The following is a 70,721-nucleotide window of genomic DNA, read 5'->3' as shown; positions in this document are numbered from 1 at the left end:
AATCCTCAAGTGTATATATATAGCACTGTAATTCCTCTATAAAGTGTTGTGAATGAGAATTATTTTTTACATCTCTATATTATCTTCTTCACTCTATCATGGTACCAAAGTTAGCTCTTGACTAACGTCTCTCTCTGTTTCTTTTTTTTTCTTCTTTCTTTCGTCCTCTCCATGGCCAACAAAAACTCTCCTTTCGACAAAAACTCCTCTCTCCCTTCCTCCTTCCAGCTACAAAATAACTTCTCTCACGTCGTCTCTGTAAAATTGAGCTCCAATAACTACCTTTTATGGCGTACTCAGATCATCCCTTACTTTCATGGCCAATAACTCTACCATTTCATTTATGGCTCCACCCCCACCACCTCCTCCTTTCCTTCCAGCTGCCTCATTCTCTCCATCCACCTCTCCCATTCCACCAACCAACCCAGTTCACCTCAAGTGGCGTAAAATATACCAACTTCTTCTCAGTGCCTTACTCTTCTCCCTAATAGAAACCATCTTAGCTCAAGTAATTTCTTCTCGCACATCTCGTCACTTTAGAAATTATGTTTATATCCCAATCTTAGGCAAAGATTTTTCAGATAAGGCATCAACTCACCAATCTCAAAAAAGGGTCTCTCGATCATTGAATATTACCACAAGATTCGTTTACTCTCAACCAATATGACTGTTGCTGGAGAACCTTTTCGTGACTCCGAGGTCATATCCTACCTCCTCAATGGACTCAACTCAAAGTTTGAGTCCTTCGTTATTTCCATCACTACGGAGTCGCCCCCATAAGCTCAGCTGAGCTATTCAACCATCTTCTAACTTTTGAAAATCACCTATCTCTAAACTCCATCTAGCAAGGACTCTTTCCCAATCCTTTTGTCAACTTCACCACATCTTCACGTGATGGTCGTACCATGTTTCGAAGTGGTCGCAATGGTGGCCGTTCCTCTCGGAACCAAGGTGGAAGCTCTTCCTCTTCTTACCAAAATCAGTCCCAGCAATCCACAAAACATACATGCCAAGTTTGCAACAAAATAGGCCACGTTGTTCTGCAATGCTACCATCGCTTTGATCAAGCATATCAACATGGACCACCTCGTTCCTTCTCGGCTCATTACACCGACTCTCAATTCTCTTCTGATCAACCATGGTATCCATACTTGGCAGCAACAAATCATCTTACCTCCAATCTCCACAATCTGAACATCAGTGCAGAACAATAACCTAGACCAGAACATATCAAAGTCGGTGATGGTACCAGCCTTCCCATCACTCATATTGGTGACTCACATTTCTTAACTTCCTCCTCTAAATTATTTCTACACAATCTTCAAATTACCAAAAACTTGATTTCAGTTCATCAATTCTGCAAAGACAATCATGTTTTCTTTGAATTTCATAATCCGACATAATCCAAGGCCCAACACATAACGGGCTCTACACTTTCCCACCAGCCAAGTCATCATCTGTTGCTCTTGTTGATGAAAGAATGGCAATCGGTCAATGGCATCATCATCTTGGCCATCTTTCCCTTCGACTTGTGTCAAGCATTTTGCATACTAAATGCTTGTCATTCATCCCTACTCAACCAATTTTTTTCTGTTCTACATGTCCCCTTGCCAAATGTCGACAACTATCATTTTAATTTTTAGTTAATAGGTCCACAGGACCTTTGGAACTTGTCTTTGTAGATGTTTGGGGACCTTCCCCTTATATATCACATGATGGTTTTCATTTTTACATCTCCTTTGTTGATGACTATAGTAGATATACATGGTTCTATCCCCTAGCTTCCAAAGGCAATGCAACATCTACATTTTTATTGTTTTAAAAATATGTTGATCGTCTTCTCAATGCTAAAATCAAAGATGTCCAAAATGATTGGGGGGTAAATTTCGACCCCTCACCCATGTTCTTAACTCCCAAGGCATTGCTCACCGTCTATCATGTCCTCACACTCACCAATAAAATGATGTAGTTGAGCGAGAACACCATCATATTATTGAGACGGGTCTAGTTCTTCTAGCTACGACATCTCTACCATATAAATTATGGTCGGACGCCTTCCACACAACCTCACATCTCATCAACCTTCTTTTATCTCCAATTCTTAACAAGAAATCATCTCATCTCTTACTTTTCCATAGATAACCCAATTACATTTTTCTTAAAGTTTTTGGAACCGAATGTTGGCCCAATTTACGACCTTACAACAACCATAAAATACACTTCCGCTCCCTACCTTGCATCTTTCTCGGATATAGTTAGGAGTGCTACCTACCCCCTACGGGGCATGAGCACCCTCGCACCCCGCCCCCACATCTGGGGTGGGGGGTGGGGTTTTCACCCCTTCCCCAGCTCCCGGGATGTGGGGGCGAGGTGCAGGGCGAATTCCTAATCCGCCTCGCCTCCTTCTACTTAAAAAAAAAATACTATATTTTATTTAATTTAAAAATTATTTCTAAGTGTAAAAGTAATTAAAAATACATTTTTAGACCCAAACTATAAATTTAAATTTTGTAAATATGACTATAATTTAAAAATTATTACTAGTATATATTTTGTGTAAATTGTAGTGTATTAATTTTTAAACTGTGTAATTTTTAAATTTACCAATGAATATTTTGTGAACAAGGCTAACAAATTGTAATATATGTTTATATATATACAATGTGGAAAATATAAATATATATTTATGTTTATATATATGCATGTAATATATATTTATATATACACAATTTGTAAAATATAAATATATATTTATGTTTATATATATGTATAATATATATAAGCATAAACGGGGGCGGGGGCGGGGTTGGACCCTCCCCTCCACCCGCCCCTGCTAGGGGCCCTAGATGCGCCCATGTAGGTGGAGTGGGGTAGCCCGCCTAGCCATGCGGGGGTGGAGCATAAGCAGGGCGAGACTCCACTGCCCACCCCTAGATATAATCAAATTCACAAAGGATACAAATGCCTCCATCTTTAATCAAATCGGTTGTCCATATCTAGAGATGTCATTTTCAATGAATACTCATTCCCTTACTCAGTCCATTCCAAAACAGACCCAACTCATACTCAGCCCACTCACATCTCATTACCAATCCTGTCATCCATCACACCACCCCAATTCCATGAGCCCACCACACCTCCCAGCACATCGACATAAGGCCCAACCTTTATCTCCTCTACTCCTTCCTCTCTAACCAACACAACACGTTCAGTTCCCTCACTTCCAACAATCCCTAACCCACACTCAGACCCTCCTATAATTCCATCATTTCCACATCCACGATCTCCCATTGTCACCCGCTCCAAAACAAATAACTCCAGACCCAAACAATTTACTGATGGTCAAACTCCATATCCATCTCCTCGCCAATGTCTCACATCTACTACTAACATTCTCGAAGACCCTACATCTTACACAACTGCCCCTACTACCCATAATGGTGAGATGCCATGACAAAAGAATTTCAAGCTCTTCTACATAGCAAAACCTTGTCTTTAGTTCCCCCTCCACCTTCTTCTAACACTGTTGGTTGCAGGTAGATTTTTCGTACCAAACACAATGCCAAAGGCAGTATTGAATGACGCAAGGCTCGACTCGTCTCCAAGGGGTTTCATCAACAAAAAGGAATTGACTACTTTGAGACATTTAACCCGGTAGTTAAACCAATGACAATCAGACTTGTACTCTTTCTAGCTGTATCTCGCGGATAGTCTCTCCAACAGCTCGACATCTATAATGCATTTCTTCACGGCGACCTCACCGAACCAGTCTACATGTCCGAACCAATAAGCTTCATTCACCCCGAGCAGCCTGATTATGTTTGCCACTTGCACAAGGCCATTTATGGCCTTAAATAAGTACCACGCGCATGGTTTGCGCAACTCAGTTCATGTCTTTGTGAGTATGGTTTCCTCCCTTCCAAAGCTGACCCGCCACTTTTTATCTACTCTCATCAATCTATTTTAGCTTTTGTACTCATTTATGTTAATGACATTGTAGTAACTAGTTCGCACTCAACCCAAATTAATTGCTTATTTAGGCTCCATTTTCCCCATCAAAGACTTGGGTAGATTATCATATTTTCTTAGTATTGAAATTTCATATTTAGAAAATGGTATTCTCCTATCCCAATGAAAATACATCTGTGATATGCTTTCCAAAGCCAACATGCTTTTAGCCAATGGTGTAACCTCACCCATGTCAGCATCCACCCGACTCTCCCTCAATGACACACCCTTTTTTTCGAACCCTACCCTCTAACGGAGCATTGTAGGCAGCCTCCAACACATCTCACTCACACGACCCAACATTGCTTTTTCCATAAACAAAACTTGTTAATTCATGCACAATTCCAAACACTCACATTGGCAGGCTGTAAAACGCCTTCTTAGGTATCTCAAACAAACCATAAATTTTGGCCTCTTCATCAACAAAAACTCTTCACTTCAAATTCAAGCATTTTTCGATATCGATTGGGCTGGTTGCCCAGAAAACCGTTGCTCAACAGGTGGTTTATACATTTTTTTTTTTTGTCAAAATCTGATCTATTGGAGCTCTCGTAAGCAACAAACAGTTGCTCGCTCTAGCACCAAAGTTGAATACAAAGCTCTTGCAAACACCACAGTCGAGCTACTTTAGATCTAATCACTTCTAAAAGAACTACACATTTTTCTGCCAAAAGCCCCCATTCTTTAGTATGATAACCTTGGTGCCACATATCTTCAATTAATCTCATTCTTCATTCTAACACGAAACATATGGAAATAGATTTCCATTTTGTTCGTGATAGGGTTGTTGCCAAAACTATCCAAGTAGCCTTTCTTCCATCCAAAGACCAAGTAGCGGACATCTTTACCAAGCATCTCATATCTACTCACTTTCACTTGTTGCGAACGAACCTCACTATTATTGATATCTCGTTAGGCTCGCAGGGGTGTGTTGAACCATTCAGCCTATCATCCACGACACAAGCTCTAGGGCAAAGCATCTCCAAAGTAGCAGCTGTAGAATCTTCAGGAATAACATAGTACGAGTAGTGACATGAATTGTTGTAAATGGTTGTAACCGTATGGCATAGCACTATAGCAGACTCTGCCATTCTTGAGCAATATTATACTGTATACACGTCTACTGTTTGTAGTATTGCCGAGTAGAGTCACTGTAATTAAATCCTCAAGTGTATATATATAGCATTGTAATTCCTCTGTAAAGTGTTGTGAATGAGAATTATTTTTTACATCTCTCTATTATCTTCTTCACTCTATCAAAAAGCAAGATATTTATCATTAATCAGGAAAACGTATAGCGAGAGAAATCATCAATAAAAGTTATGAAGTACTTATTTCCACATATGGTAGAAGGAAAAGGCTCACTAATGTTGGTATGTATCAAGTTTAAAAGACCATCACTCTTAGTATAACTTTTTCTTGTGGATTTACTCAGTTTTCCTCTTATATAGTCCACACGTGTTAAAATCTAAGAAATCTAATGAGGGAAGTATCTTAACTTTTACCAATCTCTCAATTCTTTCCTTTGAAATGTGCCCTAACCTCTTGTGCCATAACATAGAAAATGATTCATGGATTTAAGACATATTCTTTGCTACATTAGTGACACAAGAAACTTCACCATAAGAAGCCAAAGATATTCTATATAAACCATCACATAAAATGTCATTTCCAACCAAACGAGAATCATAAAATAACTCAACTTTTTCATTACCAAACTTAAAAGAAAAACCAGAATCATCAAGTTTTAATATAAAAATTAAATTATGTCTCATTGACGGTACAAAAACTGTATTCTCCAAAACAAGAGAAAAACCAGACTCCAAATTTAACTTTACTACTCCTATAAACTCGACCTTCATTTGAACTCAATTCCCTATGCACAAGCTCACCTCATCCTCACTTGGCCTTTGTTTGCTTATGAACCTTTGCATGGAATTCGCAATATGAATACTTGCACCTGAGTATCCACCAAGAATTTAAAGACACATATAGTAAAGAAGACTCAAAACAAACTAAGGCCAAGGAATGTCGGGTTCTTCTTCTTCTTCTTCTCTAACCAAGCCTTAAACTTAAAACAATCATTTTGCCAATAACCATTCTTTTTACAGAACTTACATTGATAATTTTTCTTTATAGTTTCTTTAAAATCATCAAAAGTCTGACCTCCGAAAACCTTTTATTGTGCTAATTTTGATGTGACTTATTGTCCTTATGGAACTTAAACTTATGATTATGAGAAGACCCCTTGTTCGGTGGTGGCTGAAAAGCCAATTGCACAGTTTTAATAGTCTCATGATGCATCTTATACTCCTCTTAGGCACACATTACTATTAAATAATTTAAATCTCATTTATCCCGCTGAGCATTATAAGCAACTTTTAGCTGATTAAACTGGCTAGGAAAGCTATTAAGAACATGATAAATCAGCAAAGGCTCTGCAATGGAAACTTTAAAGGCTTCTAACTTAGAAAATAATATATATCATTTTCATATATACTCTCTAACTCCACTTGTACCATCAATTTCATACTCATTAGTTTATCCATCAAGTCTCCAGTTTCAGCTTTATCAGACTCAACAAACATTTGTCCTATGACATCCACAAAATTTTTAGCATTGTCATCGTCTGAAATAGCTTCCATAATGGAATCGGATATAGAATGTTTGATAATCTTCAAACAAAGCCTATTAGCCATTTTCCAATTTTGATATTTAACCACATATTTAGCAGTGTTTTTATCAATAGATTTTGAAAGCTGCTACTCTAGGGCAAAATCCAAACCCAAAAGACAAAGTGCTATTTCTACATCTCATTTCCATCTCACATAATTATTTACAGTCAAAGTTTCAATAGCAGATAATTGACTTGAAAGAGCGGAGGTACTCAAAACTATAGAAACATAAAACAATACATTTTATTTAATATCATCTAGTCATAATGCATGCAATCAATGGATGACAACATATCTATCTAAATAACATGGGCTATTTATTAGATAGTTCTTAATTAAGCTCGAAACCATATGAGCCTAATTACTGTAAGAGTCTAGGTGCATCATTGTAAAGTCACCTTTGAGTTGATAAAACAACATGCTACAAGGTACTCTTAAAACATATCATGAAGCTAATCAACAAAATCACATCAGTTTTCGAAATTGATTTCTAGACCAATGCAATCTCATTAACTACCTCATGTCATTTCTCAAAGTATCACACACAATAACACCTTTGGGCAATATATTATGTGCAATAAAATTGAAAAATGCAATGCTACCCTTTTTTTGTGTAGAGAAAACAAATAAATATCAATGAGTATGTCACTTTGGCAGCTACCACCCATTTTTATTTCAACAGATTTCTCTTAATGGGAAAATAAGGATAGTCTTAATGCCCAAGAATTTTAATCACAAAATGATTATAGTGCAACAAAATCATAATCATCAATTTATCACAATCAAATTCAAAGTGCAAATGTGATAGAGAGACAAAAATAATATGGACAGATCATGCATATATGACAAGTTACAAAAACAACATCTAAATAAGCATATATTTATAAAAGAATGCTCAAAACAAGTTACAAAAATAATATGCATCTGAAAACACTCTTATGGAGAGAGTACATATATGCATAGATCATATAAGACATTGAGTTTTCACCAGAAAATTTATTACAATAAAAAATTCGCTATAGCCCTTCAAAAAATGTGTAAACAATATTTAAATTTATAAAGCAGTGTCTGATGATGGTCCTAAAATTTTTCAAAAAACATATAAAATCTTAATATGGTGCGTTGATAAATACTGGAAAAATAAACAAACAAAACAGTGTCTATTTGAGCTCTCACAGGCCATCTGATGCGCATGGGCCTCATCATGGCTTGAGGTGAAATCATCTCCAGCCAAGTTTGTAATGAGTCGTGGTTTACTATTTCGGGGTCAACGGGTTGCTCAAATGAGTTTTTCTCAATTTCTTGCAATTCTTAGGTTAAAAAACAAAACTTATTTAGGGAAAAGATATTTAGAATCCGAAAAACACATATATGGTATTTTAAAACAATGAGTATCAATATTTGAAGTAGATTTTCAACCTTTAAAAATGGGTATGAACCCTAACTTTTGTAAAACACAAATCCGGGACAAAAGGACTGAAAGAAGCATTTGTGGCCAGTATTCAACATCCTAGATTCCTAAAAACATGTTTTGATAAACATTTAATGAATTAAAATAGTATTTCAATTATTAATAAGGATATCAATTCTTTTCATCAAATATAGTCTAATGATTAAAAGGTTTATTTGAATCCTTAAAACATAATAAAAAATTCCGATTAATATATCAAAAGAACAAGGAGATTGAGAGGAATAAAAGCCCTAATATTTCGAAATTTTTCAACAAACTAATTTCAACGAATTTGATCAATAGTATTTGGGTTGTATAGGAAAAAAATTCAAAAATTCAAACTGATAAACAATTTTTTTTTTATATGAAGGATTCTGATCTCAACATGTTAGCTCTTATACCAATTGTTGTATATAATATAAATCATACTAAGAACAAGAATCACAATTCTCAAATCACAGTTTAGAAAATACATGCAGAAGACATATTGAAATCAAATCTTGATACTTCACAAATATTAGTAGCCAAATCTTCCCCTCCTTACTCCTTACAAAAGTATTAGCCTTCAATGGAGCAAGCCAATAGACACACATGGAGAGAAGAGGGGCCTAGCTATATATAGAAAACTTATGGAGTCCTCCCATTAGAGACTCAAATTTCTAGAACAAAAACCGCCTTAAGCTTCCCAATAGGATTTAGGAAATTTATAGAATAAAACCTGTAAGCTTATTGGCCTACATACGTAATTTACTATATTAAATAGAATATAATCATATATTACTAAGGTGCAAAAATCTCAAATGATCACTTAACATATTGGGTTTAACCAAAATACCAAAGTTATATGTCTAACCCATTTTTATGAAACACAAAATATGCAATCAAATGAAGCTCATATTTTGAAAATACTCTAACATATTATTTCATGAGAAATATTTGATTTATAAAAAGATTTAATAAAATAGAAAGAAGAAAATAGGTATATTAATGTGTAAAATTAATTTTATTATAAAATAGATTTAACATATTATATTTATTCATATTAATTTATAAATTTATTTTTTAATGAATCTAACAACCACGTGAATTGAACCATTCTTCAGCAGTGCCATCCATACATCTTGTATTTTATCATTCCTGTTAGTGTAACATATTTCTTTAGGTGAAAAACACATTTTCGTGTTTTCTTTTGCATAATTAATGCAAAAATGATATAAATATTCTTATTCCACAACTTTTGCATAATTATTTAATAAAATATTTTTTTCTTTTTCTTTTTTTTTTGAATTAAAAGTATTAATTAAACAGTTGGGTAAAAGTTGGGCAATAATTTATTTGTATTTCCTCTAATTAATATAATAATAAATATTATTAAGGAAATATTTAATTGGAAAATAATTATGAGAAATTGAACTTCAAAATAATCTAGTAATTCTAAAAACTTTGATAACATAGAGTTTTTAAAATTCCAATGGTTATTTTTAAAGCAAGTAGTAGAGATATAAATAAGAAAAAATCTACACAATTTCCTACTATTCACACAATTTCTACACACCATATTTTTTTTATTTTTTTTTCTTTTATCAAATATTTAATATATAAATAGTAAATAGAAGAATTGAATTAATTTAAAAAAATTTTAAAAAAATATTAAAATTTTTAAAAAATATTATGCTTGGAGGTTGGGAGAGTTGTGTAGCATTACTCTATAAATAATTATAACTTTTGAGATATATGAGAAAAATAATAAGTATTAAGTAACGTTTTTCATTAAACATCTTTGATATTTGTTGTTTTTTTAAAATAATAAAAAATAGTGATCTGATAATTATTTAATTTTGATTTTAAATATAGTAATGGCAATCCTTTGTCCAAATTTAACAATCCCCTACCAATCTCGACAGTTCTCTCTCTCTCTCTCTCTCTCAATTTACCCACCAGAGCTTCACGAAGATGATCTCCATCACTTCCGCCGAGTTGAACTACCTTGTTTTTCGTTATCTCCATGAATCAGGTTAGACGCTCTTTTCCATTTCACTCAACAAAAACATGGCTTTCTTCTCCATTTTGTTATTTTTCTGTTACATTTACAAAAAGATTCGTTTTCTTTTTCTTTTTGATTTCATTTCATCTTGTTATAGAAAGATTAGGTCACCCAGATGTTGGCTTTATTACAATATCGCATAGTTTTGGAAACTTCAAACTAGGGCATATCGACTGTGGTTGTAAAATATGACACTCAGGATGTTAATTCCTCCTTGCTGGTTATCAATTATTATGGTAGCATTCGATTTTAAACTCTATATTTGTACTTTTTTTTTGCATTAATCCGATGTCTTCAAGTTATGAGGCAAATCGATAGAAAGATAAATCAGCCAGTGGTAGTTGTAAAATTTGTAGTATCATGTAACCTAAATTCCTAAAGTTGCTACCTGAACTTTAGCCTATGAAGTGAGCCCTTCAATGAAGTCTTCCGGGCAACATTAAATGCTTAATAAATACTATAGAACCCACTTTAAATGTCTCGCCTTTCCCATTATACACCTAACCATACCATTATTAATATAATTGGGACCCTTTTGGAAAGTATTTAGTAACTAGCAAATCTAGTAAATGTCGAGGTGTCAGATTCATCTGCTTTACATAGTTATTCCTTAACTATGTCGTCTTATATTGACACGGGTATGGAAGGATCAAGTGAATGTTCCGGGTGATGCAAGTGGATGGTATGTGCTAGTTCTTTTGGCTGGTTTGAGCTGTTACGGCCTTGTATACTCGAAAAACTGACGGTTTCAGTTGCTAGTCCTACAGGAATTGAGTTATTTCATATTCTACGTAGTGTTTGAATGTATTCATCCAGAATCTAGAACAGGGGCTGCAAAGAAAATCTGTTTGCTAACTACGGCTGTTGTTTTAAATACAATGTGCAATGCAACCCATATAAGATGGCCAGCCTCCAGTTAAGCTCTCTTGAAGAAAAAGATTGTGTTTTTAATAAATAATAAGTAATCAATAACTTTGTTAATAAGGTAATGTATAGCCCAAGTACATGGGTCATATACAAGATAGACTCCTAGATTGAGTTAGAAGCTGATACAAGGAAATCGTGGACACTAGGCTCATTAAATCTGTCGCTTAATCCCAAAGGAACAAAGTTTTAACGAAAGAGTTTTTTTATTTTATCCGCGGTCTGCTTGCGATCGTTAAAACTTCTGTTTTCATTCCCTCTAGATGCACCATATTAAACATGGAAAATGATTTGTACAATCTCAGGGTATACAAACCCCGTGTGCCCCACTTTTTCTCAAAGAGACTATGCAAGGCTTGCACACCGTAAGATTATATCTTGCATTACACATTAAACATATAGGAGCCATCTTCCATATTGCTATGATTTGTGGGCAGCCGTATAGGAGTCTCCAAGATGCAAGGAAGTGTACTAAGCATTAACATTGGATTCATCATTTTCATCTTCAAAATTTGATGAAAAGTATATGTTTTTCATAAATCCAAAACCTCTCTATCTATAACCCCACATTGGATTAGCTATTGGATTCATCAAAATAATAATATAATATTATTTTGTTAATAATAATATTTTTAATTTATTTTTTTCATATTTTACAATTACACTAACTATATCTTAATTAATAATTAATTTGATACTTAAATTATTATTTTCCAACTTAAATATATTGTGGCTCAAAATTGGAAAACAATAATTTAAATAAATAAAATAATGGTTATAGAGTATGAATAGTGAGTCTTCAAATTTGAAGATGAAGGGAAATGTATTGTAGCTAAAAACTTGACATTTGAGCATATGGTGAATCCAATGCCAGAATTTTAAAGCTAAAATCATCAAATTTTGAAGATTGGACTCATTTGATGAGTCAAATACTAGTGCTCTAAGCTTCTTGGCATGACTCAAGCTATCTCCACTCTTGAGGGAAAGATTATTATAGGGCACAAATGGCATATTTTTTTTTTATTTTATGACGGAGAACCATCCCACGGCAGAGCCCTTAGGACTCACCTAAGGAACCTAAACCCCTAGGGAGACTAGCACAGCAACCCACTGTCATGGCCTCCCACTTAAATCGCAGTTTGATCCAGGGGCAGTTGAACTTGTGACATGGAGCTCATGCACACAAGTCCGTCTTTACCACTTGGGCTACCCACAGGTGGGTCAAATGACATATTTGTTTCAAGTGTAAAAGATTTTCAAGGCATCCCCCATGTGATAGGGCCTGGTTAAGCCGTAATTGTTGTACTAGGAAAATGCTAGCATCAAGCTCTGTTGATTAGTGTTTTTTAGGGTTGCAACCCGTGTCTTGATAATATTTTTAACTGCTGAGAAATAAATCAGGACGCCCTTGTACAGAGGTAAGGGATGCTTAGGTGGCCCAACCATTATTTACCTTATTATTTTGTGGTTTTTTTGTTCTTGGAATGTGATAATGATGCTAAGATGAACTTGGAACCAAGACAAAGGAGCAACCCAAAAACCATATCTGATTTTTTTAATGAATAAGTTCTTACCATCCAGCTTGGAGCATTGCTTAGCACTATACTTCAGCGACTTATTTTAACTGATTTTATAGTATTATAAGTCAAATGTCTAAAATGATATCATGGCTTTGATATAATATAACTTTAATGATTGTGAGCAGTGGATTTATATGGCTTTCTGGGAGCTTAGGCATGGTAACTGGTAGTCTAACAAAGGAACTGGTAGTCTAACAAAGGAAATCACAGATTTACTTGTAGTTTAATGTTGGCCTTGGTTGACTTGAAAGTGTTAGTATACCTGAAGTTTTGGATTTAATTATGTAATTATGGTAATACACTAATGTGTCTTTATGCAAGGCGGTCTCAATTAGCAGATAAAAGATTTGGATTTTAATGCCATTTATCAAATTAAGAATTGGGGTGGGTGATTGTTGGGCTTGCATGAGTTATGCCCGGGAGGATGGTTGATCTTCTTGCAAATTAGACAGCCTTCATGATATCCTGCAATTTGCAGCTGTATGGAAGATAGTTTCTATATGCCACTGTGGTACATTTGGTGGGATGGGAATGATTGTAACTTTGAGGGGAGCTCTCATTGGAGAACTCAAAAGTTTCTTTATGAATACATTATTTCTCTGGAAAATTGCCATAGATATCAATCAGCTTAGCTTTCATAATTTTCTTATCTTTATTTATAACTAGGTGTTTTTTCTTGTATATAGCCTGTGTACTTTAGCTAAGTCTATTTATACATCCGTATCAACAAAATTTCTCTTATTAGAAAAAAGGAATTGTGATGGAGACACCCATCCCAACTCATAAAGAAAATGAGATGGAGAAATTATTTTTGTAGTTTTACCTCTTAATAAAATCACATACCTTATATGATGAATCTGCATGTTGTTTCGACTGTTTCTTTAATTTTTACCCATTTCCTCCAGGTTTTACACATTCAGCTTTTGCTTTTGGATACGAAGCGGGGATTAATAAAAGCACTATTGATGGTAACTTAGTTCCACCAAGTGCTCTTTTTACATTTGTCCAAAAAGGAATTCAATATCTTGAGCTGGAGGCAAATTTGAGTGGTGTAAGCATGTTTATTATGTCTTTATTTCATATTTTTTTAACTTATATTTTTGTATGCTTCAGAACTTTCTGCTGATTTAAATCTTGGTTAGGTCTCCAGACGAATGCTGATATGGATGATGATTTCTCATTTCTACAACCTCTAGATCTTATTACAAAGGATCCCTATGAACTACAGAGAATCATAAAAGCTAAAAAGGAAAATCTACAAAAGGATAGACTTGAAGAAAATGGGAAACATAATGAAGATACCCAAGTAAACGAACTGGAACATACACAAGAAAGAGAAGAGAAAAAAGGAAGAGAAAAAGAACAAGAACCAGGTAAAGAGACAATAGAGAAGGATAGGGAGCACGAAAAGGGTAAAGAGAAAGAGAAGGCACACCAGGATCACATCATCAATGGAGAAAAATGTGAAGATAAGTTCGTAATGGAATATGAAGAAAATGGAACTTTAGGTGGTGATATACACTTGCCATTGCTTTTGCTATTTTATTTACAAAATTGTGTTGCCATTCTGAAAGTATGTATGGCATTATAACCACCAATATAAATCACTTTTACGTTGAAGTTTGAAAAAGATTTGAACAATACTTTTGGATGAGAAGTTTTATGAAATTGGTATTGGTTATTTTCAAAACTTGTATTTTGTGCACAGAGAATAGGCATATTTAGTTAAATAGGACAGCCATGTAGTGGTTGAAATTGTTCTGTGATTATTGCTCATATTTTCTGTTTTGTGCTACTTTTAGCTTGTAATTGTATTTCATATTTCTTCTGCATTCCAAATTTTAGGAGGCGGAGACACAATGAATCAAGGTTTTTGCTTAATACACCAAGTTAGAATGTAGTATGTTGTTAGCCTCTGAGAGTAAGGCTTGTATTACTTGCCGCATACGTGTTCACTTGCTTCAGCACCCGTAGGCATGCAGCTTACGACATGCCCAAAAATTTTTCCTGGGATAGCTATTCACTTCTAATGGCACTGATTTAAACCCAGGCTTATCCTGAGACTATTGCATTGCTATAACGGTGGTCTCGGTGAATAGGCCCCATATTAGTGATCTTGGCTGGTTTTGTGGGTGTATGATCTTCCTATAGACTAGTTAATTGCAGGTCTTCCTTCCTGATGAAAATAGATTTCTGCACATGCAATGCAGCCTTCAAGGTGCTTCAGATTTGCATTTTTGCTTGCACTTCATATCTAATAACTATTTCCTTTTTTTCTTTCTTTTTTTGGTCTGATGGTTTTACATGGGACTTAAATGCATTCAATGTCTTGTGCAAAGATGTCTCTGTGCGCTATATGGTACAATACTTGAATGTCATGCAAACATGGGCTGTGATAGTTTTTGAATTCTTATAGCTGTCTTATGGTCGGCATTAACCTTGCATCTTACCTCATTTTTCATGTGATGGAATAAATTTGCTTAGGATTCTTAAGAGAGATCACTCCCTATCTGAAGCGCACATAAACTGTCACAGACATATTCTGTTCTATTAGGATGGCTAACTGTATATTGGTTTCTGGTTAAAGTAATTAATATGTTTGTGGATATGCAAAATAGGGCCAGAACCAATGGACATCTCAACAAACACAATGTCCTTGCCTTGTGACATTTCTAGTCATGATGTAACAATTCTAGAAGGCCATACATCAGAGGTTTGGGCATATCCACATGTCATTCATTTATTTCTCGTTCTTACATGGTTGCCTTGTATGGCCTGAGCTTGTTCCTCCATTGCTGACAGGTTTTTACTTGTGCATGGAGTCCATCAGGTTTGCTGCTTGCATCTGGGTGAGTCTAATGTCTTAAAAAAGATGCTTCAGATAAGCATAATTTCATTGGTGTGTCTAGATTATATTGAATTGTTGTTACAAGTTGGTATTCTAGTTCTTCTACCCTGTAAATGTTTCTCCTTGTAGTTCTTTGCTGAAATTGACTGTTCCTTGTTTCACCTTGGAACCATTAAGGTGTATATGTTGGGCTGCTCAAAGTGTTATGCTTTGTTTTTTTTTAAAGTGACGTGAATTTATTCTGGCTATTTAAAATTTTAATTTCCTCTAACCAGTAATTATTTGGTAAGAATTTGCTGAATCATATGGAGCGCAAATGAAGAATTTTAATTTCAACAGCAGATGCTTAGCTGTTGCGGCATCTGTAATTTTGTCTTCTTTCTCCTTCGGATATCAAGTTTGGTTATATTAATTTGGCTTCCTTATATTGATTGTAAAGGAGGGGCTATATGGTTGGCTGAATTGCACTGCTCAATGAGTTATTTCTTGTGTCTGGGCTTCAGTTCGATATCCTTGTTTTTTAATGTGAACAATAAGTTATCTTTTGCCAAATTATAACAAGTTATTATATTTCCTTGTACCAATTTTAAATTCTTGTTCTTTCTCCAAATTTTGTCTTCTTTATGGTATTCAATGTGAACCCTGATATTGAATTCCATCCACAAGGCGTGCACATGTGTATGAATGGCAAGGTTCTAGTTTGCATCTGAACCACGTTGCTTATCAAAATCTTTTCAACAAGTGTAATTAACTAAACTAATGCAGAGGAAAATAAATGCAAGTAGTGATGCGGCCTGCTTTAAATTGGCCACATGGATTGGGGAGTAGCATTTGGACTGGACTTTCTCATTAGGTGCTTTTAGTGTGGAGAATTGCATGGCGTCAACAACAATCCAAGGACTAGAAAACTGGCATTGGTCCCCCAGAGGTTGACCACCAGCTGCCATAAGATGAGGCATTGCATTGCCACTTTAATTCTTTTTTTTTTTTATGTGTATTGTCACTTAATTTTTACTTGCCTTTGGTTAGGAGTACGGCCTAGAATGGAGGAGGCTCTTTCTAAGCTTGTTGTTTGCAGTTACATCTGGTGTAAGATAGTCAGTTGGTATGTTTTCAAATGTGATTGCCTAGAAGTTAGGGCTTCCACTTCATTGGGAATGTGAAGGATTGTTGATTGGATAGGGACTCACCAAGCTTCTTGTTTCAGCAGTTATTGTAATGTTTAGAGATGATCCTCCATTTTCTTCTCTTTTCTGTTTTATAAAATATCAGATAATGATGTAACCCGAGCACATGGGCAGCTCTGGTTTCTATGACTGTAATGGATCATGCATGTTCCTGACCATCAATGCTAAAAAAGGCAGCAACTTGGAATTGCTTTTTTTTTTTCCTTACACCCAAAAGTAGCATGCTCAAAAACTACGTTATTTAATTTCAATACATAGGTCCGGAGATTCAAGTGCCCGCATATGGACCATTGCAGATGGGCCTGGTAGCTCAAGTTCACAAAATGGACCTTTAAATGTTGTGGTGCTGAAGCATTTCAGAGGTAGAACCAATGAGAAAAGCAAGGATGTAACAACACTGGATTGGAATGTGAGTGTCTATAGTATGATTATGCTTGATGTGCTTCCTTTATACCTTTAAGTTTACATTGAAGCTAGATTTGTTCCCCATTTCACATCTATTGTCACAAGCAGTAAATTTGACATGATTTTTTAGTTGAACACCTGTGTGTTTGAGTGCACATGTTCATCTGTGTGCATTTATTCTCATTCTCACTAATGCCCTATCCATTGTGTAGGGGGATGGGACTTTACTTGCAACAGGATCTTATGATGGGCAAGCAAGAATATGGAGTGGAGATGGTGAGTTGGTTCACTTTGTAGCACTGTTAGCATGTACACTTGCATGGAATTCTGTCAATGGTTAAATCAACGGTTTAAAAAGCACACGGATCCGTTGTTCTTATTTTATAATGACGTTTATTTTTGTATTAACTGGTGGGATCTTTGGTAGGGGAGTTGAGGAATACATTAAACAAGCATAAAGGCCCAATATTTTCTCTGAAGTGGAACAAGAAGGGTGATTATCTTCTTAGTGGCAGCGTGGATAAAACTGCAATTGTGTGGGACATAAAGACAGGGGAATGGAAACAAGCATTTGAATTTCATTCAGGTGCAACTTGGCAATTTCCGTTTTAATAATTTTTGTTGGCATATGGTATACTGATACAGTGACATCAATGAATCTCCTTATTCCTTTCTCTCTAGAAATATGCTAGCATTTATATTGATATTGAAGCACAATTCTTGTTTCAGGTCCTACACTTGATGTCGATTGGCGAAACAATGTTTCATTTGCAACGTGCTCCACTGACGGTCTGATAAATGTTTGCAAGGTTGGAGAGAATCGACCAATCAAAACTTTCTTGGGGCACCAGGTTTGTCCTAGTAATCCATCAATTCGTTCATGTTCTGATGTCTACACGGTTTAAATACCACATCATCACTTGAATCCAACTCATGATAAACTATTTACACTTATATTTTTTTTTTACAAGCAACTATTTGCTCTTTTTATCTTGGCATTCTTCCAATATTAACTGATGCTTTGGGAAACTGTTAATGAGAAATGACATATTTGCAGCAGCATATCTCATAAGCTGTCCTAGTTCTTTGGATTAACCAGGAGGCGGCAGGATTTGAAATAATCAGATTCTGAACCTCTTAGTAGTGGAAATACTCATTTGTATTCATAAAAAAAGTTATGTTAATGTTGGAATTTGGTATGTTAAATGCATTAATGACTCATACTTTAATTTATTTTCTCTCTATTTAGGATATATTCTCGATGTCATCTAGTATCTCAAGAAACTACCATCAATCGGTAAATCACATAAAAAATGAATAGATTGAGTATCACCAATTGGCAGCACAGGTTAGGTTCCTTGCTAAGCTTCATTTCTTGCCTTTGCTGATGCATTTACTTGAGTGCTTCTCTTCCCACATTACAATCTGGATGCTCCTAGCACTTGGTTCAGGTGGTAAAGGGGGTGGGTGGGGCGGGTCTTGGGTTGAAGCTTGCCTAGATAAAATGGTTATTTAAAAAAATAGCATTTGCAAGGTGGCTTGTTCTTCTCCGTCAATTTCTGCATTGAATTCTCTCAGGTTATAAATATCGGTATCAAATTTGTTGTACAGGATTTTCAACTCATGATTTAATTACCTTTAGATCTCTGTACTTGTAAGTGTAATTACTGGAAATGTGTTGAGGAAAAAATTTAAAGCTTGGTGGAAAATTATTATGGAAATTGATCTTGATAAGATGAATTTTCCTCAACTGTGTTCGTTTTGGGCCATTTCAGGGTGAAGTTAATGCTATCAAATGGGATCCAACAGGTTCACTCTTGGCCTCTTGCTCTGATGATTACACTGCAAAGGTGATTGCCCATGATTATTAACCTTGTCTTTTTGGTATTACTTTTAGGCCGGTTCCTTGCAAAGAAATAGGAGGAATTGTTTACTGATACCAGTGCCTCCATTCCATGTTTTGTTCAACTCTTCTAGAATTACCAATTTATTTCCGGCCAAGCATATATTGATACACTTAGATGCCTTTTTTAGTATAGAAAAATCTTGGTTGTTATTCAATGATTGTTGCTTGAGATTTTTTCTGGGACCGGATTGACAACCATAAGATTTTGATAGATATGGAGTTTGAAGCAGGACAAGTATTTGCACGATTTGAAGGAACACATCAAGGTACTGCTATCCTTTTTCTATTTATTGTTCATCTAATTTCTACTGCCTCCTCTACACTCTTTCCTGTATTGTGTTTCCAGATTGTTGTTAGTGATCAACTGAATTTTTTTTAGGAGATATATACTATTCGATGGAGTCCTACTGGACCAGGCACAAACAATCCTAATCAGCAGTTATTGCTGGCAAGGTACACTTAACTATGGCACTATGGTGAATGGGCTGGGGGTCAAACAGGACGTAATGCTACATGCGTCTTTGATATTTTTTTATGGCGTTGACTTCCCTTGACATTCAATGATAGTTTACCTTTACTCTGATATGAGATGTCACCTATATCCCAACTTTAGGTCATCATTAGATGTATCTCTCTCTCTCGTGCTTAAGGAAAAAAGGACACGTCTTAACTAAAAATTTCCACAATTTTATTGACGAATCTGCTTTCACTGAGACTCCTATTGTATCGTGTAGTTCTCTATTTCTTTGTTGATAGTCAAGCAAATACACAGACTCACAAACAGTGAATCAATTTAAGTATTTTGTTGCATTTGTATACTTCTTGTGTACTTGGGCTTCGCCTATTACATTGTGTTTAATAAAAATTTTAACTTATCACTTATCAAAAAAAAAAATTTTAACTTGTCAAAAAAAAAAGTATTTTGTTGCATTTGCATTGAGCCTGTTAGCCATATTGAACTGACTATAATATCTACTTGGAGGGAGGCCTTATATTGTCCTTGTCCTCCTTGATGATGGTCTTGAATCTTTGATAATGTTCTAGTCCAGGTAATGTACTAATCAAGGTATTAATGGAACAATTTATCTTTTAAACCATATACCTGTTTGTGTGACCACCAAAGAGTGGTAATAGTCACTTGTTTGGTGAGTGGGAGGTCATGGGTTTGAGTCTCCATGGGCACAATGCCACGGACGACTTTTATTTACCCTCCTTAGCCACCAACATCTACCAGTATACCCTTAGTGGGATTAGGATGGTGCTAACACTCCATTCCGTGTTGAGGGAGTGCTTGTAGATGCTCTCATTTGACAACATGTAGCAGGCTCATTGCAGAGCTGTCTACCCCTTGCTTTATTCCTCCTTAATAAAGCAAGGATATTCTGATGTGCACTGATTTCAACTGGATTGTTGATGGCATATCTTAATGTTTCAAGATGTATGATATGTTTCCTAATTTTGTTTAGAAGAATTTTTTATGTATTCCATGCTTCCTTGATTTCCCTAGATTGGATGTATCTGCTGGGTCTTTCCATTCTAACAAGTATTATAGAAACAAATCACTACCTCCACCCTAAGTAAGCCAATTATGAAAGAGTCACGCTAGGATGCCTGTGATCTCTTAAATCGAATGATACCATGTAATACTATGTGTAAGCCATGTCACCTTTTAATTTGTTAGAATATACATATTGCCTTATTTGTATGGAGAATGCTGCCAACAAGATGGACATTCCTTCTAGATGTTGGTTATTAGATTTTTCAGTTGCCAGCATATTTCTGTTTGTTTTGTTCGATTGTTTTCCTTTTTTTTTTCATGCACTCCTATGTCTCAGACAGTGTCCCCATATTTTTTTCCCTAATTTTTTATTTTTCTGCTGGAGAAGCGCTTCATTTGACTCCACAATAAAGCTTTGGGATGTGGAACTCGGGAGACTTATCTGCAGCTTGAATGGTCACAGGTACCAAACCTAAAACTACAATCACTTCAATTTACATCACATTGCAATTATTACTTACCAAAAAATTAATGAAGCAAACATCATGTCATTGGAAAATCCCACTTGTAACAACATCCTGGGTGCAAATAAAGCATGGACAGAATGATTACACCATCTAGTGCTGTTCATAAGCCAAACTGCACATGCACATCCTGTTGTGCTTTTTCATCTTTCAGTATAGTTTTGATCGCCATGGTTATTTATGTTCCAACTGAAAGTGTGCACCAAACCGGACTTTCTTTCTTTCTTCAGTTGCCTGTATTTGCAAAAGTACATTAAGGATTGGTTTGGATTCAGAGATGAAATGAGATGGTTTTAGATGAAAGATGAAAGTTGAAAAAAATATTGTTATTATTTTGGGATTTGAAACAATTGAATTGAGATTTTAAAAAGTTGAATTGTTTATTATATTTTGTGTGAGAATTTGAAAATGTTGTAATGATGAGATGAGATAAAATACTTTCTGAATCCAAACGGGGCTAAACAAATGCTTTTCCACAGGGATCCTGTATACTCTGTTGCTTTCAGCCCTAATGGCGAATATTTGGCCAGTGGATCTATGGATAAATGCATGCACATATGGTCTGTGAAAGAAGGAAAGATTGTGAAGACGTATAGTGGGAATGGTGGGATTTTTGAAGTTTGTTGGAACAAGGAAGGTGATAAGGTTGCCGCCTGCTTTGCTAACAATGTTGTTTGTGTCTTGGATTTCCGAATGTAGAACTTGAAGAGTTTTTGTTATCAGTCTTTTTTTTTTTTTTTTTTTTTTTTTTTTTATGGGCTAAATTAGCTTTCCCTTTCATCTCTATCTTTATAATTACTTGCATTGATATGTACAAGGCAACATTGTTTATTTCGAACTTCTAATATAAAAATAGTGGCTTCAGTTGACTTGTTGGTCGTGTAATATATTTTAAATGGCTATCATTTATGTAATTAACATATAAAATTACTTAAATATCTCAAATCAATATTGAAAACAACAAACTCCCTTCCCTTAAGAATAACATTGCTATCATAGTTAGATACGTTGTTTTCAGGCTTCAATCTTTCACATCCTCACTTGCAGTTTTTTTATTTTTTCAAGTAATTAAGAAATGAACTGTTAGGCCTCATTTGTTTTCATAATCCATTTCAACTTATTTTATCTCATTTAATTATTATAACTTTCTTAAATTCTCATACAAAATAAAATAAATAATTCAATTTTTTTAAATTTTAAAATAAAAATAATATTAAAAAAATATTTTCTAAGAATATTTTATAGAAATATTTTCTGGCAAACAATTTCAGACACCAAACTGCGTACTAATGTTAAATGTGAGGTATTTATTTAATGAAACAATACGAATTAAAGACGAAAGTGATTTTTGTAAAACAGATGACCTCATTCTTCTCTCAAAAAAATTTTTCTTTTATTTTTTTATTTTTGTAATAAAAAAAGATATGTGAGTATTGGTTCGTGGTTTGGTGCGTTAAGCCTCTTGTACTTAGCAAATATCATATTTTATTTAATTTTTAACTTTTATCTCAACTTATCTCATCTCATTTGTGAAAATAAATCAGGTTGTGTTATATTCGTTAGGTCTAGATTATAAAATTATTTTTATTATAAAATAGATCTAACGAATTACAAGAAATTACATTAATTTATAAATTTATTTTTACGTAATTTATTTATATTTGTAACACTTCTCGAATAAAAATGGTAGCATGGATGTTACTTGATAATCTTCCTACCTTAAGATTACAATTTTCTTTGTTAATTGTTACTGCAATAATTATTTTTTCACGTGTTTTCCTTCATTTTTTCTTATGATTCATTACCACTATCAATCAATACATTTGTTTATTTCACTTAGATAAAAAAGAAAATCAGATTTGAAAATTCAACTCCGTACATGCCATTCTGCAATTGGAAATTATGTAAAGTAAGCCAGATTATGTCTGGATGTTAGATGAGATCAAAATCTATATAAAATATATATATATATATTTGTAAATAGGTGTAAAAAAATTTTAAGATGTTTGATGATGGTTAAAAAGTATATTTAATTTAATTTAATAAATAATTTGAAATAGCTTAATAAAAGAATAATTAAAAAAAAGAGAGAAACGTTAGGTAAACTGGTGGCAGCCGTGACAACATGAGACTGACCGCTGGTGGGAACCACCACAAGGTGACTTTTTTTCTTTGTTTAAAATATATTTTTTTGGATTTTTTATATTTGTAAAAATTTGAGTAAAATCATGGTTTTTATATTTAGAGGCTGCATTAGAAATTTAATTAATTTTATCTTAAAATTTTTTAAAATTATAATAATATTTTCATTAAAATAATACTTTTTTCTATTTAATAAAAAACTTACATATACCCAAATATCCAACAAACAACTTAGGCCTGTTTGGATAGTGAAATAAAATTTAAGATAAAATTATTTATTATATTTTATATAAAATTTTAAAAAAATTATAATAATAAAATAAGATAAAATAAAACCATTTCTATAAATAGGCCTTAATTGATGTACGTATGATCCAGTTGGCCGAGAGACCTCTCCATTACGTTGAAACCTCCTCAATTATATGTTGATTCAAAACCATAAGAAACATCATCTGCAATTGTGGATGAAAAGAAAAAATACGTTTCTTTATAAAAAATAAAAAATAAAAAATAAAAAAAAATCACAAAATAGTCTACATTTAGACGTTGAACTAAATTAAATTGAATTGAAATAATAAAATATTATTATAATATTATTTTTTAATATTATTATTATTTTAGAATTTAAAAAAATTGAATTATTTATTATATTTTATATTAGAATTTGAAAAAATTATAATAATGAATTGAGATGAATTTAAGTTCCAAACAAAATAAGTCAAAATGATCAACTATTAAAAAAAAACTTACAAAATAATCTCTCTTTAAACAGGAGAAAATGAAGAACAACCAGTGTTAGTGGAAATTCATGTTATCCAAGGCATTCAGATACTATCTGGAAATCACCAACTATCATCACTACATTAGACATTAGTAACATCACTGCAGCTCATAGCCAGATTTTCACTTTGCAGAACCTCCAATCAATAATGACAAACCAAAGCAACAGAAACCCAATCTTCTTCAGTTAAGGACACTTCCTTTCCACTTGCACGGTTGTCTCAAGCAGTTAAATCATAGCTCACTCTTTCAAAAGCCATATCCTAATTGCCAATCTACCTGTCATTCTTTAACATCCTCAAAAAAAGAAGCTGGTATTTCTGGAGATGAAGGCATGGTCGCCACACATTTGAACTGTATCCATAGAAAACAATTAAATCAGATTTCACATTTGGGTAATGTGAAAATTGAAGTCACAGACATTAAAGCATCTTTCTCCCCCATTCCATTTGTATTTTCTAAAAACTGCAAGCACATAGAGCTACAGCAACGTAATTACCTTATGCTGCTTATATTTCTCTCTTACTGCTTGTAAAGCACCTCCTCTTCTACTTAGATACAAGTCATGTATGGTAAGAACACATTCTTTTAAGTCAGCCGGTCTGTATCCAGAGTTTTTTTCCAGGGCCGAACACTGTCAAATGTCATTACCTAATAAGTACCTTCCATAGCATAGATTTATTAAATTAAATTAAATAATGATCATGAATGAGTCTGACCATGATCTTACCCAAGGAAGCGTCTTTGGCCGAATTATAAATCTTGCCACAAACATAACAGATGCAGCAACCAAAGAAGGCAAAAATTTTACGCAATTGTAATCTAACAAGCTTAGCTCAGCAAGGTAGTAGCCAAGGAATTCCAATTGAAGATTGGTAGTCTGTAGAGATAACAAGAAAATAATTCATCAATGACAGAAAATCCCATTATTTATTACTTTTTATGAGTGATTAATTTCTTGACTATTGGGTCGTTGACATGAGAACAACTGAAAAAGAGAGGATATTGCTTACTTTATAAGTCTCTTGAGCAACTCTATTGAATCGTCTGCAAACCAAAATGGATGGAATTGACAACAATCAGTCCAATGTGCTTCTTGAATCACTGATATGAATGAATCTACATATCACCAATGATAACAAACGAGGAAAATATTATGTTGATAGTGTTCTTGCCTTAGAAATGTCTTTATTGTAGGGTTGCCAACTTCAAACTTAAGGGACTTGAGTAGATCAGCCTCCATGTTCACCACCTTTACAACCAAGACATAACTACTCTTGGTAAAAAGAGCATGAAAACAATAAACCAAGGAAAATTTGGAAAAGAAACAGATATATGAATATTACCTCTTCCTTCTTATAAGTGTTATCCGTAATGTAACAAAATTCTTCCACATGCGGAGGACTAATCTCTACATACTTTCTACTTGTCACAAAAATAATGAAATTAGTGAGTGAGAAAAACCCATAATATTTTAACAATAACCTCATTTCTCACATAAAAGAGAGTGTTACAAAGTTTTTGGGGCTTTGGGGCTTACGAGGCAATAAGCATTGCAGAAACACCCAATAGCTGAAGCTTTTGCCTGTTAAGAACATTCAAAGACAGGAATCTATCGATATAGGAAATGGAGAGATACAGAGTGTCTGAAACGAGCTTGTACTCCTCTGCAACCTCCACCAACCAATCCACTAGTATACCCCTCATATTAGCATTGATATCCTTCTGAACGCTTTCAATATAATTGGGTAAAGGTCTTCTCCGCGGATCCGCCTGAATTTTATAATTTACCATCAGAACATTTATCCCCAATTAACAAAAAAACGCAAAGCCATACAAACCCCAATGCACCCAAACCAATTTCAGTTAACCAATAACCATTATGCATACACCCATTAACACATTGCACCGAAACTGACTTTGCCAATAAGCAGTTCCACGGAAGCTTAATACTAATTTCCATAACCCGATATCTATTAAAAACAAAAATCCTGGAGTCACTGTTCGTTTCCACAAACAAGATTCTCTGGATTCTCATTCAATTTTCCAAGGGAGTATAGGTCAATGTAGAACTAATTTAGAACCTGATTCAAATCTTACCCAATTGACAGCAAATGAACTGAAGTAAGAACAAATGCGTAGTTTCCAAATAAATAAACCGAAGTAACATCAGAAGCCAATTCACCTCCATCTCGCGTAGGTACTCATGTATCTCGGAGACGTAAGAATGGCACATCTGCGGGTCATCCGATTTGCCATCCGAGTCCGTTGCCACCGTATCCACCGGTTTTTTAGTAGTCTTCGTCGTCGCCGCCGTCACAGGATTCTTGACTTTCTTTGACTTGCTTCGACATTTCGGCTTCTGTTGCTCTGCGCCAGAAGTCGTGTCAACCGGAACGGAGATGTTCGAGACATTCTTAAGCTCCCCCAACACCACTCTCTTCTTGGTGTACGTCTGCTCATCAGCCATGGCAACCGCGGCCCTCTTCTTCGCAGCGCGAGTGATGCGGACACTTGCCTCCTGATCAGCCATGGCAGTAAGAAGACCCAGTTAATCCTTAGTTCGGCTTCTGGGTCCAGAAAGAGAGAGAGAGAGGGATAGAATAGAGAGGGGCTTGAAGGCTGAGGCGGAGAGTGGGGGCGGCTTTGTAGTTTGTAGAGAGCGCCATTTCAGTCGTTTGAAAAAGCGAGCATTGGCGCTTCTCTGCATTTCTCTTTTGAGGTTTTGAGGTTTCCCAGTTTTTGGTGTCATTTTCCGAAATTTTGGGCGTTTAAATTTCGAAAAACAATTTCAGGGTTTTGGGATTTGGGCTCGCTTGCTTGATTCCTTCGTTTTTACTTTCCGGTCTTTGTTTTGGCGGGCCCTCAAAAATATTTGTAAGCTAAAAAAATACAACAAAATATTTTTAATACACATGGAGAAATAATATTTGTCGTTTTAGAGTAAATAAATTTTATATTTTTTTTAAAAAAAAAAATTAGTACATTTGAGACCTCCGTGAAAAAATATTTTTTTTTAATGTTGGATTCCATTTTTTTTTCAAAATAAAAAAGTTTACGAGCTCTAAGACTATATCTAACATTACTTAAAATAAAAAGACATATTACAAAGGTCTAATATAATAGAATAGTGCTATAGCCTGAAAGATATTTTATTAAATTAAATTCACAAATTCACGTGATTTTATTTGATACATTAGATTGTAAAAACACATCAATTTATAAGTTTAATTTTGTGAAAATTTTTATAGCTAGACAATTTTTTTTTTTTGGTTCAAACTAATAGCTCATTCATTCCTATAAGCACTTATAAATGGAGTCCAAATTACAGTCTAATATAATAGAATAGTGCTATAGCCTAAAAGAGAATTCATAAAATTAATTTACAAATTGATATGATTTCATGTAATATACTGGATTGTAAAAACATATCAGTTTGTAAGTTTAATTTTTTGAAATATTTTTATAGCTAAACATTTTTTTTTTTTTTGGTTCAAACTAATAGCTCATTCATCCCTATAAGCATTATAAATGGAGTCCAAATTTGCAATTCATACGTTCATGGTAGGCTAGGGAGGGATTTATAATGGTGTTGACATCATTCCATAGAAAGAATGCTAACACGTAGTATATCATCAAGTGATATAACCTTTCATTATATTAAAAAATATATACTTTATGAGTAATATCACTCATAATTTTATATTAAGAGACTATTTTATTATATTTTGGACCACTTATATATGTGAGATTAGTTTTACAGCAATTCCATAAAAATATATTAATCGAATAGTTAGTATGGTAAGAGAAAGGCCTTCTATTTGAAATCTAAAGCAATTATTGTGATAATAGGCTCTATCTGTGCAACAACATTAAGGACAGAAGAATGAATGTATACTTATACCATAAAGGGAAATGATTTATACAGTTTAAAGTATACAAGCATCATATACTGTGAGATAAAGTAGTAGTTTACTCATATAATAGAAATTTCCATCGCTTGTGGGAGGTTACTCATTTCCCCTTCACATTTCTCCTTTCAAATTTGTTCCCAGTTTCAACTAATTTTGCTACACCACACATTCTACTTTGAAAAATTTTATTCATTATTTTCCCACACCATACTTTTTTTTTTCTCTTATCAAATATGTGATATATGGATAATGAGTTAAAGAATTCAATTAGTTTAAGAAAAATAAAACAAAAAAAGTCAAATATGACATATATATATATATATCAAACGGCGTTGGAAACTCTAATCTGGCAAAATCTGTGTTCTCTGCTCAAGTGGAGTGTCAAGCGAACACTAGAGTTTGTGTCTCGCTCGAGCTCGCTGTCGCGCGATACTAGAGCAAACTTACGGGTTGAGCTTTGCTCGAGCCCACTGTCGAGCGCATGTTGAGCACACGTCAAGCAAACACATATTTCTCAATTTTTAGCTCCAAAACCAGTCTCCACATACATCCCAACAATCTTCCACTTGGAGACTGGGTCTCCACATGCCAGCTAGGCCTGCAACCCGATGTGTCCAAGCCGGGTTTGGACCCGATCTGACACGAAGTTTTTATTAAAAGACGTCAACCCGAACCGATCCGACCCGATCAATTCGGGTCGGGCCATAACCGTCATCTCCGTCTGCAAACTCTGCCCAAACTTCCTCAGTCCTCCTCCAAGATGTTGGAATTATTCGGCCTTTCCTCCTCTACTCAGCAATTGATTTGAAATCATCTTCTTTGAGATTACGAAAAAGAAAAAAAGAAAAAAAATAATACAATTTTAACATCATTGTCATGAAGCTTTCCTCCATTTTCCCACTAAACAAACACAGATAAAACCAACATAAATCAGAAAACATAAAAATATTCCTAAATGCCAAAAAGAAAAAAACTTACAAGATCTGATGAAATAGAAGTGCAACCTGAAGCAATCCCATTCTTGATTCTTCACAACACAAAATACATAGCCCAAAAACCCAAACAGATACCAAAAAAATCTCCAGCCCAAAATCAGAAATTTGTACTCAGTTCTCATTTGTTGCTTTTTCACTCTACTACGATGCAGAGCCTTAAAAAGCTTGAGTCCAAGGGAAAAGCGAATGAAAATCTCAAAAATAAATATAAAACAAACACTTTTTAGTATATAATACACCGATTTTTTTTAAGAGGGCCAAGGGAGTGGATCGTTGGTTTACAATTTGACAGGAATCTGTCAGTTTGCCGTGGCGAGGGTCGCATTTTGTCATCATGGACGACGCGGGCTCAAAGGCGCTAGATCTTACTCCAAGAACCATAGCATACCTCCCATCGAGACTGCACAAAAGAAGCAACAAGGGTTCAAGCTCTACGAGAGGAGTGACAACCTCAAGAACAGCCTCATGATCAACACCTTGATGCCTAACTTTTCTCACAATCCAGACCCGGCAGAGAGTAACGAAAGAGAGAAACGAGAGAGGGGCTTCGCTTTTTCACTGTAATGGATTTTGAGTCGGGGTCCGTCCGATATTAGTCGGATTGGATGGATGTTGAAACCGACATTTACTCAACCCGACTTTAGCGGGCTCGACTCATTCGGATTGTGCGGGTTGTGCGGGCCAACGGGGTATTTTGCACAGGCCTAATGCCAGCCACTGTTTTTAGCCAAGCCCTATCATCTCTGCAACTTACAGCTCTCGTCTTCAAGCCAGAAGATGCACTGGAGTCAAGCTCGATTTCAGTCTTCCACATACATCGCCCTTAGTCAGCACATCTACTGGATGACTCATAACTCTCACTGCACTAGGAGTATCCGGTCTCGAACCTTTCTTGGCAACCTTAGCTAACTTTCCTAGGATTTCATAAGGAACGGCAAAGTTGACTCCCTTTGACTTCCTCACATGTTTCACACGATCAAGTCTGCCTTTTTGCACTTTTGTATTTCCCTGCACATCACTGGACCCTGATGTTAAATACAACGAGTTAGATCTCTTATCATGCGCTTGGACCAGCGCACCCTTAGTAATCTTCCAAGCTCCTTTAGAGAACGCTATTTCAAAACTGTTGTCATTAAGTTGTCCCACAGAGATCAATTTTTCTTTAGATTAGGAACGTGTTTGGCTTGCTGTAAAGTCTACACGCTCTTGTTTGGAAGTGTGATGTGCGCATCACCCACTCCCACTACATCCAATGCCTCTCCATCAGTCGCATACATCTTCCCAAAATCACCAGCAATATAATTCTGCATGATTTCTCGTTGTGAGGTGTTATGGAATGAAACCCCCGAATCCAACACACAATCATCAATTGGATTGTGTACTGCAAGAAGTAAGGCATCGGATTTCTTCTGCCACTACATTCACAACATCATCCTCAACACTTTCTTGATTCCTGTAGTTTCTCTTAATGTGGTCCGACTTGCCACAACTCCATCATATGATCTGCTGCCCAGATCTCACCTTACTCTTCCCCTTACTCTTGCCTCTACCCCTGTTGTCAACATTCAGGACAAATCCTGAACCCGAGAACTCACCCCGAGTCTCTCCTACATACCTCTTCAGCAAGGATCATGTCACGTATGTCGTCGTAGTTCAGTTCGTCTTACCGGTTGAACTACTCACAGCCATCCTCATGGCCTCCCAACTATTTGACAACAATGTCAACAGAATTAATGCTCTGATCTCATCATTAATCTCAATCTCTACAGAAGACAATTGATTTGTGATCGTATTGAATTCATTCAAGTGTTGGGCTACATACATACTTTCCGACATCTTCAGATTGAACAATTTATTCATCAAGTGCACTTTATTGTTTGCCGACGGCTTTTCATACATATCTGACAAAGTCGTTATGAGATGCATCGTGGTTCTCTCCTTACTGACATTGTATGCCATTGTTTTAGACAAGGTCAGCCGAACAAGCCCTATAACCTATCGATCTAACAGGGTCCACTCAGCATCATCTATACTCTCCAACTTCTTTCCCAATAGTTCAAGTTGGAGTCTCTTCCCATAGAGATAGTCCTCGATTTGTATGTTCTAGTACCCAAAATCAATGCCGTCGAACTTCTCGAACCCAGGTGCGTTCACTTTATCTCCAGCCATTATTCTCTTCCAGGTCTGACATTGGCTCTTGATACCAATTGTTGTGTAATGTTGTGCAAAACACACACACGCCAACAATGGAAAATAAAGTAAAAAAAATCACAATCAAACACACAACGCACAATATATGTGGTTTGACAAATTGCATACGTCCACAGAGCTGTAGAAATTTTATTAACAGAGGAGATTACAATCACTCAATCTCGACTCACAATCTTTAGGACTTTTTGCTCTCACACACAATATGTACTCATTTAACAATTGTTCTTTCAAAATAGGCTGAAAGTCATACAAACAAATCAAATATGACGTGTGTATACATATATATCAAAGGGCATTGAAAACCCTAATCTAGCAAAATCTGTGTTCTCTGCTCGAGCGAAGTGTCGAGCGCGCATTGAGCGAACAACATTAGCTCGAGCAGGGTGTCGAGCAGGGGTCGAGCAAACACTAGGGTTTTTTTGAGCTTCACCCGAGTCCATTGTCGAGCGCACGTCGAACAAATACTTGTTTCTCGATTTTCAGCTCCAAAATTAGTTTCCACATACACCCAAACACTATTTTCATAATTATAATTTTTTTAAATTCTCACACAAAATATAATAAACAATTTAAATTTTACAAATCTCAAAACAATAATAATATTAAAAAATAATATCCTAATAATATTTTATTCAACTCATTTAAAACCATCTCAACTTATCTTTAAATTCAAACTATTTAAAACGTTAGTAGAAGTATTGATAAAGTATCTTAATATTGTTGGACAAGGGTGTGGCTTATTATAATATTTAGGAGGGTGTCGATTTAATTAACGTTTGGATGTCAAGATTACCTCAATCAATCTCAAACTAATCATTGGTGAGATCCACTACATTTTCAATTTTTTATAAAAAGTTAAATTTATCTCAACTTATTTCATACATTCAAATACATATCTCAATCTATTTACATTCAAATAATCTTAATAAGATACACGAAATATTATTTACAAATTAACTTAAATAATTTGAGATCACCTTAATATTCAAATGCAGCTAAATAGTTTGGAAGAGGTGATGACTTCGCATTGTATGGTCTATGGACTTCGTTTAGTTTATAATGAAATGGTAAGCGGGGGTAGGGAACTTGAATGAGATCCGTTTTTTTTACAAAAGATTTGTACGATATTTGTTTATTTAAAATTTGTACTTAGAATTACTCAAATCTTTATATCTAGATGCCAAATAGTTAAAGAAGTGTAAAAAGAAAATTAATGAGGATAAGTTGAGACTAATGAAGTATCTCAAGTCCTATAATCTCTTGGTTAATGGACTGCAATATGGTTAAAGAGAATACCAACTATGAGTGTGGTTTGTGTTGGCAATATGAGATTGCATCAATTTTAAATATGGGTAATGTTATATATAGTTATGGAGTGCGTAAGCGTCGTTAAATCATTTTGAAAAAGAGTGAAATTTATTATTAAAAAAATATTATTTTTTTCAAAATGATTACACGATGCTTGCACATTCACGACTGCAACTATCATTTCTCTTTAAATATATTATTGTAATAAAGAGGTCTCTGTCACCTATTCCACATATTTGGACGAGAGATCATTAGGCCTTTTTTGGATCGAGAGAGTATTTCAACCAGTGTTTTAAATTTCGTACTGTACTGGCCAGTACGGTCGAAATTTTTCGTTTCGGCCATCCGGCCGGTACAGGTACTATATCTGTTTCGTATCGGCTAAAATACCGGCCATACCAGTCGGTACCGGCCATACCGGACTAGTGTTTTTTTTTTTTTTTTTTCGTTTTTTCAAACTACAAATTTATTTTTTAACCCCTAATTCAGACTAGACTATTTATAATTTTTATATATATGTATTTATATATAATTTATTTATATATAGACTATTATTTTGGAATATAATTTTTATATATATTTATATATATAAATATATCGACTATCCTGAAACGTTATCTTGAAACGCTATCCCGAAATGGTACCGATGTCGGAATATTTTGTTCCAGTACCTTGACCGCTACGACGTCCAGTACAGTATTCAAAATATTGATTTCAACAAATCTTATCTCATCTAATTTTTATAACTTTATCAAATTTTTACATAAAAGATAATAACAATTCAACTTTTTTAAATTTTAAAACTAAAATAATATTAAAAAATAATATTTTAAAATATTTTATTTAACTTATAATTTTTATCTCATCTTATATAAACTCCACTCATTATCTAAATCTTGGCAAGTGTTTATAAGTTTCTTGAAATTAATAAAATAATTAGTTTAAAAGGTCGACTTGATTATAGTCTACACCATTTTGTACCCACGCGCCAGCTATGAATGGGCGTGAGATGTTTGGAGGTTCGAGATGAGTGTCATGTGAAGATTACTTAAGAGACGTTCGAACTTAAAGATAAGACATGATTCTAAAACATACTAAAAATTCTCTTAATTTTTATTGTCAAATATTATTTAAATATAAAATATTTTTTAATTTTTAATTTTTAACTTTTTTATCTAATTATAACTAATATTATCCAAACTCAAAATCGATAAAACTTTTATAAATTTTAAAACAAATCACAAAAATAAGTAAAATTTTTATCAAGTTCAAAACAAAAATAATATGAAAAAATAATTTTAATTTTATAATATTTTTATTCAATTTTTTCTAATTTATTTTCCAAAACTCAATATAAAATTTTAACTCAAACTATTTTGTTATTCTTAAAAAAATTATGAGATATATATATATATATTCAAATGAGCCCGAAGATAAAGATGTATGTTTTAGCATCTTGTTAAATGCGGTCGGTCACGTCCATGGATAGAAGTAGAACTTGAGTTTAAGGGCATGAACAAATTTTTAATGAAAGAATGAGATCTCTCTAAAAATATTTGAAGGCGCCGAGTCCAAAAAATACGCTTAGACCCGGGAACTGAGTTTTGCCAAAAATCTCAAACATCCAAAAATACTCCCACTCTCATCCAAAAAAATTGTGTTTTTGAAAACACAGGATGGCGCTCTCTCTCTCATTACAAAAACCTCTCACAACTCGGCTCCAATGCCTCAGCGCACTCTTTCTTTCTATGCTCCAAAACCCAACTGAAAGCAAAGAGCTTGTGGAAGGGACTAGGAGTAATGGCGGAGAAAGAGAAATGCGTACATTTCACTCGCGCAGCGAAGAAGAGGGCAGCTGCAATCGAGGACCAGCCTGCAAACAAGAAGCGTGTGGTTTTGGGGGAGCTCCCAAACCTTTCAAACGTTGTTGTTACTGCGAGTCCGAGCACTGGGGTTGAGCTGTTGAAGCCGAAATGTAAGACAAAAGCGAAGGCAAAGAAAAAGGGATCGACGAAGACCCTAGCAAAGGCAACAGAGAAAATCGCTGAGAAGTTGGACATTAACGGCAAGTCGGATGATCCGCAACTGTGCGTGGCTTATGCATCTGATATTTACGAGTATCTTCGCCAAATGGAGGTAAAATGGTGTTTTTATTCGTGGGTTATGTGAAATTTGTCCCATGTTCTAGATCTAAATGTTTTGTGATCTGCGTTTAGCTTGATTATTGGTTGTTGGAATTATGGGTTTGGAAATTTTGCATTTGGGGCTAATTCTGACGATGGGGTGGTGTTTCAGATGGAATCTAAAAGAAGACCTTTACCCAACTACCTTGAGGAGGTTCAGAAGGATGTTACTGCCAATATGAGAGGAATATTGGTGGATTGGCTGGTTGACGTTGCGGAGGAATACAAGCTTCTACCAGACACTCTGTATCTTTCCATTTCATACATCGACAGATTCTTATCCTTGAATGTTCTCAATAGGCAGAAACTTCAACTGCTGGGAGTTTCTTCAATGCTCATTGCCTCGTAAGCTTCCAAACGTTTGTGATTTCGGATACTAAAATTCTGTTTCATTAATATGGACTTTCCTCTTAGTTGCAATTTTTTGGTTTTCCTATTCTGGTGTGTAGAAAGTATGAAGAGATTACCCCTCCGAAAGTGGATGAATTTTGCAGTATTACAGATAACACATTCTCTAAGGCGGAGGTGATTAATTTTTGTAATATCTTTTGATTAATGCTCATCCTTCTATCCCATATTGGTCTTCATCTTGTATTATTAATACGAATTTTCCTGGTTATCCTAAAGGTGGTGAAGATGGAAGCTGATATACTCAAGTTGCTAATGTTTGAAATGGGCAATCCTACCATAAAGACATTTCTAAGGCAAGGGTGCTCTTCGGATTTGTGGAATTTGTTTGTATTTTTTGTAATCGATGATGCGTAAAGAACTAATTTTAAGAATTCATTTATACGTTTGGCTAACTCTTGTTTTTTTTTTTTTCCTTTCCGTTTTGGTTAACAGAATTTTCAATAGTGTTGCTCAAGAATATTACAAAGTAAGCCGAGTCTCTCTCTACTCTTGTAAAGGCCCCCCTTTAAATTTATGTTTTTGGCTCATTAATTGATTACTTGTTTTCAATCTTCTACAGACTCCCAATTCGAAGTTAGAGTTCCTGGGCTATTATCTTGCAGAGTTGAGTTTGTTAGATTATAACTGTGTGAAATTTTCACCTTCCTTGGTGGCTGCATCAGTCATATTTATTGCAAGATTTATTATCCAACCAAAGATGCATCCTTGGGTAAGGGCATGATACTCGAGACTTACTGATGATGTTATTCTTCTCTTGTTTTTTGGGAATTAGTACTTACATCTTAAGTGCTTTTTCTCAGTCCCCAAAATTGCAAGAGTATACTGGCTATAAACCAGTTGATTTGAAGGAATGTATTCATCTCATACGTGACCTGCATCTACGTAAAAAAGGAGGTTCTTTGCAAGCTATAAGAGATAAATACAAGCAGCATAAGGTATTTATAATTTTATAGTTAAAACTTTATATTTATAATTTGATATAAATTTGTACATTTGTTGAATGCGTAATCTAATTTCATCAAGCAATTTTCTTGGGAGCAGTTCAAATATGTGGGGTCTCTGCCTTTGCCAGAAATACCGACTTCTTACTTCGAGGATATAAAACAATGATACTGGCGTTTGGATTGATAGAGGACATTGTAGCAGGAAAAGTTTTGGGTCGTGGAACGGAAATGGTTGTTTTCAACAAAAGTGACAGAGAAACGGACCAAAAAAGGGGTAAAAACAAGGCGGACTCTCACAGTTTTTTACCCCTTAATGAACTGTGAGAGCCCCCCGTGTTTTTACCCTTTTTTTGGTTCGTTTCTGTAGCATCACTCTTTCAGTTTCTGGCTTTTAGTTGCATGGCTGATGCTGATCAAATATCAATACAAGGGTTCAGTGAACTATACACCACTCGCCATGACTGCTGGCAAGTGGCAACCTTCTTTTGAATGAATGCATAGTTGCAGTGGAAGCAGGATTTCGGATGGCCAATGAATGCGGAGTATATTGATATGGCCCATGCGGCAATCTTGCTGGACCTCTATAACTGGAAAAGCCTGTGACAGTTTCATGCTGACGTTAAGCTTAAGCAGATAGATGGATGCAGTCGGCAGTCAACTTTCTCAGCTCATGCACAAGGCCTAAAGCTCCACAGTTTGACTTGTTGGAATATTAAAGAGTTTCCACCTTTCAAACTGGAAACTGTTATGGAGGAATTTCCATGTAAATGTCATCCCCTATATGTTATAGACAGCATGAGAACTAAGTTTATACTGGTTTTTTATTAGTTGAAAATGGTTTATAATATTATATAACTGTTTGCATGAAACTCTAATTTAAAGAATTTCTATTTAGCTCTTGAAAATTTTTGTGAAAATTTGATATCTAAAAAGTCAACAACAGATAAATAGCCGTAACCTATAGGGTGTGCCCAAGTTCCGAGTTTTACTTGAGGCCCTGTTTTACATGTGGTCTCAATCTATTTCAAATTTTTATCTTATCTTAATATTCTAATACTATTCAAAATTTCAAATACAAATATTTTTAAAATTTTAAATTAATCATTATAATCTTTCTAAATTTTTAAATAAAATATAAAAAATAATTTAACTCTTTTAAATTTCAAAACAAAAGTAATAATAAAAAATAAATTTTTTCTACTCATCATCTTTATATATTACATATATATATTTTTTAATTTTTTTTTTGTTTTAATCTTCTTAAACTAACTGATTTTTTCTACTCATCATTTATATACTACACATTTAGTAAGATTATGTGTGGTGTGTGGTATGAGAATGATAAGTATAATTTTTCTTAAAAAATTATATTATAATAATATTTTAATTTTATAATATTTTTATATAATTTTTTCTCTATCATGTTCTAAAATTTTATAAAATATCTTAGTTAAAACTATTCACAAATTGTCTCACTATCATTTATACATTACTCATATCATCTTATTTGTATAACTAAATGAGGCCTAAAAGATTCCGAGTTGATATTATTAGAGGACTTTTCAAAAGAACAATAAAAGCAAAAAAAAGAAAAAAAAAATCCCTAACTAGATAAGTCACACAACGCAAGTGTCATGGGCTCCTTTTAAAAAATAATGAGGTCTATTATTAATAAATTTATTTATTTTTCATGTAGATCTCATATTTGCAGTCATAGAATGCATAAGCACTTCACACTCATTTTGAAATAAAAAATAAATACTTTTAAATTGGAAATTGTTATGGACGCACTATAGAAATTACAAGCATTAATTTCCTTGCAAATGTCATCCCCCATATGTTCCACTTCCCACCACTTATGGATTGTTAATGACGTGTTTCACACTACTAACTGCACATTTGTCTTGTGGTTGTAGAATAGGCGGCGCTCCATGCCTTACGTAAACTCCAATGCTTAAGTCAGTAACAATTTATATATATCAAAGTGAGTGATAAGAGTTTGAATAAATCTTCACAACCTCCTAACACTCCACATTATTTTTAATTTTTTTTCTTTTATCAAATATTTATTATATGAATAATGAATAGAAAATTTGAAATAATTTAAAAAGAATAAACTCAAAATTTTTTTTAAAAAAAATATTAAAAATTTAAAAAAATGTAGAGTGTGGAGTGTGGTGGAGGTTGTGTAGCAAATCTCTAAGAGTTTACCTTTGTTCGTTACCTTCACCGATCTATTTATAGAAGAATGTGATTTGAGGGCCATTTACCTTGGTCCATGGCCTCTTTTGCTTGTCTCTGATTATCCCCTATTAATTGGAAAATGTGTCTCCCATTACATTGGTTTTCACCCAAGGACCTTATCCCCGCAGAACCAGGGATGTCTCTCCTCATGCTACGTAAGGGAACCTTTTATGAAAGCCTTCAAAGCCTTTTGGAATGTATGGATGAGCCTGACCTTTTAGAGATGACCTTGAAGCTTAGGGGCTTAAATATCATCTCTAGTTACCCTGTTAATTCCCTTTGAGACGCCTCATAGGGAATTAATCATTCAAAGATATTTATTACCTACCCCATTATTTTTGTAAGTGTTCACCCATGCCTTTTTCCTCTTTTGGCCGTAGTTTATGCCAAGTGACATCAGACATAACCGTTCTCGCTAACTTAATGATTTTCAAAAAGAAGTGTAAATGCTGGCGCAACCAACCCTTTGGATTCTCAAGGACCCTAATAATTTCCTTTCTCGCATGCTTCATGCGCCATTTGCTTCCCGTAACTTCTTTGGTTACTTTCTTTTGCCCTTTCGTCTTTCTTCTATCTCTCCACATTTTCCCCTTCCTCTTCCTTACATATTTGGTTCTCCTCCTTCTTTGGGTTTCACCATGCTTTGCTTTGTTTCCCTTTGTTTCTCCCTTGCATTTCCTTTTCCAAAGTATTCCTCCATGGCTGGTCACGGTTCCGACAAAATCCCCCTCAGTCAGAGGCCCGAATCTTCTCGTTCTCGTGAACCCACTTCCTTTGATGGGTATTCGTGGCGCTTGGTCCTAAATAGAGAGGACCTCGTTGATTTAAGGGAGACGTTTCGCATCCCTAAGTCCGTAGATATGAACATCCTAGAAATAGGGTGTGTTGATGAAGAGGGTTATGGCACGGACGTAGCCATTATAGTCTGTGCCCTAACCAATGGGCTATGTTTTCCCTTCATCCACCCAGTGCGTGATGTCCTTCATTTTCTAAAACTTGCTCCTTCCCAGTTTCATAGTAAAGCCTGGCGCGCGCTAATGTGCGCCTACGTCTTCTTCCATCGTGCTTTAGAGCCCCTTGGAGGAAGATACCTAGACTTCACGGTGAAGGAATTCCTCTCTTTCTATGGGGTGATGATATTGCTGAGGAATGTTTGCAGCTTTCGTGTGTGCGGGCAATACCTTGAAGCCTTTGAAGGACTCTAGGCCGAGTTCTCCTATAGTGGACGAGTAAGTTTTTCTTAATTTTTGGTGATGGTTGGGAATTTCCTGCTTATGAGATGCTAATAAAGGATTACCCTGTTACTACTCAATGGGGACGAGTTCTCAAGGACAAACACCTGTTGTTGTAGTTGACTAGCAACTAGCAAAATCGTGTGAACATTATTCGCAAATGGGCGAAGGATCATGACCTCGATGGCCTGTGGTCAGAAGACTTTCTTTCTGATCTCAGCATCGAAAGGTTCTTGACAATGCCCAACCGCGCCCGTGTGATGTGTGCGAAGCTTAAACCTGTTTCCCCTCCGACAAAGCGGAGTGCTCCCCAGATTGGGGGACCAAAAATGAAGCACCCTCGCACTAAGTGAGCGAAGCCTAGGAAAATTGCTGGCTCCCTAGGGAAATTGGCACTGGGGGTAGGGGTGAACTCGGTCCGGTCCAGTTGGTCCCTAGAGGGTTTTGTGGACCAGACTAGACCTATTCGGTCCAGAGTTTTTCCACCTTGGACCGGTCCAGTCTCGGTCGGTCCATTTAGTCCCCCACAGTACCAAATGGGCCATCCCAACCCAACAATCATTTTAACTTTTTGACGCACTAACATTTTATCTAATTTTAAGTCCAAAAATACCAAAAAAGAACTTGAAAAGAAAATAAAAATAATTATAAAAAGAAAATTGTCTATAGACAATAAACTTGAATAAAAGGATTTACTACCAAATAATATAAATTTTCTATATTCATCCAAACAAATGAAACAAGATTATCAATCATAGTAATAAAATTAAAAAAATAGAGATAAAGAAATTTAAAACAATCCCTAATCAGTAAAATCTCTAATAACTAATGACTAATAACTAATCATCCAATTTATCAAAATTTCAAATTTTGAATAAAAAAAAAGAAAAAAAAAATAAAGGCATATTTACATGATTACATTAATACAGAGCTCTCAATATCTCGGCCTTTCATATTTACATCAATACAAAATACAAATATATATAAACCGAAAAGTCATATTAATACAAATATAAAAAACATTAGTTAAACAATACTACATTACTCATATTAAAGAAACAAATAACAATGCATTGTAGTCTGCAGCCCTACTCCATCACTGTAAGAGCACATCTGCACAATCACAACCTACTTCAAGTCTCCATCACTTAAGTCTGCAACACTTAGTTTACTTATATAAAAAAAAGAGGTTAAAGCTGTTATGAACTTATGCACTTATGCATGTAAAAACTAGGCTGTTATGAACTTATGGAAAAAAATACAGTCTTTTATTAGTTATAGTTCTATACAAAATAAAAGTAAATAAGCCAATATATGAGATCACGTCAGCTTGTAGTAAAACAAAAAGAAACAATTAATGAGATCATGCAATATATACATCCAATTATTATATAAATCTGAGGTATGAACTAATGCTTGATCAATTTATACTGTGGATGAGCACTTTGGGCGTTAAAAGTACTTCTTAATATATATGCCAAGCTAGCTAGAGGGCATGCATTTCGTAGTGTATATTACATATATATATATATATATATATATCTAGTTATAATATGTTTTATTTTCCAATTAATTACCTGGACGACAATATAGTTTTGTATGGCTGACAAGTAATTAATTGAATCCCCATAATATCTTAATTGAGGAAGGAATACGATCATAAGGGTTCAAGGTTCTTTTAATGGAAGTTTCACTGATTGTCAAAACTTCTAAGTCTAACAGAAAAATCTACTTAAACAATCACCATTTTCCAATCAAGTTTCAGACTAGTCTTTATTTCTTCTACTAGTCAACAATTAATCATGATTAAAAAACCATAACCAACAATCTTCTTACCTCTTTAGTCTTTACTCAGCATTGAGTGTAGGGCTGGTAGGTATTGTATATGACGCCTCCACAAAGTCAACAAAATTCTTTACAAGTTTTATCCATAAAAATTTAAAACAAAACAAGTTAAATAAAGATACATAACATAGAAGATAGAACAAAATAAACCACAAAATATATCAAAAATAAATGCATTACATACCCATATCCAAATGCTTCTCAAATTCCTCCACTTCACTCATTAAAGTCCTAAGGCTTATTGGAGTAGAAGAAGAACGAAGCCAGTTTTGTGCACATATAAGACCTTCAACACTCATCAGATTTAAAATATTTCGGAAAGGGTCAAGTACACGACCCGCAATGCTAAATGTAGATTTAGAGGTCATAGTAGATACCGGTATTTCAAGTACATCGTGTGCAACTTTTGAAAGTACACGATATCTAACTGAATTCTCCTTCCACCAATTTAGAAGGTCAAAACTATCATCTTGATCCTCACATCTTTTAGCTAGATATCTATCAACCTCTGACCTACTTTCCAAACTGTCTTCTGACTATAATTATTGCTTAAATAGGGCCATCAAATGTGCCTTTCTACTCACATTCTTGTCAGCTGAAAGACCTACATCTTCATGTGGGGAACTTGCACGCTAACTCTGAGGAGAACTTTCTCTTTCATTTTCCCTGTATGCCTCATACATGCGGATAAATGCATTTCTCACCCTCCAATTGAAATCAATTTTTTTTTTATTGATCATATGCATACATTTGTCCCAACCAAAAATCAAGATATCGCATCTTGTAGCGAGGATCTAGAAGAACCCCAACATACAACAACATATTCTGATTTTTCAAGTTCTTCCAATACTTTTCAAACTTTTTCTTCATATTTGTGGCCATTAATCCTACCACAGGGCTTCGTTCTTCACATTCCATGTTAATCGCATTTTTAATACTAACCAACTCCGAGAAATAAACATTACAAGTTACATATTCACCTCCCGAGAAGCGTAAAGTTGCATCATGAAATAATTGAAGAAGCCTCACAAACAACTTTACCTTCTCCCAATCGGATGTATTGGGAGGTCCTACCTTTTTTGACTTTCTTATATTCACCACATATTTATCATTGACATCGTCATCATCTTCATCTCCAATACTACTAAGGAAGCACGAATCTTCTTCCTCCAACCGATCAAAAACCTTTCTAAATTTTGAAGCCCTCTCCAACATAAGATAGGTGGAGTTCTACCTAGTTGGTACATCTAGGCAAACTTGGTTTTTGGATTGAATATCTTCCAACCCCACATATTTCTTAAATATACTCCACCTTTGAGGGGAGGATTTAACATACTTCACAACACCCCTCACCTTCGCAAGAGACTCATCATATTCTTTCAACCCCTCACGAATGATTAAGTTTAAAATGTGGGCACGATATCAAACATGCAAGAATTCATGTTCCAAGACCGTGTCTTTTCGATATTTGGTTTTTTAAAAAAAAAAAAAAAACGTCTCCATTATTAGAACTTGCATTATCAAGAGTGAGTGCAAGTATTTTTGGTCGCCCCAATCATGCAAACACATCTCTATGTCCTTACCAAGTGTATCACCCTTGTGATTTTCATCAAAAGAAAATGAAAGAATCCTCTTCTGTAATTTCCAGTCATCATCAATAAAGTGTGCTGTGAGGCACATATAATTTAGGTTTTGCACGGATGTCCATGTATCTGTGGTGAGGGAAATTCGCTGCCCTCGAAAAACATTTCTCAACTTTTGTTTTTCCTTTAAAAACAATCTAAAACAGTCATTGGCAACCGTCATACGAGATGAAATCCCTACCCACTTAGGGCAAACCAGAAACATAAATTTACTGAAACTCTCCCCTTCAACATGCTTAAAGGGTAACTCATAAAAAATAATCATCTCTGCTAAGGCTTGTCGGCAAGCCTCAACACTAAATGAAATGGGCATAAGTCCCCCACTACCACTTCCTCCACCTTCCAACCTAGAGTCTTCTAGGACTTATCCGTCTTCTTAAACGGACATTTCTTACATTACTTTTCAATTTGATACTTCATGGATTTCGTATCATTGGTGTTCGTATCACATGCATACTAAATACCACAATAATTACAAGCAGCCCTCGGTTTAGTGGGATCACATTTTGGTATTTTTGTAAAGTGATTCCAAACCATTGACCTAACTCTACCACTTTGTGACCTACCAACCGATTTATTACTTACATTGGATGGGGGTGGGGGTGGAGGCATGTCTTGTGTTGACTCTTGCGCATCATTTGTAGAAGACTCCATTAGGCTATGTTCAAATGAGATCAAAATAAATGAGAATTCAGTATCTAAATAAATTCCATTGGGCTCTGTTCAAATGAGATCAATTCAACTCAATTGCGAACATATGAAGTAATTTTACATGAAAGTATAAGTTGAGGATACAAAGTGGCTCTGTTCAAGAATAAATTCCAGTGGCTCTGTTCAAAACTTTTATACTATTATGTTTAAGAATAAATTCCATTGGCTCTGTTCAAATGAGATCATAACTATTATACCCATGTAGTGAAAATAAGATCAAAACAAATACAAGTACAAATTACATGTAAGAATATTGTTTTGTATTGAGGTTTTTAGAGTCAACAAATACAAGTACAAATTAAAATACTTAAGATCAAAACAAATACATTAAGATAAAAAACCATAACAACAAATACATCAACATTCAAGTTCTCAACAAATACAAAATACATCAAGGATTCAAGATCAAAGATTCAAAACAATCGGCTTTAGGGGTTGCGACTGCGAGTTGCGAGACAGAGAGAGAGAGAGAGAGAGAGAGAGAGGGTACCAATCGACTATGAGCCTGCTGGGATGGAGGGGCAAGAGGGGGATCGCAGCGCTTAGGGTTTCTCAAGAAGAATTGGGAAAAAGTGACAGAAACGACGCCATTTAGGTCCAATTTTGTACCAAACAGCGCCATTTCTGGGAAGGCAGCTCACATATGTGTTTTTCACTTGTATATTTTTGGCACATAAATTAATTAAAAAATTTATTTTAATTAGTAAAATTAAAATTAAATAAACTATTTAATGTGGATTATTTAATTAACTCATTAAAAAAATAATTAATGATAATTATATTTATGATGTTAAATGTTAATATCTAATTTGTTACTAACTTAAAGTATGTCAAATTGTCAATGACTCAATGTATTATAATTTATGATTCTATGAATCTATGATAATTTTCAATTTTTCAATATTTTAAACTTTTAAGTTTTTACATTTTGTATATGTAATATGATTAATAAATCATTGTATTAGCCTATAAGCCTATTAGGTATATATAGTTATAGTGATATTAATACTATACTATTAGTCTATCATACATATATTATGCTATAATCCTATAACTCTTATAATATATTAATATATACTAATACTATATATTATACTATTATAGTGTTATTGTTACTACTACATATAGACTTATAGTGTGTGTGTATATATATATATTATAATGATATAGTGATACTAATACTATATATTATATAATAATACATTGATATAAATGATTACTAATACTATTATTACTATATACTATATTAATAATTTAATAGTGATATTAATACTATATAATAATATATGGTCATAGTCTCATAGACTCATATAGTCATTAGTCATAGACTCATAGTGATATTAATAATTTAATACTATATATAGACAGTAGACTTATAGACTTATAGTAATTTAGTTATAATTTATAATAATAGTTATGGACTATAGTGATTTAGTTTAGTTATGATTATATTGATGATGTTAATTATTACTTTATTACTAACTTAAAGTATGTTAAATGTTAATGCATAATGAGCCATATACAACTTTTAACATTTTGTATATGAAGCAATAAGCATAATAATTTAATTATCCATGCATATTACATCCATAATTGAGAAAGATACATACTTAACATACTACTATAAATAAGCATAAAATATTTAATTATCCATACTATTATAAATTTATAAATTATACATATATTATAATTTATACTATAACTCTAAAATTCTTAATATTATCAGTAATACATTAAAGAATATAATAATACATTGATACTAAATATATATAGTTATACTCTATAGACTTATTGTGATTAGTTATTAACTTATTATGATTAGTAATTTAGTATAACTGTATAATAGTATTAGTATATCTATATAATAGTAATATTAGTTATAGTGATTTAGTATAAGTTATAACTATATTAGTATAAGTATAACTATAGTCTATATTAGACTATTAGTATTTTTTTTTATACCATATTGGAGTCTAGACTATTAGTATTAGTATAATATTAGTATTAGTATAAAATTATAAATATTAGTATTAGTTAAAATTATAAATTATAAAATTATATACAATTATTATATGATTATTATATAAATTATAATATATATTTTTATTTATTCATTTGGTCCGGTCTGGGGTGAAAAAGTCCTGGACCATGGACTGGATCGAATGAATTCGGTCCTATGCAATTCAGACCGAGACTGATTGGGCCCAGCCCTGGGTCGGTCCGGTCAGGACCGAAATGGCCGGTTTGACTGATTCTCACCCCTAGCAGGGGGTGGGTGTTGCCTCTTCTGGTTAGGCCGTGCCGGCGGCGTCCCCCGCCAAGACTTCCCCATTGGTAAGCCTAGGTCTTGATGACTTAGGCGCTTTGATGAAACAGGCCCTTGAGGACCTTTCGCTGGCCTATGATCAGGGGCTCCCCTCGGGTAATGATTCTACGAGTGTATCTTTTGAGTTCCCCTCGGCCCCTGTTGTTGATCCTGCATCTAGCGATTGGAGTACTTGGGCAACATGTATGCTGCTTTTGCTTTGGGCATGTTTGGAGAGGTGCGCTTGAGATTTTTGCATCGGAGGTTGGTGATATTGCGGTCGAAGCTAAAGGCGACGGTGAAGGAGGGCCAGTTCGACTCCTCCTTCATTTCCTTGTACTAACTTAGGTGGCCAGACCCTGCCCACAGATCAAGACGGGATGCCCACCCTTTTGTTAGCGTCGCCATCACTTGATGGGGACGAGGACACCACTCCTCACAAAGTCGGGCGAGTGCTTGAAAGTGTACTGGGCACAGAGGCAGGTGCACAGGGCAAAGATGAGTCCGTTAGCGAGCCACCTAGTGTTCATGCTAAAGGTGGCACACCCATTTCTACGCCTAAGGTTGCAACAGGCCAAGTCCTTACCTTGTGGCGGCCAACACAGGCTGATGCTAGTTTGAGGGGAGACACTAATTGGGAGGAAGACATCGATCCCCGTATTTCTCTGCCCCCTTCTAAGGCGGTTGTAGAGATGACAAGGCGCTTAAAGAGGATGTTTGATCTAGTAAGACTCCTATCTCCTTGTTTGTTTTTGCTTACATGTGTTTTCTTTGGCGTTAATCAAATTCTAACTTTATCAGGTTTGTGTAGAATGTTGAAACCCTTGCATCCTAGATTGTGGAGGAAAGGTCCAGTCTGGAGAAGAAGGTTCGCAAGAGGCGAGAGTTCTCCTCTTTTGTTAAACGAGAAAACAACCAGCTTAAGGATGAGAGAGATTACCTGCATTGTTGTTTGGAGTAAGATGACGGTCAAGTCCATTCCTTAGAGGCTGATCTTGACTCTCTCTGTGATGAGCTGTTCGGGCTTCAATCTGAACTCCTCTGCGTGGAGAGCCTCCATGCCCATGACTCCTTTGCCTTCCATGCTGCTGAACTGGAGAAGGCCTCCTCTCGGGCAGAAGTTCTGCGCCTTAAGGGGGTATTAGATTCCTCTGAGCGTTCTCGGGTTTACGCAGAGAGGAAACTCAAGGAAGCAGCCACAACTCTGGCTTCTTCTAAAAAGGAGCGCGAGAGGGTGGCAATGGAGTTGGCTTGGAAGAAAGAGGAGTTCAGGAAGGAGCGCCATGAGAAGGACACCAAGATCTCTATGCTGCAAGGGGAGTTGGTCGCAACGCAGGCTGCTTTTGATAGGTATAAAAAGGAGCGTGCTGCTATTGACGCCCTTCAAGATAAAAATCTAGATGGCTATGGGAAGATGTCTCGTGAGGTGGGCGAGTTGAGGGTGACGCGAGGAAGATTAGATGTTGACCTGACTGCTGCGAACAATGAGATCGTTCGCCTGCATCCCCAGCTCATTGCTGCCCTAGCTGTCCGGGACAGGGCCTTTGCATAGGGGTACGAAGCAGGGTTGGCGCGTTTGAAGATGTACCTGCTGGCCAACCCTCAGGTTGATCTGAAAAGTCTCAACTTGGAAAACTTTCTTCCTGACGCTGCAACCTGTCAATATGCTGATTCCATGGGTCGGGACGTTATGCCAGACACTTTTCCTCGTCCTCCTCCTCATTCTCAATAGTGACAACTTTATTTTATTTGTTAACTAATTATTTGTTGGGCCCTTGTTTTTGGGCATTTATACATTTTGCATCTTTTTGAACATTTTGGCTTACTAGTTCATATTGCTTTGTTCTGGTTTATGTCTTTGAGTCTTTTTCTTTTGCGGGGTTGTTCTCTATTCAAGCTCTTTTTCTTTATACTCTAGTTGACACATGATCTTGAGGTCTTCATGGGGTCTTTTCATCCCCTTGCCTTTGATGATTTCCTTAGGAACGTGCTCCTCAAATTTCACCCTATGCGTTTGTTCTTGTTGTGCCCCGCGGAAACCTTGCTTTACACACCAGGCGTCAACTTTTTATTTTGAACTTGGTGCCCTTTGGAGCCTTTATTTGCTAAGTCTAGAGAGGGGTCGCGAGTCTTTTGACCTTGACGCTCGTTGAAGCCTTTATTGGCTAAGTTTGGAGGGGGATCGCGGGTCTTTTGACCTTTGCTCCTGCTAAAGCCTTTATTGTGGCTAAGTCTGAAAAGGGGTCGAGGGTCTTTTGACCTCAGCGCCCATTGAAGTCCTCTTTATGGCTAATTAAGAGAGGGGTCATGGGTCTTTATGGCTAAGTCTGGAAAAGGGTTGCGGGTCTTTTAACCTCTGCGCCCATTGAAGCCCTCTTTGTGGCCAAGTTTGGAAAGGTGTTGCGGGCCTTTTGACCTTGGCGCCCATTGAAGCCCTTTTTGTGGCTAAGTCTAGAAAAGGGTCGTGGTTCTTTTGACCTTTGCGCCCGTTGAAGCCCTCTTTGTGGCTAAGTTTGGAAAGGGGTCGTGAGTCTTTTGACCTCAGCGCCCGTTGAAACTTTTATTGGCTAAGTTTGGAGAGGGGTCGCGGGTCTTTTGACCTCTGCATCCGTTGAAGCCTTTATTGTGGCAAAATTTGAAAAGGGGTAGTGAATCTTTTGACCTCGGCACCCGTTGAAGTCCTCTTTATGGCTAACTAAGAGAGGGGTTGCGGGTCTTTTGACTTCTGTGCCCATTGAAACCCTCTTTATGGCTAAGTCTAGAAAGGGGTGGTGGGTTTTTTGACATCGGTGCCCATTGAAGCCCTTTTTGTGGATAATTAAGAGAGTTTGGAGAATGTGTATCCGCTTTTGTTTTCTTGAATATCAACAATACACATTAAAAGGGAGTAGCTGTTTCTGATACAAGTAAGTAATGCGTAAAGAAATGGGGTTTCTGACTTACTCAAAAATGAGTAGCACAAAGGCTATCCCAAGTGCAGGAGGGTGTCGAGTAATAATTAGGAATAAATTCCTAGATCGTCTCCTAAGGAAAAGTTACTTAAAATCAAACTCGTTTAAAATGATGAAAATATTCACAAAGAGAAAATAAAAGTAGTGGTATGTGCAATGAATGGAAAAGTGCAATGGGAATGAAAAGGGCACTAGTCATGGACTAGATTCATATTTTTGAATTTTTTTTTAGTGTAGAAATGAAACATAAAAGACTAACAAATTAAAATTAACAATCAAGGAATCAACTAAACTAAACAATCTTAATTAATCTGAAAATTAAACAATAAAACAGAAATTATTTAAGTCTCAATTAAGGTTTAATTAATCTAATATGCAATGGAACTAAGAGATTAATAAAACTAATCTAAGAATTAAACTAGATTAGAAAGTAATTGACAAAATACGAATTGAGAATTGAAAAGCCCCAAAATCAAGATTCTAGAGTTCATCCTTGTATTCAAATCATAAATTCTCAAAATTAATATATAGCAATTGTAATCACTGTTCAATGAAATCTTAAAGAAGCGACAAAAATAAATAACACGAAATAAATAAACAACAAATAAAATGCCCAAAGGTCTAAGCCAAATATCTCAAAAATATATAACAAACTTTAAACTAAAATAAAATAAATAGTTGAGAGTGAAAAGAGCAAGCCAAATGAATGGAGATGGAGGTGGTAAGCAGTGGAGGCAGTGGCAGATGTTGGACCCCAGAGAAGCTCTTCAACAACGGTGCTAGAGAGTCTTCAAAAAGTCTTTTTTCCTTTTTGCATCCGAATAGTGAATGAAAAAGATTTTTTTTTTCTTGTGCGGCATTCCCCTCTCTACATCTTTTTTTCTTTGCTTTTATATATCCTCCGTTGTTTCCGTCCCAGACTCCAAAAAAACTTTTTTTTTTCCTTTTGCATCCCAGGCCAAAAAGCCTCATTTTCTTTTCCGTGTCTCTTTTCTTTTATTTGCGTGCGTGTGTTTTCATCCGTAAAAACATAAGGCCCCCAGTTCTAGTCCAAATCCCATAATAGAAACTCGTGTCTTTTGCTTTTGACTTTTTTTTTTCTTTTCTATATGCATGCTTCACCTATATATATATATATATATATATATATATAAAATAAAAATCAGAACAAATAAAAAATGAAGAATAAAATATCAAAACTATGTTATACATGTAAAAAACAAATATAGTTTAATTAAATCACAAGTTATAAAATTAAGCATTAACTATGCTATAGACCAATTTAAATCATAACTCAGATTTATGCATTTTAACCATTTTTATATCTAAAACCAATAATAATGTAATGCAATAATTAAAATATATTGGTACTAAATGTATAAAATATGCAATAATTCAGCTCAATCAGTTTCTCAAGGATAGAATCATTTTAGATGCTAGACGTTCCAGGGGCGTTGCAGCTCTCTTCGTTCGCTGTCTTTTAGTCGATATGACCCTGCTCAGTTGGTGTCGATCATTATGTAGGGCCCTTCTCACCGTGGACCGAGCTTCCCTTCAGGCTGGGTAGTGACCCCTACCTCCTTAAGACCAGGTCGCCGACTTTGAATGTCCTCGGCTTGACTCGCTTGTTGAAGTATTGTTTAGATTTTCTTTCACTGAGGATGTTCTGGATCTCTGCTTCTTCTCTTACTTCTTCAAGGAGGTCTAACCGTTTAGCAAAAGCTCGGTTGTTCTCTGTTGGATCGAAGTGGTTGGCCCGGTAAGTTGGCAAACTGATTTCAACTGGTGCGACCGCTTCGCTTCCGTATGCCAGAGTGAAAGGCGTTTCTCACGTAGGGGTTTTTACCGAGGTTCTGTAAGCCCATAAAACTTCTAGCAACTCTTCTGCCCAGTCGCCCTTCTAGTTTCCTAACTTCTTCTTTAAGATCCCGAGTAGAGATTGGTTTGTCGATTCTGCTTGTTCGTTTGCCTATGGGTGGCCTAGCGACGTATACTTTACCTTTATCCCGAGTTCTTGACTATGGCGCTTGGGATTCCGAATCTGTATACAATGTTCTTCCACAAAAACCTTATCATGACTTTAGCCGTTATGGTAGCTAAGGCTTCTGCCCACTTTGTAAAGTAATCAACCGCTACTATCATGTGTTTTACTCCGCCCTTCCCAGCCGGGAATGGTCTGACCAAGTCAACTCTCCATTGGACAAAGGGCCATGGGGAGACGACATACGATAATTTTTCTGGTGGGCCATGCGGAATTGGGGCGTATGCTTGGCACTGGGTGCATCTCTTGGCAAACTGTTTGGCATCTCTAAAGGCGTTGGGCCAGTAATACCCTATCCTTAGGGCCTTCTTCGCCAATGATTTCCCGCAGGAATGATTACCACAGGCACCTTCATGTATTTCTGCAAGCACATTCTGTGCTTCTTCAGGTGAGATGCACCTTAGTAAGGGTGTTGCGAATCCCCTTTTGTAGAGAACTCCGTTGATCTTGAAGAATCGTGTCGCCTTCCTTTTTACCTTTCTTGCTGCCTCTTTTCCTTGGGGAAGTTTTCCCGTCTCTAGGTAATCTTCTATTTCAACAGCTCACTATGGTGTTCTGGACCCTATCTGTGCTACTTCAAGCCCAATGGCTGGTATTTTGATCAGCCTCCTTTGAACTTCCCACTGTAATTCTACCTCATCTTTGGCCAATGCTGCCCTTGATAGCTTATCTGCTACGACGTTGTTTGCCCTTAGAATCTGCATTATAGATAAATATTGAATTGGTAGCGAAGTGCCAATACCTGCTCGTGATATTTCTTGAGTTTTTCTCCTTTAGTGGCATAGGCCCCCATTACTTGGTTCACCACTATCCGGGAGTCCGCTTTCACTTCTACATGTCTGGTGCCTAACGCCTTGGCGGAGGATAACCTCACTATTAAGGCCTCATATTCTGCCTCGTTATTAGTAGTCTTGAAGGCGAGCGTTGCCATATAATAATGTTCCTGTTTTGCTTCTGTGATGATGTGTACTCCTATACCGCCCCCTGTTAGGCATGCCGATCCATCGACAAAGATAGTCTAGGGTTAACCTGGAAGGGGTGCTGCGATTTCTGCATGGAAGCCGTTGAATTTAGCCATAAAATCTGTGAGGGCTTGACCTTTAATTGTGTTTCAGGCCACATAGATGATTTCAAATTCGCTGAGTTCAATTGACCATGCGACTAGGCGCCTGGATTAGTCCGGCTTCTGTAATACCTTTCGAAAAGGGTTTTCTGTAAAAACTTTTATAGGGTGGACTTGGAAGTACGGTCATAGTCTTTTGACGGCTACTATTAATGCGAATACCAACATCTCTATTCGCGGGTATCTGACTTTGGCGCCTTGCAAAGCACGGCTCGTGTAGTACACAGGCGCCTGAGTCCCTTATTCTTCTTTCACTAAGATGGCTGACACTGCTTGGGGGGAGATTGCCAAATATATGTACATAATATCTCCTTGGTCAGGCTGTTTAAGCAGGGAAGACACCTACCTTAAAACTAGGAAAAATGGGAGGCACCTATCTGTTGATTGCGATACGAACTTGTTCAAGGTTGTTATTCTTCCTGCCAAGCGCTGACCGTTGTTGATGGTTTGGGGCGGCGTCATCCTTAAAACAGCTTATATTTTTTCAGTGTTAGTCCATGGCCTCTTCCACTTGTCTCCCATTATCCCTTATTAATCGGAAAATGTGTCTCCCATTACATTGGGATTCACTCAAGGACCTTATCCCCGCAGAACCAGGGATGTCTCTCCTCGTGCTGTGTGCCTTTTTTTTTTTTTTAGGGAACCTTTAATGAAAGCCTTCGAAGCCTTCTGGAATGTATGGATGGGCTTGCCTTTAAGAGATGTGCTTGAAGCGTAGGGGCTTAAATATCACCTCAAGTTGAACTCATTCCTTCAATGATCACAAGTGAGTTTCTTGTTCACCCAAGCAGAATATCTAATTATTACTTTATGTTGAAAATATAATAGAAATTGAGGATGGAGAATGAGAGAACGACGGAGAGAGAATTTGAGGGCTACATTTTTGTTATTCTCAATTATTATTGAATACATAATATATATCCCTATTTATAAGTGAATAAGGCTAAACAAAGAACGAAAACACAATAAATCAACGATATGAATAATTGATTTACACAATAAACTAAATATTGTAGATAATAAATTATATTACTATGCATATTAGAATATGAATATATTATATCATGAGTACGGTAATATTTTAACACCTTAAAAAGTTATTTTTGGAGAGAATATGTAGGTTGGTAAGTCACACCCAACACATTGATGTGGAAACTTTTCACATCAGCTATGCTAAAAAATAATTTATGTTTTAGATTTTTTTTAAATTATAATGAGTTTCACTATAAATGATGTGTTAACACGTCGACGTATGAGTAGTTATACGCAAAATCATATGAGCACAAACAAAGAGAATATGAGATAATGACAATGCATGGGATGAACATATGTCTGTCATAATGTTTCAATCGAGTTCCAAGAGGCGTGTTTGTATCTCAAAATTTTGTCAAAGAGCTAGAAAACTGTAGTTTGAGGAACATGTTTTGCTAAGAATTCTCAAATTTCAATAGCCAGACAATAGGCCAAACGTGTTAAATAACTGACACCTAACGTTCAAGTGTCGTTGGTTACCCGCCAATCACACTGAAAATAGGTAGTTAAACTTCGACTGACACAAATAACATAGCTTGTGCCCTTCCAGACCTACTAGTCTTCCTCTTACACATTCTTCACTCCAGCAGACCAGTAGCTCTCATCTTGCTCCTCTCTCCCCCAAAGTCTTCTCTCCCATTCTTCGAGAGAGAGGGCAATGTACCGGCAGCTCCTGACGACGATGCCTTCAACGAGCCATTATCGGCGGTGGCCGTGGTGGCGAGAGACCTGGGCTCGCCTGCTGGCTCCTCTGACCATTTGGCTATGTGGCATGTAATTTGACATCTTTGACGATTTCCTTTTAACAGACTTCTTGAATCTCAAAATGGGCATTTTTTGCAGTTTTCGTCAGCATCCGATATGGGTTTTATGGGGATTCCCAGATGGTGCTTGGACCGAGCTCCTCACGGTTGATTCAAGCAAGCTCTGTTTTTGTGGAACAAGTTGAAGTCAGAGATGATGCTAAGAAAGGGTTCCTTCTTTATTCCTTCTCCGAGAAACCTGACTTGAGCTCCCAAGCAAATTGGAGTGTATCAAACTACATGATTCTTACATCCCAAAGCCGCAAGGTAGGAAATGATTTTTTTTTTTTTTTTGTGTTTCTTCAATATTAAAGTGAGTTCATCTTTAGAGAGATTGAAACGCTCTGTTTAGTTCTTTTTCTTTTTCTTTTTTCCAGGGATTTTCCTTTTGGTTGAACAACGGATCAACAATCCGTATAACATGTGAGGCTCCAACTAGTGCGTTAAATCGACTGCAAGTGGTTGTGATTAAAGGTTCTTTCAGCTCTAACAGCATTTTCTCCTACATTTCATCTAGAATGTTGAATCGACCATTTACAGATAAATACATCTAATACAGGAGAGCGGACAGTCAACACAGTATTGCCAAAAGCAACAAGTTCCCCTGATGCCCTTGCATCCCATGAAGCAATAGAAGGTAACCAATCTACTAAATCAAGATATACTTGAGCAACTTTAGTTTAATCCAGTGTAAAAATATGCATTTCAGCTGAATTTGGGTAGTAATCAGTTGCTCTTGTATTGGTAATGCTGGAAAAATGTCTACTCAAGCCGGATAAAAATTTGAGGGCTTTAAGTGCGAGAGAGATACATGAAGTGGGTCATATAGTATTCAACTCTGTCACTGAAACACACACGGGCAACAGTAAATGTGTATGACTTACTTCGTGTGTCTATCGTTTCCTCACTTGAGACTTTTAGTTTCAGGTAAGAACTTGAAGAGATTTTGATTCGACAATGCTAATAGGTCTTAAAAGGAAAGAAATTGCTTTTCTGAAATTCTTGATTGCTTGATTGCAAACCCAGTCACTGAAACTATAAAATAAAGGTGTTGGACCTAGACAGGTAGAAAGATCCATGAATAGATTCGTTGCGTATTTTGGCAGGTAAAGAGGCAGAATACAGCATCGAGGAAGATGACAAGTACTACCTTGGCATCATCAACACGAATCCTGGAAGCATAATTATAAACATGAGAGTGAATGTTTCAGCTAAGATATATGATACTTCTAAAGCTAAGAGCATGTGCTCAACACTAGCGGGTTCGTGTCGGATCAACCTTGTATTCCCTGATATTCAATATGTCATACTCGCCCCACCTGACGATGTGAGGCCTCATCCCTTAGCTGTCAATACAATTTTCTCAAGTTATTAACAAATTTCCCCAAACTAAACTCGTTAATTCATTGCAGGGGGGCGGTGATGATTGGTATATTGAGCTTTCTTTTGTGGCACGAGTGGTAACATACATTGCAATTTTAGGTACAACACCAAAGAAGAAGAAGAATAAAAAAAAGGATTCATTGGTTAATGGTTCCACTGTTTTAGAAATCTCACCTTTGTCTGTGGTCTTGTTTGTTACATTGCAGGATTTTTAGTAATTGTAGTATTTCTGATATTGAAATACCTTGGAGCCTGTGATGGAGAGAGTACCACAGTAGACATAACAGTACCAGAAGAGCGGGAAGTAACCGAGACTGACCCTATAATGCCGGTGAAGCCGAGTCGAAGCACATATGGAACAGGTGAAGAAGGGGAAGATTCAGAAGCAGATAGCAGCTGCTCGGAGGAATTATATGATGCAAAACTATGTGTAATTTGTTACGATGAGCAACGCAACTGCTTTTTTGTTCCGTGTGGCCACTGTGCCACCTGCTATGAATGTGCATCAAGGTAAATATATCAGGTGTTTCATAGTCTCTAAAGATGTAAATTTTTCTGGAGGTTTGATTGGATTCAATCTTGCAGGATTATGGACGGGGAGAGTAAAGTGTGTCCAATATGCCGGCGGCTTATTCACAAATTGAAAAGATTGTTTCACTCTTAGAGCTAAAGAAATGAGCTAGTGAATCAGTGATTACCTTTGTAACGAGATTTTATGTCTGGAAAGAAGAATTTTACATTTTGTGTGGAGAATAAGTGCCGATACTTTCTAATGTTCAAGGTTATCCTAACTACTACAGTTTGCAACAACCCCCAAACTCTGTCGAGCAAAATTTTGTAGCAATCCGCAAGGACTTTATCATGCTAGCAGCCGTTTGCCACGACTCTGGCGGCAACTACCGCATGCATGGCTTCAGAGTGTGCACCTGGTGAACCGAGGGAAGCGCAAGCCTCCATCCGTTGTGGTAGTCACTAAAGCCGAAGCTGTTGATCTAGTAATCATCATCATTGAAGGAGACTCGCTAGATGTATCACTACCATCCAAGATACTGTATACCCGGAGAATAGCACCCTTGTGAAAGACGTCCATGTCTGGTTAATGACTTTCAGTGTTTCATAGCTTGTTCTGCCTGCAAAGTCCACAGGACTGCAAAGTTTTCTGCACAAACTAAATTGTAGGAAACATTTCCATTTAGCAGTTCCATCTCATGTTTTCCAACCACCGCATCACTGTTAGTCCTCTTGAGACCCTTGTAACCATTTTATATTCTCTTTTACTCATTAAAAAGAAGTGATTATCGCATCCAAAACACGTGATCCTGAATGAGAAAATAAAGCAGTGGCATGTAGACTTTCCCAAGAAACAATATGATTTATTATGTTATCAGAGAACCACTGATTCAAATAGTACATTTTTATTTTCGATTTCCATTCAGTAACATCCAACTGTTATGGAACAGTTAAAGCACAAATAAATGATGGCAAAATACCTCAATGATACGAAAACAATAACTTTGTTTATGAGCAACAATTTCTCTCTGTATTTGAACTGGAACTAATTCCAATATACCAAAATTTCTTATTATCTCATTGTTCTAAAAGCATGTTCCCCGAGGTTCCATATCTCATCAAAGAAACCACATCTCAAATTTGGTAGCAACTTGAACACATCACCTACAGAGGTCCTGGAAAGCTTCCATTCTCCCTTTGTTCGTTCCATCTATCAACCTGGCAATCAAAAAAAAAAAAAAAAGAAATTTTAGAATCTATGAAACACTGTGATCAATTGACCAACCAATGCATCTTTATACTATCGCCAGTTTATAATGAGCACGGAGCCCATTTGTGCTTATATTCCCGTTTCTACTGTGTAACTAGATACTAGTCTCTCTCAGCAGCACCAAATTCTCACTATTTGATTCAGAGGTATCATTATCACTCAAGAAATTGTTGATGTTTATACAGTACATGGTGTCAATCAACCATGCCGAGTCCAGATTCAGATACACTGCATCAGCTCTACAAAAGCCAAACCTCCAGGTAAGAGGTGTTAATTCTTACAATCTAGGCCTCCCCTCCTCCACCCAGGCCTCCACCCCCCTGCCCCCCCCCCCCGGGGCGGTTGTGTCTACTTCAACTTTGCAATAAGCCTCAGGAAGTCAGGACGTCCTGGACACCCAGTGCCAAAAAAACACCTTTGCAATAAACTTTCTCATTGGTTTCAGCAGCAATTAAACATCATCAACACAAAGTGAGTATGCCAGGACCTCAATCAGATTGGGTTTAAGGTACAAGATATATAAAAGCAGTTTGGAAATAAAACCCGTGGAAATTTATCTAACATCTAAGCAATTAGAGCAAACCTTAAAGATGATTGAAAAGAAAAGATAAAATAATAGTCGTGTGTATGCAAAAGGATTGAAGACACATACCCATTCACCTGGGCAAAGAGCACGATAATATTTTGCAAACTTATCACACTCCGAGGCACCTTCCCCCTTTGCAGCTATGCACCTATAAAAGATCAGATGAGATGTAATAACCAAAATGAGTTAAAAAAATTAACTGGAAATCATAGAAAAAGTTTTAACTTACCGATGATACTCAACATATCGAGTAAAGCAATGCCTCGTTTGATTTGTGGTGGGGAAGCGAAAATCTGCAGGTGCTGTCTCAAGCTGGATAACCACAATTCAAAAGTGAACAAAAAGGAAACATAAAGATGGGATGCTGTGCAAATGATGCAGTTAGGTAGCAACAGAAAGAAATTATGGCTTAATGATCTAGGCACGGTAACCTTAATCTCTGGTGTTTCTTCAACAGCATCTTGATCACCAGCATTCTCCTCCTCAGAACTTTCAGTGGTTGCTTCGGTTGCCTCGGAACTTTCACTGGTTGCTTCGGTAGCAGGTGGAGCAGCTTCACTAATGTTTTCAACAGTATCAGAATTGACTTCAGGGCTCTCCCCAGCAGGAGGGATTACTTCACTGCTTGTTTCAGTGGCAACCAGGGTAGCTTCAGTGCTTTCTTCCGCAGGAGAAGGTGAGTCCTCAGCTTTATTGGTGACAACTTCCTCAGCTGCAGAAGCTACTGGGTTCTCAACCTCTTTTTCTTTGTCTGATATTTTTTCCTCCTTCAATAAATATTGCTGTAACTCAAAGGTGTCAGTCAGAAATGTTACCCTTCTAATTACGGAGGAAAGGATTCCATAAAATAGGCCAAAATGGGAATTTTTTATTAGTGAAATCAGAAATTGCATGGCATGAAAATATGATGTCAAGCCCAGGAAATCGAGACCGTGCAAAATATCAATCATAAGGGACTTTAAGAAGGTTGAAAACCCAATAAATCCTTTTAATAAGGAAAAAGTCCAATAAACTTAATCAGTCCTCCTAAGCTCATGCTGGAATTAAGCTGAGGAACTAGAGTCAAAGTTATTGCAATTAGTATTCGGAAGTAATAAGACTGACTAAACATTTTGGGAATGTCATTGCAGCATTTTTTTTTACTTTTTGATCGGTAAGCAAGATTTTATTGATCAAAAGAATAGGCAAAAGCCAAAGTATACGGGACATATACAAGAGCAACGCCTAAGCATGCTTAGTTTAGAGATACAAGGCAGTCATGAAATGATAAGCCATGAAAATCAATCACAATCGACAATGGAGTAAAGTATTGAAAAATAGACTTCTAAGCTCATCCATTGACTGCACTTGATCTTCAAAACTTCTTTTGTTCCTCTTCCTCCAAATACACCACCAAAAACATATTGGAACCATCTTCCAAATTGAGGCGATCTGATAGTTACCCTAAATGGCTTTCCAAGAAGCTAGGAGGTCCACTACCCATCTCAGCATCACCCAAACTATTCCCACCCAAGCAAAAACATCATTCCACAATGTCCTGGCAATATCACAATGAAGTAGTAGATGGTCAACTGACTCCCCACTCTTTCTACACATACAACACCAATCCATGACTATAATTTGACGTTTCCTTAGATTGTCTAGAGCGAGGATCTTCCCCAAAAAACCCGTCCATACAAAAAATTTTGCCTTTAGGGGCACCTTCATTGGTGTGAGGATAGTACACCCAAAATCTTACCAACACCAAAATGAAACCAAAACATCCTACAAATTCACCCCATATGTAACCGTCTTCAAATGATATAAAATTTTGGGTTCATTGTTATTTAGTTAGGTTTCTTAAAAGGTGATGTCCTCCTTATGAAGGAAGCCAACATAGATACTGAACGAGTTGATCTCTATAGTGGCCCCTCGATATGACACAACTAATTTTAGAGTTAAAAGATAAACTATTGTTTCTAAGCATGGTTTGCCAAGTTTTTTTTTTTTTTTTTTTATAAGAGATAAATTTTATTGATACGAATGAAATAGACATAGCCCGTGTACACAGGAGGTATACAAAAGAACACCTAGATACATTCTATAAACGGTAGATTAAAGACAAGAAGTCATGAACATTGTTCCCATTTAGTACAATAGCTGAAAACCAAAGCATTAAAGTGTGTACAAAAAAATTCTGAAGCTCTGCCATTGTGCGCTCCTTATCTTCAAAACAATGTTCATTCCTTTCCAACCAAATACACCACATGATGCATAACGGGATCATCTTCCACATTGCCGCCACTTGAGGACAACCTTGAATCTTCTTCTAACAGCCCAATTAATCCACCACCCTCAATGGCATTACCCAAGCAACATCATCCTTTCTAAAGATCTCATCTCACAACACCCTTGTCCCCTCACAGCAATAAGAGGTGATCCACTGATTCTCTATTCTTTTTACACATATAACACCAATCCATCACAACACACCCCATTTTCCTCAAGTTGTCTGTGGTCGAAATCTTCCCAAGAGTAGTAGTCTATATGAAGAAAGCTACTTTAGAAAGCTACTTTAGAAAGCACACAAGACCTCCAAATATTCTTCCAAGGGAAGGGAATGTTAGTTTGTGATGTCAACATTTTGTAGTATGCCCTAACTGTACATGTCATCGGACCTCCACAGCATTCTATCCTCCTGTGCCGTAAGGTGTCCCCTGCAGTATATCAATCTGAAAAAATCTGAAAAGGTGGGTATTTCCAGATCATGAAGGTCCCTATTAAAAAGGATATTTCACTGGTGAGAGCCATGGGAAAATACCCGCAAATCCACCACTGAAGCATCCCTGTTAGCTGCAATACGATAGAGAGCTAGAAAGGCCCTATCAAGAGCGCAAACTCCGCACCACACATCCCGCCAAAACCTGATTCTAGTACCCTCTCTGGCCACAAAACGGATATGTTTTTCAAAACATGGCCGTCCCCTCCTTATAAATTTTCATAAGCCCACACCATACCCCCCCTCGCTTCATTGGAGCACCAACCCCCCCAAGCACTTCCGTGTATAGAGTCAATAATTTCCTTCCACAACGACTCCCCCTCCAAGTGGTATCTCCATAACCATTTCCCCAATACTGTATTCCATTTAACAAGATGGAATTTCTTTTCCTCCCCCAAGCCCCCCTATAAAAACACCTGAAAGAGTTTCTCAATCCTATTCGCCACCCCTGCAGGCATAGGAAACAAAGATAAAAAATAGGTGGAGAGATTAGTTAAGGTGCTCTTTATTAAAGTGAGTCGACCCCCTTTCAATAAATACACTTGTTTCCAACCAGCTAGCATTTTCTCTAACTTCTCCACAACTCCATCCTAAATAGCTCTAGTCTTAAACGTTGCTCCCAACGGAAAGCCCAAACATTTCATAGGCAACGAAGACACCTTACAATCCAAAAGGCTTGCTAAGCTATTGATATTGGGCACCACGCCCACCGCAACCATTTCGGACTTACCAATGCTCACCTTAAGCCCCGACATTACTTCAAAGCATAATAACAGTGCTTGTAGAGTTTGGATTTGGCTATGGTCCGCTTCACAAAAGAATAAAGTATCATTTGCAAATAAGAGATATGAGATGATAATAGAGCCACTAGTGCCATTACCCACCTGGAATCCGGATAGGAAACCTCCTCCAACAATGACCTTCACCATCCGGCCAAGTGCCTCCATAACTATAACAAATAGAAGAGGGAGATAAAGAATCTCCTTGCCTCAAACAACGGGAACTGTAAAAAAAATCAGCAGGGGTGCTGTTAACTAGAATCGAGAAATGAGCGCTGGAAACCCAATGTCGAATCCATGAGATCCACCTATCACCAAAATCACACCTACCGAGCAAATATAAAAGAAATTCCAAATTCACATGATCATATGCCTTTTTCATGTCAAGCTTACAAAGGATGCCTGAAACTCCCTCCAGCAATTTGTGATCCAAACATTCAATTGCAATAAGAACTGAGTCAAGGATTTGTCTCCCATGAATAAATGTGTTTTGAGACTTGGAAATAATTTGTTCCAACACCGGGCTTAGTCGACTAGTAAGAACCTTCGAGATGATCTTGTATACCCCACTAACTAGACTAGGATGGAAATCCTCAATTGTCGTAGCCCCATGTTTTTTGGAATGAGAGCAATGAATGTCGCATTGAGGCATTTTTCAAACTTTTTAAAAGAGTGGAATTCACATAAAACCTGCATAACATCACCTTTCACAATGTCCCAACATGTTTGAAAGAATTCCATCAAAAAGCCATCACCTTTCACAATGTCCCAACATGTTTGAAAGAATTCCATCTAAAAGCCATCCGAACTCGGCGCTTTGTCCTTGGCCATACCGGTAATGATGTTATAGATCTCATCTTCGTCAAAAGGTCTCTCCAAACAACTTGCACTCTGCGAATCAATTGCCTCAAACAACAAATCATCAAGCTTCGGCCTCCAACAAGCCAGTTCTGTAAGGAGGTTCTCGTAATAATGCACAATATGTTTTCTAATTCCGGGGAGCGGGGGAAGAGAGCACTTGAGTACGTAAGTGAAGTTTCTCGATAACATTGTTGCGCCGATGTGAATTAGTCACTTTATGGAAGAACTTTGTACATTTATCAATAGAAAAAGAATGAACCAGCGTGCCATGGCTAACTCCAAGCGAAGCTTTATGGAAGAAAAAGAACTTCATACATTTCCCCCCAAAGCAATAGAGGTAGTTCTAGCATATAGCTGGACACTCATGCTTAGGTGTCGCTCTTGTATATGTCCCGTGTACTTGGGCTATTCCTACCTTTACCATTAATAAATCTCTTTGTTTACTGATAAAAAAGGAAAATGTAAAAGTATCCACAAAAAAATGGAAAGAAAGAAAAAAGCTATATTCTTTTTTTTTTCTTTAATTTCTATTGGAACTCCATTGTTTTACTGAGATTAGTGTTAGGGTCCCCCACCCCCACCCCCAGCTTGCGTATCTGTTTTCGATATTGTAGGATGGAATTTAACTTTCCCAGAAAAAGGAAAGTCTTAGATCCTACCATGATGTTCTTAAAATATATCATGCAGTTTTTAACAAAATCTTGGTGTACTCTATGATTGAAGCACCGAGATGTATCTCACCTGATATCTCCTTGAGGTGCAAAGAATAACATATCATCAGCAAGTAACCATGCACTCACGGGGATTAGTATAATTGACCAAAGACAAATTCTGTTATGAACCCACTAGGTAGAACTCACCCTTGAAAATTAGCTGGTAAGGGAAGGGAGCCTAGGGGTTTATAAACCATCAACCAATCTCATACTTAGTCGATGTGGGATTGTAACAACCACCACGCTCCGCAACCGACGTCCACGGCGGTCCCTGCGCTCACACAGACTGGCTGTACGCTAGGTCTTTTTTCTAGCTCCGGGCGAACACTGCCATGCCGGCATCACCTCCCGTGCCGCACGATTGCAACCGTCGCAACATGGTCTTAGATGTGGAGTGGCTCTGATACCATTTGTTATGAACCCTCTAAGTAGAACTCACCCTTGAAAACTAGCTTACAATGGAAGGGTGCCTAGGGGCTTATAAACCATCAACCAATCTCATACTTAGTCGATGTGGGATCATAACAAATTCTAAAACTTTGATTAATTCTAAGAGTTCACTAAATCGAATAATTAGGTGCATTTCATATCGAAAAGAAGGTTTATCAATGCTCAGAATCGAGACCATAAAAATTACGCTCCGACATTCACATTATGGAACACACATATTTAATCAATCAACTTACTTTCGGAAGAGTATAAATTAAAAATAAATAAATAAATAACTTCTTTTTGATAATCATGAGTGTCCGGGCTAGCTTGAGGTGCGATAAATAACTCGGATCGTTTCCCACATCCATCTGAACAGATCCATTCTAGTCTAAGAACCCAGTGCACAAGATCGAAGATCCATGCATGATTGAGAACAAGAATTCACCCGAAAAAAAATACAAATCAAGAACCAAAACAGATTCACCTCAAGCCAATTTTGACATTTGTTTCACTCAACAAGGCTACAGACTTTGGGTAGTTTAGAGGGGAAAAAAAAAAAAAACATAAGAATATTACCTCAGAAAGGGTTGGGATATCGTGGCTTTGGGCTTCCGCCATTTCGATGGAAGAGGATGCGATGTATTCCACAACCACAGCTAGGTGAGTAATGGGTCTGCGGTGTGTGGGTGGGGATCGGCGTCTAGGGGTTAGGTTGTGAAAGATGGTCTTTTTATTTTCTTAACTAGTTGTTTGTTACGGCGATTGGTCAATCTTGTTTCTGACACTCTAACGGGGGAAGTCCACTCGGTTCTTCCACGTGTCAACTTTGTGGCTTCACACGCTACTGTGAGAGATCCATTTTTTGCACCGGATCTAGGAGCATGCTCAGTAGTAGTTTATCTATATTTCATTTGATTTGGAAAGGTTAAAGTGATAGATGAAAGGAGGAAAAAAAAGATAAAAATAATGAAGAGAGAGAGAGAGAAATTTTGAAAACAATTATGTATGGATAGACAATGTCAATCTACATTAAGATTGTTATTGTAGCATGGACGTATTTTGTACTTCCATTGTATAATTTGTTGAAAAAGATTTTTTGAAAATCCTTTAGCTATTTTACATGAGAAGCATTATGCTTGCAGAATGAGATCAAATGATAATTTTTTAAATAATAATAAACTAATTTATGAATAATAATGAGATAATTTGAAATAGGTAGTATTTGAGTTTTGGGAAAGAAAAAAATTGAAGAAAAATATAATAAAATTAAAATATTGTTATAATATAATTTTTGTTTTAAAATTTGAAAAAGTTAAATTATTTTTTATTTGAAAGTTTGGAAAAGTTGTAATGATTAGTTTGAAAATATTTGTGTAACTATATTTGAGTGATGTTTAAAAAATAAATGAGATAAGAGGAGATGTGATGAAAAATCTACTAACAAATCTTATATAAAAAAAATCTTATATATAAGTCTACTGTGTTAGTAGACTGTGTTAGTAGACTTATAACAAATCTTATAAGTCTACTAACAAATCTTATATAAAAAAAAGTTGTGCGTTGACATGGTTTAATGAAATATATTAGATCTACTTTAGAATAACAATAATTTTACAATTTGATAGATCACATTAAATCATATCAATGTATAAATTTTTTGTGTAAGATTTATATATAGATCAAACATTTTTCATTTTACACATACTTATAATTTATAATCCATTGGGAATGTTCTAAGAGCGGGTCTGCAAGACTTAGAACTATGTTGCGTTGAGTGCAAGTGCAACAACGTGGGATTCGTTTGGCTTCTAGGTTTGAATGTTGCTCATATGGCTCTTGGAAACCATAGATCATGCATTCTTTATGGGTGATTTAGCGAATGCAGTTTGGAGACATTTCTTATCGTTCTTTGTTGGGTTGGAAGGAAATTACTACGTCCTAGTGGAATAATTTTGGAGTAATGTTATGTATAAGTTTCAAATATACAAGTTATATACTAGGGTTGTACAAGAAACCGAAGAACCGACCTAGACCGACTCAGACTGGCCGTCGGAGCTCAAAATAGGCCGAAATCGGTGGAGAACCAGTCGGCATGTGGCATAAAATAGTATAAACCGATATCGGCCGGTTCAGCATCGATTCAAACTTGGTTCAAACCGCTGAACCGGCTGATTAAAGAAATATTATTATTTTTATTTGTAATGTATTAAAAAAAAAATTAAGTAGAACGGAGTCGTTTGGTGGCATCGTTTTAAAATTAGATTGTCTTCTTCCTTAGGCGTCTTCTTCCCAGTGCCCCGCGATCTCATTTCTCATATATATATATATATATATATATATATCTCATCTGCAACACACACTCTCTCTACTCTCTCAGATGAAGCTTGCCGATGAACCGATCGTGAACCGCCAGAGAGCTACTTGTGTTGAGATGGCCGGTTTTTCTCCTCCCAATCGACCGGTTTCGGCTAGTTTCCTTCCCCAAAAATGAAGTATCGGTCGGCATTAGTTTTACCCTAAAACCACGCCGATGGAGTCAGTTTTCACCCATATTACATACAAACCCTTTTATAAAAAAATGAGTCATATTAATAAAGAATAATATTTTTTTTTTACAAATTTTCTAAAATGGAATCTATTTTTTTACAAAGACTTGAGCGGGACTTATACAAAACATTTCTCATAATCTTGTCAGGTCTGATCAAATGAGTTTGCTAGCAAATATGCTTCTTCGAAATTATGATTATCACCATATGTAGCTAAAATTTGATGTTTCCCCTCCAAATTTCTTTTGTTGTCCAAAAGGTTAAATCTTGCTAAAGGGTGTTATGAATATAATATAAATAATTAAATATATTTTTTTTATTAGTTTAAAATTTTGAAATAAGTGGTAATTTTATATTGTATCAGACGTCCCAAAATCCTAACTTTAAACTCTATTTTATTTAATTAAAATTTCACATATTAGACCTATTCATTGAGAGGAAGTTTGACCTACCACCTACACATGAGAAACGTATTAAGAATATAATATAAATAAATAGATTATTAAGAATATAGTATAAATAATTAGATCCATCTCTTTCCATTACATATGTAAGTAGCATATAAATTTAGTTTTTTTTTTCTCCTTACAGCTTATCTTTAGGATTTATGTAAACCTCAAATTTTTTTTTAATAAATAAAATCGAAGTTCCGTTCTAACGAAATAAAGAAGTATTTGCTCTTTATCTTAACATGGGTGAAGTTGCTTAATTAAAAGACAGCTAATGCTTCAAATATGAAATGGGCTGTGCATTGGTATGATGCAATACCAAATTCACATTTTAAGCAACAAGAAAGAAACTACCAAAGTGTAACTTCTTCCCCTAGCCTAAGGCCAAGAGAATGGATCCAACGGGCCACACAACTGTTTACATTGAAAATTGGGTTTTTTTCGTTTTTTTTTTTTTTTTTCTCTTTTGTTTACGTTTCAAGTTAAATTTCGTAAAAATAAACTTATAAATAAATATGTCACATAATTTTATATAATATGTTAAATTTGTTATATAATAAAAATAATTTTATAATATGATTTGTTCCATGTTAGTTTGTAAATTTATTTTTAATTTTATTAAAATATTTTGTTATTGTGTGGTTGATGAAACATTGATTGTGAATCTTAAATCAGGTTTTTTTTTTTTTAAAGTAAAGATTAATAAAAAATATCGATGCCGTATACCAATTTTGACCGCACGTGCAGGAAACGACGCCGTTCCTTCTGGTTTACGTTGACGGCGCAAAATAGGAAAATTAATAAATATTCCATCGTGAGGCTGCGCTCGTCCCTCGAGAACACAATTATTCTTGCTTTCCCCTTCTTCGGAGCGCTGGCTCCACGAAATCTTGCTCTCTCCCTCTCTTTTTGTTTTTCTCTTTCAGATTCTGTTGATCGGAATATAATCTCCATCCATCGATCTGCTTCGTAGCGGGGTATATATTTTTTTTGAATTTTAAAATGGCTTCGAGTTTTGATCGGTGGGAGAAAGATCCTTTCTTCTCTGCCGCCGATGAAGTTCAAGAATCGGCCGACAGGTACTCCATTAATTTCATCTATCAACCATTTTCAATTTCTCTGTTGGGTTTTTCTTTTCCTTGTTTTGGATTTCCTATTTGCAGTCTGTAGTTTGCCCTAAAATTTTTATATTATTTGTTTGGTAGCCAAGAAAATGTTCTGAAATAATAGGTAAAATGAATTGTAATTTAGATTTTTTTATTGTTAGAACATTTCCGCGAACCTGTTTGTTCTATCGGGCCCCATTTATGATTAAGATTTTTATTTTTCACAACCAAATGTAGCGTGTTCGGTTCTTCGCCTATTGTATATATATGGCTCTTTGTTGGACTCAATCACAGGCTGAAGTATGGCTATTCATCGAAGGTTCCCTGTCACTCTGAACCTTAAATGCTGAGTTTGGGCTTGGTTGTATGTAATATTATTTAATTCGTATTTCTATTCTTGTGAAGGATGGAATCTACGTATAGAACATGGATTCATGCAGAGAAAGACGCGTCTAGCATGTGGGATTCCGAAGAACTCCGCCGGGATCTTCATACCGCCCTTGGCACTACCAAATGGCAGGTAGTCTCTCACCTTCTGTGTGTGCCTGTGCATCCGCACGCATACTCAGCTCATGTATATTGGATATTTAAGTGATTGGTGCTATACTCCTATCAGTATATTGAATACGTAATTGAAACTTTTGGGTGAGCAATGCAGTTAGAAGAGTTTGAACGGGCTGTCCGTTCCAGTTATGGGAAAAACTCAAGTGATGATGCAAGAGGCCGGCACCATGAGTTTATTATTGCAATTGAAGACCAGATTTCAAAAATTGAAAATTCCTTGAGGGTATCCAATCTTTCAGAGAGCAAGGCATCATTGCCTTGGGTACGATTAGATGAAGGTGAACGCAATGAACTTGCATTGTTTCTTTCAGGACCGTCAACGTTTGTAGACAAAACCACTGTAAAAAGTACTACTCAAAAGGATATTGAGAATCCGCGAGTGACAGATAAAGGTTCAGCACATGATTGTTCAAAGAACTCACAGGATTCAGCTGAGTGGGATTCTGTGGAGGCTAGGGAAGACAAATCACATGGGCATAGGAGAACTGCTAGTGCTAGTGCTGACATTGGTGCTTGGAAGATTGTGGTTCCCGATGACGAATGCCAACAGAGTTCTTCTAATGGGCAGACTGTATTACCTTTTCGAAAGATACCCAGTTTGTCAGGATTTCTAAGTTCCGTGGAATATGCTTCCAAGTTGAAGTGGTCAAAGAATGGTTTCAGGAAGTGGAAGGCAATGGATCGCCAACAAGAAGCTGATACTGCATTTTTGCAATCTCCGCAGTTGTCCAGGGTGTGTGTTCAATGACTTCAATCTGTTTCTGAGCTTAAGACAAAGTATACTTGTTGATTTGTATATCTGCAGTTTTGTATTCATAATAATTTTTTCAATTCTTTTCTTCCCTAAAAAAAAGGGCATTAATGTGTGCTATGAAAGAAGTAAGAGTTGCCTGGATGGTTGCGACGATTGTTATGATAAGCAACTTTATGGCTGGTATGGAGCTATTCAGAGACAGCTTCAAAGATCTCAGTACCAGATGCAATATAGTCGGCCTGTGCAAGTGATTTTTTGGATTGCTCTTCTCGTCTTTTTGATTGGTAAGCTTTGCTGAAATCTTCCACAATTTGTTTTTGTTCATGTTTAGAAAAAATCCATGTCTGCATCTTGATCCTTGTTCGTTACTTTGTATCTTGTTTTGTTTTGGTTGATTAACGTATTTATGTTGTACAACTAACAAGCCAGGTCTAGTGACCTTGAAACTTTGCCACCACAATTGTAATATTAAAATTGTATACATAATAATAGTATCTCTTGTATACTACCTGCGTACTTGGGTTGCACCTTTGCGCTTATTAATGAAGATCTTATTACCTACCTATATATATTTACACCCATAAAATGCCTGCTGTTTGTCTTTTACAAACTTCCACCACTTGTACATGTTCTAGTTTTTTTTTTTTTTCCTTACACTTATCTATCTCAAGCTTCACTCATGACTTAGAAGGAAGGCAGATTTGATGATACATTCATTCAGAATTGGGATTGGTGATTAAGAAACGCCATTTCCCATGGTTCCACATGATATGAATAAATGATACAAAAGAGAAATGCAAAGTTTGCTTTATTCGTATCACATATATAATTTTGCTAAACAAATAGATTTTTGCATGCCAGCTAGTGGAATAAAAATCATTGTCCTACTCTTGCCGCCAAGTACTATTTCTTTGCCAAGTTTTTGTTGAGGGAAGATGCTTGAGTCATGTGGCACTAGCCTAATGTGGCACATGTCAACAAGATAGATACCTTCACTTATGTCTACATCTCCAACTACGTCTTCTTTTGGCCATCTTATGCACATTTGAGTGATTGCTTAAAAAGTTTGTTTGAATATGTGCACCTACTAATCTAGCAAATAGAGAAATGAAAGTCACAACAGAGTGGGAGCACATAGAACAATGGTGAGAAAGCAAGATAATAGGACTAAATGTTCAAGAACTGTGTGAAAAATCCAGTTTGTCTCCTGAATTTAAACAAGTCTACAAGAATTTATTTTTGGTTATTCACCTCTCAGAAAAAAATTGATTTTTGGTTATTTTTTTTCTGATAAGTAAAAATATATTAATATCGATAGCTGCAACCAAGTACATTGGATGCATACAAGAGATAACACCTAGCCCATAATTGAGAGCCCCTAATGAACATCGCCCAAGAGGGAGAAATTAGAAACCTATCCGATAACCAAGCCCTATTGGGACAAAACACACCTCCCCAAAGCAAAGCAAGTCACTGTAACTACCCTAACCCCTTGTTTCCCACACAATTAATACTTCACCCGAATGATCCTACAAGGACGGAGGAAGGCTTTATGCCCTCCCTCCAGTCCTCCCTCGACTTGTACTATCTCCTTTTGCGTTGTAGTTGATTGCCTAAGTTAGACGCTTTAACTCATTGTTTTTCTTAAATCTAGATTTTGTTTCAAGCGAGTGACCTGCCTCAATTGCAGTGGGAAGTGTTGTGAATTGGTCACCAAATCCTCCACATGTAATCCCCACACATTGATGTATCTCATTAACCTTTTGCAAAACCCAATCCAATGATGATCCAACCATATTGTTTAACAGAGGAAGAGACAACAAGGGGACAGCATCTTCCCCAGACACAACTCCCAATTGTACACCAGGCCTTAAACATTCCTCCTTGCAAGCTACCAACGACAAATCCATATCCCCCCCCCCCCTCCCCCCAACCATCTCCTACATTCAAATCCCGTTCCTCCTCAACAACTCCATTGGTTCTCTCCAATGGTGAGGTCATGGTCACCATTGGAGGTTCTGGGTTGGCAGCAAGTCTCTACAGTACATCAAGTTCCTTCACCTTCGGCGACCCTTTATATGCAACTTCGATGGACCCTACATCTCCTTCAAACCTCGGCGTTACATTATTTTTCCTTCAACTT

General features: G+C 36.1%; 6 protein-coding genes across 10 annotated transcripts in view; 4 read left to right on the top strand and 2 right to left on the bottom strand.

Moving 5' to 3' along the window:
- The first annotated feature begins 10,017 nt into the window (after positions 1 to 10,017).
- LOC108990398 (WD40 repeat-containing protein HOS15-like) lies at positions 10,018 to 21,920 on the top strand. 4 transcript variants are annotated; one of them, XM_018964352.2, is made up of 14 exons: positions 10,018 to 10,147; positions 13,587 to 13,649; positions 13,824 to 14,189; positions 15,300 to 15,394; positions 15,484 to 15,530; positions 16,975 to 17,125; positions 17,334 to 17,397; positions 17,549 to 17,707; positions 17,851 to 17,972; positions 18,897 to 18,971; positions 19,240 to 19,293; positions 19,407 to 19,480; positions 20,914 to 20,988; positions 21,529 to 21,920. In XM_018964352.2, the coding sequence occupies exons 1-14, from the start codon at positions 10,087 to 10,089 to the stop codon at positions 21,746 to 21,748; spliced, it is 1,626 nt and encodes a 541-aa protein (XP_018819897.1). In that variant the 5' UTR covers positions 10,018 to 10,086; the 3' UTR covers positions 21,749 to 21,920. The 4 variants fall into 4 exon arrangements, with proteins under 4 accessions (XP_018819897.1, XP_018819895.1, XP_018819899.1 ...); XM_018964350.2 differs by having other exon boundaries at positions 13,587 to 13,732; positions 13,832 to 14,189; XM_018964354.2 differs by lacking the exon at positions 13,824 to 14,189.
- Positions 21,921 to 23,986: 2,066 nt separating this feature from the next.
- LOC108990341 (putative cyclin-A3-1) lies at positions 23,987 to 26,713 on the bottom strand. The gene is made up of 8 exons (XM_018964282.2): positions 26,157 to 26,713; positions 25,512 to 25,744; positions 25,318 to 25,393; positions 25,147 to 25,223; positions 24,985 to 25,018; positions 24,702 to 24,851; positions 24,471 to 24,605; positions 23,987 to 24,325 (listed from the first exon to the last, which is right to left on the bottom strand). Exons 1-8 carry the CDS (start codon positions 26,502 to 26,504, stop codon positions 24,254 to 24,256), a joined length of 1,125 nt encoding a protein of 374 aa, XP_018819827.1. The 5' UTR covers positions 26,505 to 26,713; the 3' UTR covers positions 23,987 to 24,253.
- Positions 26,714 to 34,061: 7,348 nt separating this feature from the next.
- Positions 34,062 to 36,748, top strand: LOC108990344 (putative cyclin-A3-1). Its single transcript, XM_018964285.2, has 8 exons — positions 34,062 to 34,535; positions 34,695 to 34,927; positions 35,032 to 35,107; positions 35,210 to 35,286; positions 35,426 to 35,459; positions 35,553 to 35,702; positions 35,794 to 35,928; positions 36,035 to 36,748. Exons 1-8 carry the CDS (start codon positions 34,200 to 34,202, stop codon positions 36,101 to 36,103), a joined length of 1,110 nt encoding a protein of 369 aa, XP_018819830.1. The 5' UTR covers positions 34,062 to 34,199; the 3' UTR covers positions 36,104 to 36,748.
- A 16,873-nt stretch (positions 36,749 to 53,621) lies between these two features.
- LOC109002729 (E3 ubiquitin-protein ligase APD1-like) lies at positions 53,622 to 56,044 on the top strand. 2 transcript variants are annotated; one of them, XM_018980599.2, is made up of 8 exons: positions 53,622 to 53,838; positions 53,908 to 54,134; positions 54,245 to 54,341; positions 54,427 to 54,504; positions 54,974 to 55,194; positions 55,280 to 55,349; positions 55,457 to 55,760; positions 55,836 to 56,044. In XM_018980599.2, exons 2-8 carry the CDS (start codon positions 53,949 to 53,951, stop codon positions 55,912 to 55,914), a joined length of 1,035 nt encoding a protein of 344 aa, XP_018836144.1. In that variant the 5' UTR covers positions 53,622 to 53,838; positions 53,908 to 53,948; the 3' UTR covers positions 55,915 to 56,044. The 2 variants fall into 2 exon arrangements, with proteins under 2 accessions (XP_018836144.1, XP_018836143.1); XM_018980598.2 differs by having other exon boundaries at positions 53,635 to 53,834.
- A 602-nt stretch (positions 56,045 to 56,646) lies between these two features.
- Positions 56,647 to 64,061, bottom strand: LOC109002730 (cytochrome c oxidase subunit 6b-1-like). Its single transcript, XM_018980600.2, has 5 exons — positions 63,736 to 64,061; positions 58,048 to 58,398; positions 57,846 to 57,928; positions 57,683 to 57,764; positions 56,647 to 56,978 (listed from the first exon to the last, which is right to left on the bottom strand). Exons 1-5 carry the CDS (start codon positions 63,775 to 63,777, stop codon positions 56,925 to 56,927), a joined length of 612 nt encoding a protein of 203 aa, XP_018836145.1. The 5' UTR covers positions 63,778 to 64,061; the 3' UTR covers positions 56,647 to 56,924.
- A 2,925-nt stretch (positions 64,062 to 66,986) lies between these two features.
- LOC109002731 overlaps positions 66,987 to 70,721 on the top strand; it is a 4,957-nt gene continuing 1,222 nt past the window's right edge. Inside the window, exons 1-4 of the mRNA XM_018980601.2 lie at positions 66,987 to 67,233; positions 67,666 to 67,780; positions 67,919 to 68,557; positions 68,679 to 68,862. Of these exons, the coding sequence (XP_018836146.1) occupies positions 67,157 to 67,233; positions 67,666 to 67,780; positions 67,919 to 68,557; positions 68,679 to 68,862 (1,015 nt within the window). The 5' untranslated portion in view covers positions 66,987 to 67,156. The remainder of the gene's footprint in view (positions 67,234 to 67,665; positions 67,781 to 67,918; positions 68,558 to 68,678; positions 68,863 to 70,721) is intronic.

This window comes from Juglans regia, chromosome 15 (assembly GCF_001411555.2).
Source record: "Juglans regia cultivar Chandler chromosome 15, Walnut 2.0, whole genome shotgun sequence".
In the NCBI taxonomy this organism is placed as follows: domain Eukaryota; kingdom Viridiplantae; phylum Streptophyta; class Magnoliopsida; order Fagales; family Juglandaceae; genus Juglans; species Juglans regia.
The sequence above is the reverse complement of the archived record's forward strand: the minus strand, read 5'-3'. Positions and strand labels throughout refer to the sequence as shown.

Excerpts from the sequence above, each read along its gene's own strand:
- LOC108990398 (XM_018964350.2), top strand. The coding sequence starts at position 10,087 with ATGATCTCCATCACTTCCGCCGAGTTGAACTACCTTGTTTTTCGTTAT. Across the intron at positions 13,733-13,831 it reads TGGAGGCAAATTTGAGTGGT|ACGAATGCTGATATGGATGA; the intron begins GTAAGCATGTTT and ends TTAGGTCTCCAG. Across the intron at positions 15,531-16,974 it reads GGTTTGCTGCTTGCATCTGG|GTCCGGAGATTCAAGTGCCC; the intron begins GTGAGTCTAATG and ends TTCAATACATAG.
- LOC109002729 (XM_018980598.2), top strand. The coding sequence starts at position 53,723 with ATGTACCGGCAGCTCCTGACGACGATGCCTTCAACGAGCCATTATCGG. Across the intron at positions 54,342-54,426 it reads GCAAGTGGTTGTGATTAAAG|GAGAGCGGACAGTCAACACA; the intron begins GTTCTTTCAGCT and ends CATCTAATACAG. Across the intron at positions 55,195-55,279 it reads TACTCGCCCCACCTGACGAT|GGGGGCGGTGATGATTGGTA; the intron begins GTGAGGCCTCAT and ends AATTCATTGCAG.
- LOC109002730 (XM_018980600.2), bottom strand. The coding sequence starts at position 63,777 with ATGGCGGAAGCCCAAAGCCACGATATCCCAACCCTTTCTGAG. Across the intron at positions 57,929-58,047 it reads AAGAAACACCAGAGATTAAG|CTTGAGACAGCACCTGCAGA; the intron begins GTTACCGTGCCT and ends GTGGTTATCCAG. Across the intron at positions 56,979-57,682 it reads CTCTTTGCCCAGGTGAATGG|GTTGATAGATGGAACGAACA; the intron begins GTATGTGTCTTC and ends TTTGATTGCCAG.
- LOC108990341 (XM_018964282.2), bottom strand. The coding sequence starts at position 26,504 with ATGGCTGATCAGGAGGCAAGTGTCCGCATCACTCGCGCTGCGAAGAAG. Across the intron at positions 25,019-25,146 it reads ACAATAAAGACATTTCTAAG|ACGATTCAATAGAGTTGCTC; the intron begins GCAAGAACACTA and ends TTTGGTTTGCAG. Across the intron at positions 24,606-24,701 it reads GGCCAAAGACGCTTCCTTGG|TGTTCGGCCCTGGAAAAAAA; the intron begins GTAAGATCATGG and ends GACATTTGACAG.
- LOC108990344 (XM_018964285.2), top strand. The coding sequence starts at position 34,200 with ATGGCGGAGAAAGAGAAATGCGTACATTTCACTCGCGCAGCGAAGAAG. Across the intron at positions 35,287-35,425 it reads ACCATAAAGACATTTCTAAG|AATTTTCAATAGTGTTGCTC; the intron begins GCAAGGGTGCTC and ends TTTGGTTAACAG. Across the intron at positions 35,929-36,034 it reads ATAAATACAAGCAGCATAAG|TTCAAATATGTGGGGTCTCT; the intron begins GTATTTATAATT and ends TCTTGGGAGCAG.